This window comes from Tachyglossus aculeatus, chromosome 14 (genome assembly GCF_015852505.1).
Source record: "Tachyglossus aculeatus isolate mTacAcu1 chromosome 14, mTacAcu1.pri, whole genome shotgun sequence".
NCBI lineage: Eukaryota > Metazoa > Chordata > Mammalia > Monotremata > Tachyglossidae > Tachyglossus > Tachyglossus aculeatus.
Genome location: NC_052079.1, coordinates 59279003 through 59339950, shown reverse-complemented (window position 1 = coordinate 59339950; position 60948 = coordinate 59279003). Strand labels below are relative to the sequence as shown.

At 55.2% G+C, this 60948-nt stretch overlaps 5 protein-coding genes across 9 annotated transcripts; 2 read left to right on the top strand and 3 right to left on the bottom strand.

Moving 5' to 3' along the window:
• Positions 1 to 329: 329 nt before the first annotated feature.
• Positions 330 to 1267, top strand: LOC119937158 (protein SCO2 homolog, mitochondrial). The gene has a single exon (XM_038756802.1). It carries the CDS (start codon positions 330 to 332, stop codon positions 1161 to 1163), a length of 834 nt encoding a protein of 277 aa, XP_038612730.1. The 3' UTR covers positions 1164 to 1267.
• A 327-nt stretch (positions 1268 to 1594) lies between these two features.
• Positions 1595 to 14131, bottom strand: NCAPH2 (non-SMC condensin II complex subunit H2). Of its 2 annotated transcripts, none has more exons than XM_038756800.1 (20): positions 13996 to 14131; positions 11279 to 11380; positions 7284 to 7339; positions 7012 to 7102; positions 6822 to 6890; positions 6659 to 6738; positions 6303 to 6448; positions 5954 to 6052; positions 5333 to 5469; positions 4864 to 4935; positions 4260 to 4326; positions 3822 to 3929; positions 3487 to 3537; positions 3205 to 3296; positions 2868 to 2961; positions 2615 to 2680; positions 2380 to 2435; positions 2186 to 2287; positions 1956 to 2105; positions 1595 to 1842 (listed from the first exon to the last, which is right to left on the bottom strand). In XM_038756800.1, exons 1-20 carry the CDS (start codon positions 14101 to 14103, stop codon positions 1702 to 1704), a joined length of 1887 nt encoding a protein of 628 aa, XP_038612728.1. In that variant the 5' UTR covers positions 14104 to 14131; the 3' UTR covers positions 1595 to 1701. The 2 variants fall into 2 exon arrangements, with proteins under 2 accessions (XP_038612728.1, XP_038612729.1); XM_038756801.1 differs by having other exon boundaries at positions 2868 to 2958.
• Positions 14132 to 14297: 166 nt separating this feature from the next.
• On the top strand, positions 14298 to 24650 carry LMF2 (lipase maturation factor 2). The gene is made up of 14 exons (XM_038756291.1): positions 14298 to 14524; positions 18708 to 18961; positions 19700 to 19728; positions 20132 to 20358; positions 20594 to 20772; positions 20922 to 21063; positions 21273 to 21407; positions 21514 to 21619; positions 22433 to 22529; positions 22629 to 22811; positions 23085 to 23253; positions 23447 to 23558; positions 23669 to 23765; positions 23967 to 24650. The coding sequence occupies exons 1-14, from the start codon at positions 14428 to 14430 to the stop codon at positions 24273 to 24275; spliced, it is 2136 nt and encodes a 711-aa protein (XP_038612219.1). The 5' UTR covers positions 14298 to 14427; the 3' UTR covers positions 24276 to 24650.
• A 5688-nt stretch (positions 24651 to 30338) lies between these two features.
• LOC119936645 lies at positions 30339 to 36218 on the bottom strand. The gene is made up of 3 exons (XM_038756100.1): positions 35960 to 36218; positions 30923 to 31202; positions 30339 to 30706 (listed from the first exon to the last, which is right to left on the bottom strand). The coding sequence occupies exons 1-3, from the start codon at positions 36216 to 36218 to the stop codon at positions 30481 to 30483; spliced, it is 765 nt and encodes a 254-aa protein (XP_038612028.1). The 3' UTR covers positions 30339 to 30480.
• Positions 36219 to 48907: 12689 nt separating this feature from the next.
• Positions 48908 to 52339, bottom strand: LOC119936516. 4 transcript variants are annotated; one of them, XM_038756005.1, is made up of 4 exons: positions 52141 to 52339; positions 50543 to 50613; positions 50207 to 50406; positions 48908 to 49933 (listed from the first exon to the last, which is right to left on the bottom strand). In XM_038756005.1, exons 1-4 carry the CDS (start codon positions 52226 to 52228, stop codon positions 49405 to 49407), a joined length of 888 nt encoding a protein of 295 aa, XP_038611933.1. In that variant the 5' UTR covers positions 52229 to 52339; the 3' UTR covers positions 48908 to 49404. The 4 variants fall into 4 exon arrangements, with proteins under 4 accessions (XP_038611933.1, XP_038611934.1, XP_038611935.1 ...); XM_038756006.1 differs by having other exon boundaries at positions 50207 to 50319; XM_038756007.1 differs by having other exon boundaries at positions 50207 to 50613.
• Between the last annotated feature and the right edge of the window lie 8609 nt (positions 52340 to 60948).

Here is a 60948-nt window from a genome sequence, read left to right as displayed (position 1 = left end):
CCGTCACCCCAAGCGGCCAAAGGCTAACCGTCGCAGCCGGTGCCCCAAACCCAAAGCCGTGGGGCCGGAAGGGCCCGCTCGCCCGCCCGCCGGGCCCCCCGCCCCCCCCAAGGTCACACGGACGGAGTCCCTCGAGCGGCCGGAGGGGGCGTGCGCCCGCGCCTGCGCCGCCGGCCCCCTCCCGCCCCCGCCCGGCGCCGAGCCCCCGCGCATGCGCCCTTCGCCGTGCCGCTTCCGCAGCTTCCACGGTCACCGGCGGGGACTCCGGGGTCGGAGGGAGCGAGGGGGAGCGGGGAGCCGGTCCCCGGTCCCCGGTCCCCGCCGGCGCCATGCTGGCCGTCGGTCCGGGCCGGGGCTCCGGCGCCCGGCTGGCCGCGGCCCTGAGGCGGCTGAGCGGGCCGGGCCCCCGCGGAGGGGGAGCGCGGCCCCCGTCCGGTCCCGCCGCGCCCCCTCCTCCGCCTCCTCCCCCTCCGCCTCCTCCGCCTCCTCCCCCTCCGCCCCCTCCGCGGCGGGGCCGTCCGCCCTTGGGGCTGCGGACGCGGCTGGCGGCCGTGGCGCTGCTGGGCGCCGGCCTGGGGTCGGGCTGGCTGTGGGCGCGGGCCGAGAAGCGGCGGCGGCGGGAGCGGGAGCGGCGGCGGGCGCTGCGCCAGGTGGCCGTGGGCCAGGGCGACTTCCTGCTGCTGGACCAGGCCGGCCGGCCGCGCCGCAAGCGGGACCTGCGGGGCAGCTGGGTGCTGCTCTACTTCGGCTTCACGCACTGCCCGGACGTGTGCCCCGAGGAGCTGGCCAAGCTGGCGGCCGCCGTGCGCCTGCTGGAGGCCGAGCCGCGGCTGCCCCCCGTGCAGCCCGTCTTCGTCACGGTGGACCCCGAGCGCGACCACCCCGCCGCCCTGGCCCGCTACCTCCGGGACTTCCACCCGCGCCTGCTCGGCCTCACCGGCACCCCGGACCAGGTGCGCCAGGCCGCCCGGAGCTACCGCGTCTACTACAGCGCCGGGCCCAAGGACGAGGACCAGGACTACATCGTGGACCACACGGTGGTCATCTACCTGCTCGACCCCGACGGGCTCTTCGTCGACTATTACGGCCGCGGCAAAACGGACCAGCAGATCGCCGAGAGCGTCCGGCGGCACATGGCCCGGTTCCGCAGCGTCCTCACCTGACCCCTCCGGGGCCCCGGGGCCGGACCCGGGTGCGGGTCGCCGGGCCCCCGGGACGACTCCTTTTCACAATTAAACGGGCGACGCGGCCCCGGGCCGGGTCGCGCCGCCGGACCCACGCTAACGCCGTCCCAGTCTGGTCGCTGGCCTGCTGAGCGGGGAGGCCGAACGCAGGGCCGGGTCTGGCTCCCCGCGTCCTGCCCCGTGGTTGGCATCTGAGGCCGCCCGGCAGGCGTTGCGGGAGTCCCGGGGGGTCCCGGGTTGGGGGTGGAACACCAGCCCGGCATCAGACGCAATAGCCGGGTCCTGCGGGGTGGGGCAGCTGCCACAAGGAGGGACCGGCCCTGACTAAAGGCTCTGCCGAGGAAGGGGCGGTGACCTTCACCTTGGCTCCCGCCGGCGCTCCTCGCCCCGACGGGGGCCCTGAGCCACAGTGTTCAGGCTTGCCGGCTACAGTTAACGCTCGTGGGGAGAGGGAGACTTGGTTTATTGTCACCCCGCTCGGGGACACCTGTACACGGGGGTGGAGGTGGGGCAGGGGTCAGTGCAGTGCCATGGAGGGGGCCACGTAGGTCTGGAAACGCTCGTGGGCGCGCTGTCGGCTCAGCAGGCGCAGGGCCATCGTGTCCACGCCTTCCTGGAGCCCGGCCTGCTGTGTGATCTCCACCGTATGGTCGTTCGCCTGGGGACGCGGACAGCCGGTCGGTCGGATCCCCTGGCCCCCCGCCCTGCCCTACCCTGCCCTGGTCCAGGGAGCCCTTCCCCGCCCTAGCCCCGGGGGCCCGCCCCCTTCACCAGTTGCAGCGAGGCCAGCAAGAGGCGGCAGACTTCGAAGGGCGGTTTCCCTGCGGCCAGGCGGGCGAAGGGACACCACGTGTTCAGCTGGCTGAAGCCAGACACCACCTGGTCCCCATAGTCGTGGATATCGAACGGGCCGCGCTGCTCCTGAGAGAGACTGGGTTAGCGTGGGCCCGAGCCCCCTGCCCCAGCCCCTCCCCTCCCCCAGCCCTTCTCCAGCTTCACACCTGCTCCTGTAACAGGGGCCGGATCTTATCGTCCCAGGCCTGGATGCGTTGGGACAGCTCTGTCTCCTGCACATACTTATGAGAGTTGGCGATGAACAGATCCTGACAGGGGAAGGGGCACAAGGGGCTGAGTGAGTCGGGCACCCAAAGCCCCTCCTCTCCTGTCCTCTCCTCCCCACAGCCCCGGCACCCACCACGTTCCTGCGAACTAAGTCCTCGTAGCTCAGTGACTCCACAACCTCTCTGGGTTCTGCAGAGGAAAGGTGGGTTGGCGGGGGGGGCGGTGAGGAGGCCCCAGATGGGGACACTTCCCCTCTCCTCCCCTCCCACAGGATACACACATGCCTGTCTGCACACATCCCAGTGCACACACTCGCTCTTTGGAGCCCAGTCGTGTCCTCCCGTTGCCGGCCTGAACCTGGCCCTTACCTAACGCTTGGTCGGCCGGCAGCTCTGGCTCTTCTGTGAGGACGTCCTCGGGTTCCAGCCCGTCATCTACGGGGCAGGAAGTGGGGAAGTGAGGGGAGCTCTGGGCATGTGTGGAACGCTTCCTCCTCCCCGCTTCTCCTGTGGCCCAAACCTGCCGGGCTGCGTCCAGTCACGGAACGCCCAGGCCACCCCCACACTCCCCCGCCCCCCGCCACATATGGTGGTGGAAGCTGTAGAGGGCAGGGGCGGCTACCTGCTTCGGGCTGCTCCGGGAAGTCTTCAGCCCGATCCTCTTCCGGGGAGCACAGTTCTGCCTGGGTCTGCTGCAGCCACTGCTCTGCCAGCTGCTGGGGGCAGAGGGGGGTCACCGCCACTCACAAGGCCAGGGCAGAAGACTTACTGGCCAAGAGCTTGGTGGGGGCAGCCTTGGCCCAGGAATCAGCACCCCACATACGCGTGCACAAGTGCATGTACGCACCCACTCCCTCCCCCACCAGCAAGGAAAAGAAAGACCAAGCCCTTCTCCAAACTGGTTGGGGAAGCCCGGCCCTCAGCCGGCCGGCCTGCTGCCTGGGTCTAGGAGAGGATACCTTCTTCCCCGGCCTCTCTCCTCCTCTCCGCTGCAGCTTGCGCAGAGCCTCCAGCCGCTCCTTCACGTGCTGCCAGTACAGGGCCTCCATGTCTGCAGCCAGAGCAAAGGGTCAGGGGCCAGGACTGGGTCATGAGGGGTTCCCTGCCCAGGGAGCAGTGGCAGCCACTGGGGGAACAGCTGTGCCCACTTCTGTCCAGCTCTCCCACTATGCCCACCTCCAGTTTGTGCTCTACCCTCGCCTCCCCGCTCACTCCCCAACAACACACACATCCTATCGCACCTGCAAACGTGGGACCTTTGCGCCTGGTCTTCCCATGGCTATGGTCAGCGTCTGAGGGAGAGGAAGGACCCCCGGGTCAAAGGGGCAGCAGCAACCGGAGCCCTGACTCAGGGAGTTGCGGCCCAGCTAAGCCCAAGGGCAGACCGGGAAGGAGACTGAGCAAGGGGGAGGAAGTGGCCACAGACCAAGATGGAGATCAGTGAGAACAGCTTCTGAGTGATTTCCCCCTCCTCCCTAGCCCTGGGACCTGGTCTGGCTGCTGCCTCCAGGGAGGGTCTGCCCTGGGAGGAGGTGTGGTGGGGTTGGGGGGATGGGGGCAGGGCCCCCTGACTCACAGGCGGTCATGTACCACTGGTGGAAGTCCTGCAGCTTGGAGGGGCCTCTCCTCTTGCGCTTGTTCCCTGGTGACTCTGCCACATGTTGTGGGACAGAGTATGGTTTCCCTGGGACAGTGGGGGAGGTCTCAGGGCCCAGAATGGCAAAAAGCCTCCGCGTCCCCAGCCAGCGGGACCCAGATGTGGGGGGCTCTGGGCAGGCCGGGCACTAGAGGCCTCGGTGACCACACCAGCCTGGGATGACTCTGGGCCACGGGCTTTGTCACCTGGGGCTGGCCGAAGGGAGGCAGCTGGGCAGGAAAAAGCATCGTCATATCCCAGTTGATCATACTGCTTGAGTGCTTACTGTGCACAGAGCACTGTATAAGTGCTTGGGAGAGTCCAGTACAACACCCAACGGACACATTCCCTGTCCACAACAAGCTTCTGGTCTGGTACCTTTCTTGAAGGGTTTGTCCTCAGGGGAGTCAAAGGGGTCCAGGCTCTGCCAGGGATCCATGGCCTCCTGGGGTGGAAAGGACAGACAGAGGGAGAGAAAGAGAAAAGAACAATATTGGGGGGGGTGGGGAGGCGGGAGGGGCATGTGCACACGCATGCAATATGTAAGTGCCCACCCTTAGGTGTGCAGGATGCCAGCACTGAGATGAGGGCGGGGGGGGGGGACGGGGGGGGACGACAATGATTAAAGGCAATCGTCAGCTTCAGCCTACAACTTCTGGACCAAGTGGGCCCCCAGAGCCTGCTCCAGAAAGTTGCCGTTGGCTCCACTCTGGGCCCAGGCCCAGCCCCAGCCAGCAGAGGCAGGGAGGTGCCTGGTAGGGGGACCCATAGCACCAGGTAGGGGCAGAAGGCCGGGAAGGCTTTCTGGACCAGATGGGCTTTGAGGAAGTCCTGAAAGGAGGGAAGGGACGTGGCAGGGCAGAGCAGGGAGAGGGCGGGCCAAGAGCCTGGTGGGGGCAGCCCGGCCAGGGCAGAGATGGACTTGGGGGCGGGAACTAGGCACACCGTCTGCACCAACCCCACAAAGCCCCCATCTCTTCACCTTCCTCTGGACTTCGGGGTCAGAGACGACGACTCGATTTCGCAGCCTGTCCTGCTGCTGTTCTGAAGCACCCTGGGGGAAAAGCACAGTGATGTCACCACCGCAGAGACCAGACAGCACCAGGGGTCACCGCTCCTCCCCCCCAGCCAGAGAGTTCGGGGCCGGGCAGGAGCAGAGGACTCGTTCCCACGGCTGGTGGCCGCTGCGCTACCCTCTTGTGTGGCCCAGGGCCCAACTCTTACCTTCCCTTAGTCATTCATTCAATCGTATTTATTGAGCACTATGTGCACAGCACTGTACTGAGCGTTTGGAAAGTACAATTCAGCAATAAAGAGACAATCCCTGCTCACAACGGGCTGTGGGCAGGGAGCGTGTCTCCCAACTTTGTTGCACTGGATTCTCCCAGGCGCTTAATACGGGGCACTGCACCTAATACACGTTCAATAAATACCATCGATGGATTGATTACCTTCTGCCAGCTCTGGTGCTCACGGGGGCTCTTCAGGGACACTGCCGGGCCGGGGTCCCCCACAGAGAGGTCTTCGTCAGGCAGGTCACCCGCCCCCCCGTCCTCATCCTCGCTGCCCCCCACAGCCTCCACAGCTCCTGCCAAAGTCAGCAGACCACACGGTTCCAGAGGGGCCCCCACCGGGCCCACACCACCCCCGAGCTCCCTGGGTGGCAGGCGGGAGCGGAGGCTGCAGCTGGGGAGCCCAACAAGAGGCGTGGCCTGCGTGGTGCCTGTGAGGCCAGTGGGACCCGCCCCGCCCCCGCCCAGACGTCCTGCCACCAGGGAGACCCTCCGAAGGCAGCTCCAGAAGTAGGGAAACCCAGGCCTCCTCTGTTCCCTCGGGCCCCTGGGCGATGGCCCGGGCAGCAGTGGCCCACCGGGCTGTGGCTACCACCAGGGTGCTAAAAAGCAACCTGGCTCTGGGCAAAGAAAGAAGTGAGGCGGGGACAACCTCAAGCCCCATCTCATCAGGCTGTGGCACCCGGGTCCCACCCACCTCCATACCCCACTGGATTCTCCCGGCCCCGACTCAGCTCAGCTGCACTGCCCGCTGGGCCCGGCTGTGGCCTCCTTACTCACCTTCCTCCCTGGAGAAGTTCAGCAAGGGAACGGGAGTCCCGCACCCGCTGATATCCGGCATCTCCTTCTCGGCCTCCTGCCCCTTCAAAGCGGGGAGATCTGGGGAGCAGAGGGGAGATCTGGGGAGCAGACCTCACCCACCCCCTTGGGCCATCAGGGGATCCCACCAAGCACCCCTCCATGGTCCAGCAGGGGAGGGAAGGGGCCAGCACGGGGACCCCAACCAGCGCGGGGACCCCAATCAAGCTCCCCACCGCCCCCACAATCCAGGGATTCCTCGGTCGCAGCTCTGCTGCTCGGAACAGGGACTGATGACCCCCAAAGGCCCCGGGCCCCCAAGTCCCCGCACCAGTGTGCCCCGCCTGGCTGGCCGGGGGCAGGTACTCCTCGGGGGCCGGCCCCGTGGCCGGCTCCAGCATGAAGGCGCCGCTGGCGTGGGGCAGGCTGGTGTTCATCCAGAAATCCTTCCGGCTGGCCAGGACCTCGCCCTGTCGGCTGAGACACAGGCACGCGCCCACCGACACGTGGACTCACACATGCAAAGACATGCAACACACTAAGAAAACTCCCCCGCTGATGCCCTGCCCAGAGGCTCCGTGGGGTAGGGGTGGGGAGGGGAGGACCCCAGAGATGGGCAGAGGTGGGTCGCAGGGGGGCCGGGGAGGGTTTGGGGGGTGGGCGCCGAGAGGGCTCCCAGGCCCGCACCTGTAGAGAGGACTGTTCTTTTTCTCCTCTTCGTTCGGGGGCACCAGGGACATCGGGACCAACGGGACAACGGGCACAACCTGCCGGAGAGGGAGTGTGTTCTGTGCGGGATCTGAGGCCCCCGTTGTCCCCACCCACCCACCCAGGTGGGGGCGTCTCTCACATTGGAGGAGTGGTCGTTCCTCATGTTCACATTGGCCCTGGAGTCCGGTAAGTCATCCAGTGACAGGAACTGCGCAAAGACAGAGGGCATGTGGCAGGGAGCCGGGCTGGGGGAGGGAAGAGCCGGACCCCTGGGTCCAACCCGGCCCCTCCGCCAACTCCTCCCGCCGCTCCCACGACCACCACCCCACCTCCTCCTCGTCCTCCAGGCGGGATTCGCTGTGGCCATCCCGGTCAGTGCCGTCCTCCTGCACGGACGGGAGCTGCTTGTTCCGGTCTCGCCTGGGGGAGACAGTCCAGACTGTGGAGAGCGGACTGAGGGGGGGAGCCCAGAGACCACCCCACCAGCCGCGAGCTCCCTCCACGGAGCCAGGCAGAGCCCCAGACAATCTGTTACCGGCACAAAGACCCCTGACGCCAGCTCACAACCCTCCCGCCCTCCCGTCTCCCTGGCCAGCCTTACTTCTTTCCGGAGATGAAGTCCAGAGCCTGGAAGACCAGGGAGTAGAGATATTCCACCTGTCCACGGGAGACCAGGGTTTGAGGGGCAGGGGACAAAGCAAGGCAGTGCCGTCACTAAGCCCCTCCATCATTCCCTCTCGCTCTCTCCCTCCCTCCATCCTTCCTTCCTTCTCTCCCTGCCTTCCTCCCAGAGGCAGGGCTGAGGGCCCAGAACAGCAGGCATTAGCCCTGGGCGGAAGGATCGGTTGTGGGCAGGGAGGAGAAGCGGCAGACCCACTGACCACCAAACCTGTGCCTCTCGTGAGGGATGAGGGATGGGGAGACTCGCGGAGGGATTAGGGATGACTCCCAAGAAAGTCAAAGCTGGGATTCCGGCTGGGAGGGTGGAGGAGCCCGGGCCCTGATGGTCCCGGCTCCCCTGAACACAGAACCAGAGGAAAAAAATGGCTTGGGGTTGCAGCAAGGACTCAGCTCCATCTCTCTCCTGGCTTCCTCTGTTCCTCTGAGGCGGCCAATGACCTCCTTGGCCAACGGGCTCAACTGGGCAGCTGTTGGCCCCGTGGATGCCGGGGCCATCCTCCGGAGACCACCAGCACCCTAGTTTGCCTGGCTCAGCCCTCCACAGGTTCTCCTGCTTCCGATTCGGAGTGGCAGGCTCTCCTCGGCTCGACTGAGCTCGGTGCCCCTCCCTAATACTTCTCTGTCTCCCCTTCCTCCCCCTCCATCTCAGGAAGCTCATCCAGCAGCAGCTCCCACCTCGCTGCAGGTGACTCTGAAACCAACTCTGCAGACCCGGCTTCCTGGCCGCTCACCTAACCCCGAACCCACATCTCCTCCTCCACATGGCGGGGGTCCCGCCGGCATCTCAAACCCAACGTGTCTGAAGTGGCTAAACCTGTCTCATTTTCCCTCCTGACTTTCCCATCTCAGTCGGGAACATCATCACCATCATCCAGCCTAGATGGATGGACTGTGAGCCCGCTGTTGGGTAGGGACCGTCTCTATATGTTGCAAACTTGTACTTCCCAAGCGCTTAGTACAGTGCTGTGCACACAGTAAGCACTCAATAAATTCGATTGAATGAATGAATGAATGAATCCAGCCTTCCTGTCCTAGAAGCCCACAGCCTGGAGGTTGTCCTCGACTCCTCACAACAGCTCCTGGATCCATCCCTTCCACTCCAACAAAACCGACGCCACCCTGGCCCAAGGTTAGACTATCCCAATGGAGAAACAGCCTGGGAACTAACCCTGACTCCGCCACTCCCAGGCCATGTGACCTCGGGCGAGTCACTTCACCTCTCTGGGCTTCAGTTCCCTCATCTGTAAAATGGGGATTTGATACCTGTTCTTCCTACCCCCAGACTGTTTCATCTCACTGTATTGAATCTAACCCAGGGCTTGGCCTGTAGAGAAGCAGCATGGCTTAATAATAATAATAATAATGATAATATTAATAATGATGGCATTTGTTAAGAACCTACTATGTGCCAAACATTGGTCCAAGCGTTGGCGTAGATCCAAAGTAATTAGGTCGTCCCACACGGGGCTCGCAGTCTTAATCCCCATTTTACAGATGAGGTAACTGAGGCCCAGAGAAGTTAAGTGACTTGCCCAAAGTCACACAGTAGTGGATAAGCCCAGGGCCTGGGCATCAGAAGGACCTGGGTTCTAATCACCGGTCTGCTACTTGTCTACTCTGTGACTTTGGGTAAGTCACTTAACTCCTCTGAGCCTCAGTTATCTCATCTATAAAACGGGGATTAAGACTGTGAGCCCCATGTGGGGCAGGGATTATGTCCAACCCGATTAACTTGTCTCTACCCCAGCACTTAGAACAGTCTTGTCACATAGTAAGCGCTTAACAAGTACAAGAATTATTATTAGTAGCAAGCAATCACCCCAGTCATCACTATATTACTATTATTATGCTACTCCATCGGCCTCCCCTTTGGTCTTTCTGCTTTCGGCCTCACTCCTGTCATCCACACAAACCCCACCTGCTGCACGGATCACCTTCTCTAAGTGTTCACGTTGCCAACTTGTACTTACCAAGTGCTTAGTACAGTGCTCTGCACACAGTAAGTGCTCAATAATTACGATTGAATGAATGAATGTCCTGGGGAGACACCTCTCTCCCAGTCTCAAAATCCTCCAGCGGCTCCCCGTCTCCCTGTACATCTACCCCAAGTTCCTCCCACTTGGCTACAAGGCCTCCATCAGCTCTCTGTCTCCTCTGGGGGCATTCCCTTCATTGGCCGCTCCCCAGTTACTCCCACCGACGCTTTAAACTGAACATGTCTAAAACTGAACACCTCAACTCCCCATCCATACCCTGTCTACCCCAAGACTTCCTCATTATCGAAGACAGTACAACCATCCTTGTACCCTCGACATCGTCATCGACTCATCTCTCTCTCTCAACGAACCAACTTGAGTGCTTACTGTGTGCAGAGAGCCCTGTTCTTAGTACTTGGGAGAGGACAATATAACAGAGTTGCTAGACACATTCCCTGCCCACCGGGAGCTTACAGCCTAGAGGAGGAGATGGACATTAGAACAAATTACAGATCTGTACACAAGTGTTGTGGAGCTGAGGGTGGGGTGAATAAAGGGGACGGATCCAAGTGCAAGGGTGATGCAGGAGGGAGAGAGAATATGGGAAATGAGGGTTTAGTTGGGGAAGGCCTGCTTATTCCGTCAAATCCCATCAGTTCCGCCTTCACAAATCTCTAGTCTTCACCCTTTCCCCTCCATTCTAGCTCATGTAATTGTACTTTCCACTTGATCAATCAATCAATCAATCGTATTTATTGAGCGCTTACTATGTGCAGAGCACTGTACTAAGCTCTTGGGAAGTACAAATTGGCATCACATAGAGACAGTCCCTACCCAACAGTGGGCTCACAGTCTAAAAGGGGGAGACAGAGAACAGAACCAAACATACCAACAAAATAAAATAAGTAGGATAGATATGTACAAGTAAAATAAATAAATAAATAAATAGAGTAATAAATATGTACAACCATATATACATATATACAGGTGCTGTGGGGAAGGGAAGGAGGTAAGACGGGGGGGATGGAGAGGGGGACGAGGGGGAGAGGAAAGAAGGGGCTCAGTCTGGGAAGGCCTCCTGGAGGAGGTGAGCTCTCAGCAGGGCCTTGAAGGGAGGAAGAGAGCTAGCTTGGCAGATGGGCAGAGGGAGGGCATTCCAGGCCCGGGGGATGACGTGGGCCGGGGGTCGATGGCGGGACAGGCGAGAGCGAGGTACGGTGAGGAGATTAGTGGTGGAGGAGCGGAGGGTGCGGGCTGGGCAGTAGAAGGAGAGAAGGGAGGTGAGGTAGGAGGGGGCGAGGTGATGGAGAGCCTTGAAGCCCAGGGTGAGGAGTTTCTGCCTGATGCGCAGATTGATTGGTAGCCACTGGAGATTTCTGAGGAGGGGAGTAATATGCCCAGAGCAATATGCCCACTTGACCCTCTCTTCTCAGTCCCCTCTCACTCACGGTGCTTCCCTGGCCGGGAACTCCCTCTCCTGGCCAAATCTGCCAGAGCCCTCTCTAAATCCCACTTCCTTTAGGAAGACTTTCCCAAGTGATTCCCAATCTCGACACCTTCACCACAACAACTCAACAGCCTCCTTCTGCACTTTGGTCACTCCTAACAGCCTCTGGCAAATTCTGATTTGGATCTTCATTTGTAGGTTCACTGAACAATGTCCTCTCTTCTCACACCTCCTACTGGCACTCAGGGGGCCTCCCTCCTGTCTGTTGCATTAGACGGCGAAAACTCTCCGAAGGCGAGGGTGGGGGGCAGGGGGCGGGTGCCACACCTCGGGGACCTCGCTTCCGTTGCCCTCCCCCAAGCCCACCCCGCCAGCTCCTTCAGCTGAACTTGGATTTGGGCCATGGAGTCCTTCCCTCCCTCCCTCCCTCCCGCCCTCCTTCCTCCCCCTCTGCCCGGCAGCAGGGCGGGTGGGCCCAGCACGCAGCCCCACCTTCTTGCTGTAGACGCAGGCGGAGCCCTGGATGAGCAGTGCGGCCTCGATGAAGTTCATCGTGGTTTTGCCATTATCGAAGGAGATGCAGATCTGGTCCAGCTGCGGGCATGGAGTTGAGGACAGAGGAAACAGGGTCAGCCTCTGTCTGTCTGGGCATCTCCCCCCAGCACTGTGGACAAGCCCCACCACGGACTCCTGGGATTTCTTCCTGCTGGGGCAGCGGACGGGGGGCTGCGTAGTCTCCCCTTAAAGGACAGAGATGCTGCCAGACAGAGCACGGCCCCTGTGCCAGGCATGGCCCTGAGACCCTCCAGTCGCCCCCCGCCCACTCTCCTGAACCAGGACCAGAAGCACGGGCACCAAGTGGGTCACCCAGGTCATGTCCCTCTGGCCTCAGGACAGCAGCCCCTCCATCTCCATCCCCTTGGGTTTCCAGCCCCGGCTCAGGCCTTGGCCCCCAAGGGACCAACAGTAGCAGGTGGCAGAAGAGGTCAGCAACTCAGAAGTTCCGCAGAAATCGGTAGGCCAGAACGAGCCAGAGCTCACGTCTAGGCTTCTCGCTTCCAGGAGGATTCCCCCTGTAAACTTGGCTAGGCTGAGGCTGGTTCAGCTCCTCAATCACAATGTCGGGTGCCAGACCGAGGGCACCCGAGGGCACCGGGCCGGGGACATCTGCCAGGGGAGCGGGGCAGCCCCCAAGGCAAACCAGGGCAGGGCAGGAGAGGAGGGGTCCCGGTTGTCCCCAGGCCTACAGATCCAGCAGGAGCTGGAGAGCGGGGAGGTGTTCTCACGCAGGGTCAGTCAAGAGGTCAAAATGATTAACTCAATAATAGGGGTATTACTGGGTTGGGATTTGAGGAGACTTGGGTGCAAGGGTTCAGATATTGGGGGGCAAAAACTGCTGCTGCTAACTCTGTGGAGACCCGGATCAGAACCTTCTCAGCCCCATTTCACAACAATAAACTCAAATTTGGGGTGTGGTCCACTCTGACCCCAGGCCTTTCTCTGCTGGACACAATAATAATAATAACAGATAACTGTGGTATTTGTTAAGCACTTACTCTGTGCCAGGTACTGTACTAAAACCTGGGATGGATGCCAGCAAATCGGGTTGAACAGAATCGCTATCCCACATGGAGCTCCCAGTCTTAATCCCCACTTTACATTCATTCATTCAATTGTATTTATTGAGCGCTTACTGTGTGCAGAGCGCTGTACTAAGCGCTTGGGAAGTACAAGTTGGCAACATATGGAGACAGTCCCTACCCAACAACGGGCTCACAGTCTAGAAGGGGGAGACAGATGAGGTAACTGAAGCAAAGAGAAGTTAAGTGACTTGCCCCAGGTCACGCAGCAGACAAGTGGTAAAGTCGGAACTAGAACTCAGGTCATTCTGGATCTGGGTCCATTCTGTGGGGTTCAGTTCTCATCCCTAAGAGCACGTCCTCCCAGACATCCCTACTGAGCCTGCTGGTGCTGGAACAGGGCCGCTGACCCCAAGTGCCCAGCTCTCTTCTCCGAGGCCCCAGCCCAGCCAGCGGCGGATCAGATTCATTCACCATTCAATCGTATTTATTGAGCGCTTACCGCGTGCAGAGCACTGTACTAAGCACTTGGGAAGTACAAGTTGGGAACATACAGAGACGGTCCCTACCCAACAGCGGGCTCACAGTCTAGAAGAGGGAGACACACAACAAAACAAAACATGTTAACAAAATAAAATAAATATGTACAAATAAAATAAGGACAGACAACAAAACAAAACATATTAACAAAATAAAATAAATAGAATAAACGTGTACAAATAAAATAGAGTAATAAATACACACACGCATACATATGTATATACAGGTGCTGTGGGGAGGGGAAGGCGGTAAGGCGGGGGGGATGGGGAGCGGGAGAGAAAGGAGGGGGCTCAGTGTGGGAAGGCCTCCTGGAGGAGGTGAGCTCTCAGTAGGGCTTTGAAGGGAGGAAGAGAGCTAGCTTGGCGGATGTGCGGAGGGAGGGCATTCCAGGACAGGGGGAGGACGTGGGCCAGGGGTCGATGGTGGGACCTGTATATATGTATATATGTTTGTACGTACTTATTACTCTATTTATTTATTTATTTATTTTATTTGAACATACCTATTCTATTTATTTTATTTTGCTAGTACGTTCGGTTTTGTTCTCCGTCTCCCCCTTTTAGACTGTGAACCCACTGTTGGGTAGGGACCGTCTCTATACGTTGCCAACTTGTACTTCCCAAGCGCTTAGTACAGTGCCCTGCACACAGTAAGCGCTCAATAACTACGACTGATCGATTGACTGACAGGCCAGAACGAGGCCCGGTGAGGAGATTGGCGGCGGAGGAGCGGAGGGTGCGGGCCGGGCTGCGGAAGGAGAGAAGGGAGGGGGCGAGGGGATGTGAGGAGTTTTTGCCTCATACACAGTAAGCGCTTAACAAACTACCATAACTGCGGTCATTATTATGATCGTCTTAGTATTCGGTCTAGTCGTTGGCCGTTCAGTCAGTCAATCAATCAATCGTATTTATTGAGCGCTTACCGTGTGCAGAGCACCGCACTAGGCGCTTGGGAAGTCCAAGCCGGCAACACAGAGAGACGGTCCCTACCCAACAGCGGGCTCACGGTCAACAAACCCACACATACTAACAAAATAAAATATCAGTCACTGTCGTCAAAAGGCCCCCCCCCGCCGCCGCCGGCTTCTACCTCTTCCAGATACTCCCCGAGCTGCGCGGCCACGTCCACCTCCCAGTTCTTGGTGAGGTCGCGGATGGGCTGCAGGAGGTGGGCGAAACGCGACTCCGCGTCTTCCATGGCCACGGCAGGCGAGGAGGCCGCCGAGGCCGCCTGGGCCGCCCGCCCGCCAAGGCCGCCTGAGCCGCCCGCCTGGGCCGCCCCTCTCTTCGCTCGCGCGCGCGCGGGCCGATGACGCGCCCCCGGCCCCCTCCCCTCGGGGCCCCCCTCCCTCCCCCCCGGGGCGCTCCCCCGGCCCCGCTCCGGCGCTCCTGGGCGGAATGGGCGGGGCCCCGGCCGGCGCGCGGACGTGTCCCCTCGGCCTCCTCCTCGGCCTCAGCCTCAGCCTCGGCCTCGCGGCCTCCTCCTCGGCCTCAGCCTCAGCCTCGGCCTCCCTCGCCGGCCATGGGGGACGCCACGCGCCTGTCCCGGCAGCTGTTCCTGCAGGGGGTGTCCCTGGCCTTCCTGTTCGCCTTCGCCTCCCTCTACACGCAGATCCCAGGTGCGTGCGGCGCCTCACCGGGGGGGCGGGACCGGGACCCGGACCGGACCGGACCGGACCGACGCAATCAATATCATATTTATTGAGCGCTTACTGTGTGCAGAGCACTGGACTAAGCGCTTGGGAAGTACAAGTTGGCAACGTCTAGAGACAGTCCCTACCCAACAGTGGGCTCACAGTCTAAAAGGGGGAGACAGAGAACAAAACCAAACATACCAACAAAATAAAATAAATAGAATAGATAGGTACAAGTAAAATAAATAAATAGAGTAATAAATATGTACAAACATACATACAGGTTCCGTGGGGAAGGGAAGGAGGTAAGATGGGGGGGATGGAGAGGGGGACGAGGGGGAGACTCGGCCGCGCGCGCGCTTCCCCTTCGGGCCGCCCACCCCCCTCCAATCTGGCTTCCGCCCTCTTCGCTCCACGGAAACCATCGTCATCATCATCATAATAATGGCATTTGTTAAGCGCTTACTATGTGCAAAGCACTGTTCTAAGCGCGGGGGAAGTTACAAGGTGATCAGGTTGTTCCACGTGGGGCTCACAATCTTAATCCCCATTTTACAGATGAGGTGACTGAGGCCCAGAAAAGTCAAGTGACTTAATAATAACAATAATGATGGCATTTATTAAGCGCTTGCTATGTGCAAAGCACTGTTCTAAGCGCTGGGGAGGTTACAAGGTGATCAGGTTGTCCCATGTGAGGCTCACGGTCTTAATCCCCATTTTCCAGATGAGGTAACTGAGGCCCAGAGAAGTCAAGTAACTGGCCCAGAGTCACACAGCTGACAATTGGTGGAGCCGGGGTTCGGGGAGGTTACAAGGTGATCAGGTTGTCCCATGTGGGGCTCACAGTCTTAATCCCCATTTTACAGATGAGGTAACTGGGGCCCAGAGAAGTTAAGTGACTTGCCCAGGGTCACACAGCTGACAATTGGTGGAGCCGGGGTCTGAACCCATCAATCGTATTTACTGAGCGCTTACTGTGTGCAGAGCACTGGACTAAGCGCTTGGGAAGTACAAGTTGGCAGTAATAATGATAATGTTGGCATTTGTTAAGTGCTTACTATGTGCAAAGCACTGTTCTAAGCACCGGGGAGGATGCAGAGCGATCAGGTTGTCCCATGTGGGGCTCACAGTCTTAATTCCCATTTTACAGATGAGGGAACTGAGGCTCAGAGAAGTGAAGTGACTCGCCCAAGGTCACACAGCAGATACGTGGCGGAGCCGGGATTCGAACCCATGACCTCTGACTCCAAAGCCCGTGCTCTTTCCACTGAGCCATGCTGCTTCTCTAACACATAGAGACAGTCCCTACCCAACAGTGGGCTCACAGTCTAAAAGGATAAATAGAGTAATAAGTACGTACGAACACATACATATCTACAGGTTCCGTGGGGAAGGGAAGGAGGTAAGATGGGGGGGATGGAGTGGGGGACAGGAAGGAAGCGCTGGGGAGGTTACAAGTTGATCAGGCTTAGTACAGTGCTCTGCACACAGTAAGCACTCAATAAATACGATTGATGATGATCATCAGGCTGTCCCACGTGAGGCTCACAGTCTTAATGCCCATTTTACAGATGAGGTAACTGAGGCCCAGAGAAGTGAAGTGACTTGCCCAAAGCCACTCAGCTGACATTTGGCGGAGCCGGGATTCGAACCCTTGACCTCTGACTCCAAAGCCCAGGCTCTTTCCACTGAGCCACACTGAAACCACCCTCTCCAATAATAATAATGGCATGTGTTAAGCGCTTGCTATGTGCAGAGCACTGTTGTGAGTGCTGGGGGCGGGGGGGGATGCAAGGTGATCAAGTCGTCCCACGTGGGGCTCGCAGTCGTAATCCCCATTTTACAGATGAGGGAACCGAGGCTCAGAGAAGTTAAGTGACTTGCCCAAGGTCACACAGCAGACGCGTGGTGGAGCCGGGATTCGAACCCATGACCTCCGACTTCAAAGCCTGGGCTCTTTCCACTGACCCACGCTGCTTCTCCAAATGATGATGGAATTAGTTAAGAGCTTACCGGGGGTCGGGCACCGTCCCAAGCGCCGGGGTGGATCCAGGCCGATCGGGCCGGACGCGGCCCCCCGTCCCACGTGGGGCTCGCTGCCTTCGTCCCCATTTGGCAGATGAGGGAACTGAGGCCCGGAGATGTGACGTGACTTGCCCGAGCTCACACAGCAGACAGGTGGCGGAGCTGGGATTAGAACCCAGGTCCTTCTGGCGCCCGGCCCTAGTCACTAGGCCACGCCACTTCCTCCTGCTTCCACGCTGCTTCACCATTGACCTCCTTCTTGCCAAATCCAACGGCCTCTACTCCATCCTAATCCTCCTCGACCTCTCAGCTGCCTTGGACACCGCAGACCACCCCCTTCTCCTGGAAACATTGCCCAGCCTCAGCTTCGCTCACACTGTCCTCTCCCGGTTCTTCTATCTCTTGGCTGCTCATTCTCGGTCTCTTTGATGCGCTCCTCCTCTGCTTCCCACCCCCACCCCCCCAACTCTGGCAGTCCCTCTAAGCTCAGTTCTGGGTCCCCTTCCAGCCTAGTCTGTACCCACTCTCTCAGGGAACTCATTAGCTCACTCCCACAGCTAACTCCACCCACAGCTCTGACCTGGCTCCTCCTCCTCCTGCCTTCAGGGCATCTCTACAGATGTTCCAGATGCGTTCCCCCATCTCAAACTTAAGATGCCCCACCGACACCTCAAACTTAACATTTCCAAAACAAGACTCTTCATCTCTCCACTCAAACCCTGCCCTCCACCTGACTTTCCTGTCGTCGTTCTCCCTGTCTCACAAGGCAGTAGCCTTGGCGTTATCAATCAGCAGTTCTTACCGACCACTTACAGGGTGCAGGGCACTGTAGTAAGTTCTTACAGTAGTATTTATTGAAGGCTTACTGTGTGCAGTGCACTGTACAAAGCGCTTGGGAGAGTACAACAACAGACCCGTTCCCTCCCCGACAACGAGCTCGCAGTCTAGAGTGCTTGGGAGAGTACCATATAATAGATTTGGAAGATACAGATCTTGCCCACAAGGAGCTTACAGGCTGGCTGGGGGTGGCAGAAGGGACCCAGTAATGTAAATAAATAAATTACAGTTATATCTTCTCTCTCATTCATCCCACGAATTTAGGTACCAAGCCCTGTGGGTTCTTCCTTCACAACACCTCTGTCAGTCAGTCATATCCAAGAGGCCTTCCCCCACTAAGCCCTCATTTTCCCTATGCCTTCCTCCTACTGTCACCCTTGTACTTGGATTTGTACCAGTTATTCACCGCCCTCCCCAGCCCAACAATACTTACATACATATTTGCAATTTATTTTAATGTCTCTTGTCTCTAGACTGTAAACTCCTTGTAGTCAGGGAACACGTCTATCAACTCTGCTCCATTGTTACTCTTCCTGGCACTTAGCACAGTGTTTTGCCCACAGTAAGCACCATCCATGATATTGTACTCTCCCAAGTGATTCAAACAGTGCTCTGCACATACTAGGCGCTCAATAAATACCATTGATTGATGGGTTGAGGGAGGGAGCTGCGTGCTCACCTAACTCACCACCTCACTTGGGCCCTGAAGGGATGGGGACTGTTCCTTTCCTGCTTGGATTGCTGGGGGCCAGACAGAAGGGTGGGTAATAATAGTAATGATGGTATTTGTTAAGTGCTTACTATGTGCCAAGCACTGTTCTAAGCACTAGGGTAGATACAAGGTAATTAAGTTGTCCCACGTGGGGAACACAGTCTGAATCCCCGTTTTACAGATGAGGTAACTGAGGTACAGAGAAGTTAAGTGACTTGCCCAAAGTCACACAGCTGGTTAATGGCAGAGTCGGGATTAGAACCCACGACCTCTGACTCCCAGGCCCGGGCTATCTCCACTAAGCTCCTCTGCTTCCTGAGTAGCAGCGTGGGTAGAGAGATGGGAGGGGGATGGAGGGGCGGGTAGGGAGGTGGGGGCCGGACGGAGCTACGGGTAGAGAGGTTGGTGTCGGATGGAGCGGTGGGTAGAGAAATGGGGGGCTGGATGGAGGGCTGGGTAGAGAGATCGGGGTCAGACCGAGGGTGGGTGAAGGGATAGGGGCTGGGCAGAGAGATGAGGGATGGGTGACGAGATGGAGGCTGGGCGGAGGGTACTGTGCGTTCCCGGACTTCCACCAGCCTGCTGTGCCCCCAGGCCTGTACGGGAGAGAGGGGATCCTACCCGCACGCCGGATGCTGCGGCCCCTGGGGAAGGGGCCCTGGGAGCTGCTGTGGGAGTCGCCGACACTGCTGTGGCTGGGCCCACGGCTGGGACTGGACACGGAGCAGGCCATGGAGCTGCTGTGCCTCCTGGGGACCCTGGGCAGCCTGGCAGCTCTACTGCTGAAGCCACTGCGTCACGGTCTCCTCTACCTCCTCCTCTGGGGTCTCTACCTCTCGCTGTACCAGGTGCGCCGGGCCCCGGGGACTCCAGGCTGGCCCAGGGCCCTCCCCATCCCTATCCCACACCGTCCCCATCCCCAAGGACAGTCCCCCTCGGGCCCGGCCTGGCCGCTGTGGAGGTGGAGGCACATGTCAGCCTCCTTTTTCCCCCCTTCCCCAGCTGGCCAGGAAGCACAGGAGACCCAGATGTTTCCCTCACCCACCCCCCCGACCCCACCACAAACACCCCCACCCCTTGGGATGACGGCTGCTGACCCATTGATTTCTACACCTCTCCGCCCCATGCAGCTTTGGGGTAGGACTAGGAGTGGCAGGTTTTGAACCGGGATAGCTCCCTGCTTATTTAAGCAGTGTTGTTATTATTATTGTCATTACTAAACACTTAGTACAGTGCTCTGCACATAGTAAGCGCTCAATAAATACGATTGATTGATTAATATGTGCATGGCCCTGTACTAAGCACTGGGGTCAATACAAGCTAATCAGGTTGGACACAGTCAGTGTCCTGTATGGGCTTCACAGTCTTAATCCTTGTTTTACACGAGGCAACTGAGGCCCCAGAGAAGTTAAGTGACCTGCCTAAGGTCATAGAGCAGACAAATGACTGAGCTGGGATTAGAGCCCAGGTCCTTCTGGCTCCCAGGCCCGGGTTCTATCCATTAGACCACGCTGCTTCCTGCTCCACCAGTCATCACCCGGTCTCTTAACTCTCATAGTCCTGACTCTCCTCTCCTTATCTTGCAGGTGGGCCAGGTGTTCCTGTATTTCCAGTGGTGAGTGATCAGAAGACCCCAAGGCCGAGCCCTCTCCATGACAAGGAGCAGGAAGGCTGGAAGGGCCTTTCTTGGGGTGGGGGTGTAGGGGTGGCTGTGTGTGTGCATGCGTGCGTGCGCAAACAGTAGGTTTGTGCTGGGCTAGAGAAGCGGGGCCAGGGGTTAGGATGGGAGGAGTCTGCTGGGCTGGAGGGGGCCTGTTTTGTCCAACTGGATCAGGACCAGAGGGAACCAGTGGTAAGCAAGACTGGAAGAGGGCTGAGGGCCGGGCCAGAATCCCAGAGCGAGGAGGCCGGGGCGGGCTGGTGGCCGGGCCGGGTCCCCTGCCGCCCCTTCAGCCGGTGCCGGCACCCTGGGCCACCTCCACAGATGAGGACTGGCTCCTAATGCTTCTGCCCCACAGGGACTCCCTGCTCCTGGAGACGGGCTTCCTGGCTGTGCTGGTGGCTCCCCTGGGGCTGAGCGGGCCGGGGGGCCGGGCTGGGGGCCGGGCCGGAGGCAAGGCGCCCGGGGGCTGGCCCCATGAGCCGCTGCCCTTCTGGTTGGTGCGCTGGCTGCTCTTCCGCCTCATGTTTGCCTCTGGCGTGGTCAAGCTGAGCAGCCGCTGCCCCACGTGGTGGGGGCTCACAGGTAGGAGGAGGAGCCCTGACCTCACCTGCCCCGCACCCATCCACCGCACTGCCACACTCAGCCGGCTCCCAGCCCTCCCCTCCCCATCCTAATCTCTTGCCCCCTGTCTCCCCAGCCTGGCATTGACATCCCAACCTCACCGTTCCTAACCCTTGACCCCCACCTCCCTACTGCAGTGTCGACGCGCCCCCTCCATCCCCCATCCTAACCCCTGCCCCCCGCCTCCCCGTCACAGCGCTGACCTACCACTATGAGACGCAGTGCCTGCCCACGCCAGCGGCCTGGCTGGCCCACCAGCTCCCAGTCTGGCTGCACAAGCTCAGCGTGGTGGCCACCTTCGTCATCGAGATCGCACTGCCTCCCCTCTTCTTCTCCCCCACCCGCCGCCTGCGTCTGGCTGCCTTCTACGCTCAGGTGAGGGCTTGCGGTGGTAGTCAGGGGTTCAGGGGTCGGGGGTGGAGGGTGGAGGGTGGAGGTGGGGCGGCAACCGAGGGGACCCCCCCCAGCTTCCCCATCCCCCAGCGCCCGGGTCTCCCTCATCTCCCTGCCTGCTTGGTCACCAGGTGCTCCTCCAAGTGCTGATTATCATCACGGGCAACTACAGCTTCTTCAACCTGCTGACCCTCGTGCTGACCACCTCCCTGCTGGACGAGCAGCACCTGGCCCCGTGGCTCGGCCGGACCCGCCGGAAAGCCCCTCCCCGCTGTGAGTCGGGGGCCACCCCTGAGCTGGGAGCTTCTGGGGATCCTTCCCCCACCCGCCACCCCCCGAGAGCCTCCTTCTTCCTGCGGGAGCCACCCACTCCCCTGCCCAAGGCCCCTCTCCTCCCCGCTCCCTCCCCCAAGCTCGGCTCAGGGCGACACTGATTCCCTCTTGCTGCTCCTCCTCCCCCTCCTCCTCGTCCTCCCGTGCAGCCTGGCTCCGCTCCCTGCTGGCCCTGCTGACCCTGCTGGTAGAAGTGGCCGTCTTTGGGCTCCTGGGCTATGGCACCGTGTCCTGCTTTGGGCTGGAGTTGGATTGGGAGCGGCATCTCGTCCATTCCAAGACGGGTAAGTGTGGCCCGGGGCCAAGCTGGCGCCTGTGGGTTGGGCTGGGCTGAGGTGGGGTGGACAGTGCCCCTGACCTTTCTGCCCTCCCTCCCAAACCCCTCCCCAGCTTTCACCTTCCACGAGTTCTCGCAGTGGCTGCGGGCTGTGATACTGCCGACCGTGGGCCTGGGAGTGGTGGCTCTGGCCTGGGAACTGCTGACAGCCCTGTACAGGTAGGGGGGAGCCTGGGGGAGCCTCCGCAACAGGGGGAGGTGCCCCTCGGCGGGTAGGAGACAAGAGGGCTCTGCTTGGGCCCGGGGTTCCCATGCTGGTTGCTCCCGCCCTCATCCGTTCATTAGTATTTATGATTGACGCTGAGGGCCGGGCACCCACTGGGACCAGAGTCCTGGGGCCGGGCACCCTGCCGAAAGCAGGGTGCTGGGCTGTTGGACTCAGGAAAAAATAAGAGAAATAGAAGGCCTGGCCCCTGCCCGTCTGTCGGAAGAGACAAATGGACCTAGTTTCCAGGCAGACAATAGGTACAAAAGTAAATAGAGGACAGCTGGGAAAAACAAAAGCAAGTGACCCAGGATGTTGTTTTTTCCATCTTTGGGACTAGTGTGGGCTGAGCCATCTTGTGGGGGCCGGGCTGGGCTGGATGCCTGGGAATCATCCCTGCCCGCAGTGGCATATGCTGCTGCCTGGCCATGGGCACTTACGGGTTGGCAGGTGGAGGACCCTGCCCGGAACCAGACCTCATTGCCAGTTGCCCGAACTGGCCTTCCCGTGTTCCCACCTTTCCAGCAGTTTGCGGCGGTTCTACCCCTGTGGGTGTGTGGCGCGGAGGCAGTCATGGGAAGCAGGGGTCTGCGGGGCCCCAGTCCCCGCCTATGACGGGTCCTAGGAGAAGGGGCGGGGAGGGGGTCGTGGCCGGGGAGATGGGGATTAGGCCTCCTGGAGGAGGCTTTAGGGTGGACCCCAAAGAGAATCGGGTGGAGGTGGGTTGGATCATGGAGAGAGTTCTGCGTCCCCTTCCCTTCCCCCAGGTGTGGCCAGGTCCGGGGCTGCCTGGGGAAGCTGTGGGCCATGGCCCAGTTGTCCATCTTCGGCGCAGCCACCGTGGCCATGTTCATCATCAGTCTGGTGAGTATCTGTGGTGGGGCAGGTGGGCGGTGCGAGAGAGAAGGGGGCCAGCGGGGAAGGAGAAGGGTCCCATCCCTGCCGCAACTCTGTCCCACACAGGTACCGTACACCTACTTGGAGCCCGGGGCTAATGGGCGGCTGTGGCCAGGGGCCCACCAGATGTTCCGGGCTGTGGAGCACCTGCAGCTGGCCAACTCCTATGGCCTCTTCCGCCGCATGACTGGCCTCGGGGGACGGCCGGAGGTGGTGCTGGAAGGCAGCTATGACCGGGAGAACTGGACGGTAAGGGGAAGCCGGGGTCCCGTCCATCAAGGGTAAGGCTGTAGCCCGGGATTCCAGGTCGGTCTAGCCTCGGCGCATGTGCCGTCGGTCTCGCTGGCCGCCCTTCCCTCCGGGAGCTGGCCCTCCGGAGAGGTCTCCGGGGTCATTTGAGGCTTGCCGAGAGAGACTGGGGCCGGCGGCAGAGAGGTGGTCGGTCTCTCGTCGTGTGGTGGTGCGGAGGTGTCCAGGGCCACCATCCTGGCCGGAGGCTCACCGCCGTCGTCTGGCCCTCAGGAGATCGAGTTCATGTTCAAGCCTGGGAACGTGAGCGCGGCACCCCCCGTGGTGGCCCCCCACCAGCCCCGCCTGGATTGGCAGATGTGGTTTGCTGCGCTTGGGCCTCACGGGCACAGCCCTTGGTTCTCCAGCTTCGTCTACCGTCTGCTGCAGGGCCAGAGGGATGGTGAGTCCGGGGGAAGGAACAACGTGGGGAGCGGGTGGGCCCGCAGGGAGAAATGGGGGTGGGGAGGAGAGAGAGGCAGAGGGAGAGCTGTCGGGAGGGAGGGAGGGAGGGAGAGCACAGGCTGGAGCGGAGGGTTGGTGGAGGGGTCTCTCCGGGACCCTCTCGGGGATCCTCAGGCTCCTGTCCCGGGCAGTGATCCGCCTGATCCAGAGCGATGAGTCCAGATACCCATTCCGGGAACAACCGCCCACCTACATCCGGGCTCAGCGTTACAAGTACTGGTTCTCCCAGCCTGGAGAGCAGGGGTGAGCGGCTCTGGGCACTGGAGGGAGGGAAGTGGGTGGTTGGGGGACAGGAGACCGCAAAGAGGGACAGCGGCGGGAGCCCCACCTCATGACCCGCTCCCCTGCTCCAGGCGCTGGTGGCGGCGACAGTGGGTGGAGGAGTTTTACCCCACAGTGAGTCTTGGCGACCCCGTGTTGGACTCGCTGCTCAACCAGTTTGGACTGAAGGTGGGAGCGTGGGTGACCACGGTGGGACCAGAAGGCCGGGAGGGGGCGGGAGGGAACTGGGAAGTGGGGGTGGGGCCGGGCTGCTGGGCAGAAGAGGGGAGGCTTCCCCCCTTCCCTTGCATTCCCCTTTTCTGTCCCCCCCATCTCACCACCACCATCCCCGCACCATTGTCTGACTTTGCCTCTTCCATCCCTCCCCAGGACAAGACCCCCCCTCGGCTACGCACCTCAGCCGCCCCCCTGCCCCAGGCCCTGCGGCTGGTGCGGGAGCAGCTGTTGGCGCTGGGGCCCCTGGCCGTGCTCTGGACGCTGGTCTGCACGGTCGTGGCCGTCCGGCTGCTGCACGTCCTGCTCTCCCGCAACCCCCGCCCCTCCCGGCCCCCGCGGCGGCCAGAGGGGTCCACTGGAGAGAAGAACGGGGCAGCCCCCAGGAGAGATGGGGTCGAACGGCCCCGGGCCCAGCCTCCTCAGGCCCCCACAGGCCCCCGCCACGCCCGCCGGAAACAGTAGCCTCTCTTGCTGGGGGAGCGTGGCCTCCCCCTGTCCCCCTTGGCTCCCCCACCCCCGACCCTAGGCCTCCCGGGGCAGGAAGGGGCCTGGCGCCTTCACTGGAGGGAGGGGGACAACTCCAGTTGTTCCTGAGGGAAGTGGGCTGGGGGGTGGGGGGCGGAATTGCTCTGGCCAGGACAACCCCCAGCCATGGGGTTAGCGGCAGGAGGGGGTCGTGACCTTCCCCCTCACCCGCCCCCCCCGAATGCCTTAATGTCTGTGTGCCCTCTTCCTTCTGCCCCGTGACTGCACACAGGCCCGAGGACAGCAGCACCACACTAGGCCTTGGCACAATAACGCACACCCCCCCTTCACGTTTTCTAAATAAACTTTCCGCGGAGCAGCTGTGTCTGGAGCACGGGGCGGGGGGCACGGGGAGCAGGCGATATGGGGCAGCGGGCGGCACTCGGAGCTGGACATAGGACAACATAGCCAGGACACCTGAAAGCCCCTGGTCCCAAGGCCATGTCCAGAACTGGGCATCTAGGGGGGACCCGCATCCACAGGAGGGGGGCAGCGCCGGCACAGAGTAGAAAACCCCACAATTCCCAGCTGTCTTCTCTTCTGAGGCCCTGCTGTACACACAGGCACATACAGGCGATCCACGGGAGCTCTGGGGAACACATAGATATGGGTGCATACACACAACTGAACGTACATACCTGGGGGCAGAGGGTCCTTGGTGGAGTTGGTGAATTTCCAGTCCCTGACCCAGCTCGACCCCGAGATCCCTGAGTGAATGAAGCAAATCAGGGCCGGCCCAAGGGAGTGTCAGATTTCTCTGCAGTGTCTGGCTGCTGTGCCTCAGTTTCCCCCTAAAAAGAGCAGGAAGAGTCCTCCTTACGGCCACTTGACAGGAATTCCTTCATGTCCAACCACACTTTCTCCTGCTGCCACAAGCCCATTTCTCCTCACTGGGTCCTCAGTGGCCAGAGGCACCCACAGCAAACCCCAAAAGTGAATAGGTGGATTGGTGATGAGGAAACTCTTCTGCAGCTCCCTTTTGTGCACCTCAGTGGTATATCAACTAATGCTGTTTATTGAACACTATTGGGTGCTAGGCACTACTAAGTGCCTGGGAGATACAACAGAAGTACAGGACATATTCCCTGATCTAACATGGGAGGCATCAGATGTATAACATACAGGCAATGGACATAAATTTTAGACTGTGAGCCCACTGTTGGGTAGGGACTGTCTCTATATGTTGCCAACTTGTACTTCCCAAGTGCTTAGTACAGTGCTCTGCATACAGTAAGCGCTCAATAAATACGATTGATGATGATGATGATAAATGAATGAACACATTAGTTCAGAGGTGGCAGAAGGGTTGGTAAGATTTGGGGGTCTTGATAATTAGCTGGAGGTTTGTTGGAACAGGTAAAATTTTAGGTGAGGGCTGAACTACGTAATAATGAAGGCATTTAAGCACTTACTATGTGTCAAGCACCACTCTAAGCGCTGAGTTAGGTACAAGCTAATCAGGTTGGACACAGTCCCTGTCCCATGTGGGGATCATAGCCTTAATCCCCATTTTACAGATGAGGTACCAGAAGGACAGAGAAGTGAAGTGACTTACCCAAGTTCACACTGCAGACACGTGCCAAGCCAGAATTAGAGCCCAGGTCCTTCTGACTCCCAGGCCTGTGCCTATCCACAAGGCCAGTCTGCTTCCCTAGGTACTTAGTATAGTGCTCTGCATGTGATAAGTAATAATTATAATTGCAGTATTAAGTGTTTAGTATGTGCCAAGTACTGTCCTAAGCACTGGGGCAGATGACACTTGTTTACATGTTTTGTTGTCTGTCTCCCCCTTCTATCAATCGTATTTATTGAGCGCTTACTGTGTGCAGAGCACTGTACTAAGCGCTTGGGAAGTACAAGTTGGCAACATATAGAGACAGTCCCTACCCAACAATGGGCTCACAGTCTAGAAGGGGGAGACAGAGAACAAAACCAAACATATTAACAAAATAAAATAAATACAATAGATATGTACAAGTAAAATAGAGTAATAAATGTGTACAAACATATATACATATATACAGGTGATGTGGGGGAAGGGAAGGAGGTAAGATGGAGATGGAGAGGGGGATGAGGGGGAGAGGAAGGAGGGGGCTCAGTCTGGGAAGGCCTCCTGGAGGAGGTGAGCTCTCAGTAGGGCCTTGAAGGGAGGAAGAGAGCTAGCTTGGCGGATGGTCAGAGGGAGGGCATTCCAGGCCAGGGAGATGACGTGGGCCAGGGGTCGACGGCAGGACAGGCAAGAACGAGGCACGGTGAGGAGCTTGGCGGCAGAGGAGCGGAGGGTGCGGGCTGGGCTGCAGAAGGAGAGAAGGGAGGTGAGGTAGGAGGGGGTGAGGTGATGGAGAGCCTTGAAGCCGAGGATGAGGAGTTTCTGCCTGATGCCTTCTAGACTGTGAGCCCGTTGTTGGGTAGGGGCTGTCTCTATATGTTGCCAACTTGTACTTCCTAAGCACTTAGTACAGTGCTCTGCACACAGTAAGCACTCCATAAATACGATTGAATGAATGAATGCAAGATAATCAGACGGCATATGGGTTTTACAGTCTAAGTAGGAGGGAGAAGAGGTATTTAATCCCCATTTTGCAGATGAGGAAACTGAGGCACAGAATGACTTGTCCAAGGTCACGCAGCAGATAAGTAGCTGAACTGGGATTAGAACCCAAATCCTCTATTCCTAGGCCAGGGCCCTTTCCACTAGGCCACGCTGCTTTCACGGAGGATTAGGTGGGGAATGGAATTCCAAAGTTAGGCAAAGCCCTGCTTCCAGGAGTAGGCAGAGAATGTGAGGGCTTTGGAAGCAAAACTAAGAGAAATGTTGACTCGGTCATCTTTTTTGAGCATCTACGGTGTGCAGAGGACTGTATTAAGAATTTGGGAGAAAATCACAGAATTAGTAAACACCAGCCCAGCCCTTGTAGAGTTCACAGTTTAGCAGATAAAGAGGTTGGAGCTGGTGGCACAACCTCCCCCGCCCCAGGGGCAATGGTGAACAGGATAGAGATTAGAAGAACCTATCAATCAAAAAATAAGAAAGCTTCTTGTAAAAGGGACAAGATGATACCTCCAGGAATGGACACAGGTGGAGGGGAAGAAGACGATAGAGGGGAATTTAGAAGGCAGGATTAGAAAAAGGGCTACAGCGCGCCTCCAGATCCAAAATTGAAGAAGTGGCGTGTGGGTTTGACCACAGAAAAAACTCCAAGCTGTGGGCCTTCCACCGAGGAGAAAACACAAGGGGATACTGACCTGTTTATGCTAAGTTAGAGCAAATTAAGGACCGGTACCAGGCTATGTTTTCTCTGTGGCTAAACTAGAATTTTGTTTTAAAATCTACTGCTTAATGATTGTTGCTTCGATCAATCAACGGTATTTATTGAGCACTCACTAGGTGCAGAGAACTGTACAATATAACAGAGTGAGTTGAGTTCCCTGCCCACAAAGAAGTTACAGTCTAGAGGGGGAGATGGGTATTAAAAGAAATTGCAGAAATGTACCTAAATGCTGTGGGGCTGAGGGTGGGCTGAATGAAGGGTGCAAATCCAAGTGCAAGGGCGAGACAGAAGGGAGAGGGGGTAGGGGAAATGAGGGCTTGGTCGGGGAAGGCCTCTTGGAGGAGGTGTGATTTTAATAAGGCTTTTAGGGTGGGGGCGAGTGAACGACTGCCAGATATGAAGGGGGTGGGAGTTCCAGACTAGAGGGAGGGCGTGGGCAAGGGGGCAGCAGCAGGATAGATGAGATTGAGGAACAATGAGTAGGTTGGTGTTAGTGAAACAGGGACTGAAATAGGGATATGACTCTTTCTGCGCTTGGCACATAGTAACTACCTAATAAATCCCCTAATTAGTCAACTGGCTGATTGCTAGGAAACAGAAAGATTTGGCATGGCCAGCACAGACCACCTAGGAGTCAGGGTCACCATGAAGGTGGAGGCACTGGACAAACAGTGAGGAGGCAGGAACCACTGTTCACGGTAATACACCGGGAAAGGCACCTGGAAGCCCAAGGCCCAGGGCTCACCAATAAAATGGACATTCTTAATAATAATAATAATTATTATTATTACTGTGGCATTTTTGAAGCACTTACTATGTGCCAAGCACTGTTCTAAGCACTAGGGTAGATACAAGGTAATCAGGTCAGACACAGTCCCTGTCCCAGGTGGGGCTCCCAGTCTTAATTCACATTTTACAGATGAGGCCTAGAGAAATGATGCGACTTGCCCAATGCCACACAGCAGACATGTGGTGGAGCCAGGAAGAGAACCCAGGTCCTTCTGACTCCCAGGCCTGTGTTCTATCCTCAGGGTCCCGCTGCTTCCCAAGCCCCCTCTCTTCATTAGGCCCCAGCCCTCCTCCCCCGCGTACCAAACAAGGGGGTGCCCTCTGCTTCCCGCCCCCAGCTCCAGGGCCTTCCCCATTCCTCCCCTTCCCCGGACCTCACCCAGCAGAAAAGTTCTGAATGGGCCAGGAGTGCTGCCGGCCTTGAAGAGGAGTTGGGAGAGGGTCTCAGCCAGTGGTACCCTGCAGGCCCCCCAGTGTCCTCTGGCTCTCCACCGGCCCCAGCTGGGCTAGCACAGGGGTGAGGGAGGGAGAGGGGGGCGGTGAAGGTCCTGTGACCTGTCCCCCTCCCTAAACTAGAGAGGAAGAGGAAGAGAGAGCGATGGAGTCACAGAGATGGAGAGATGGAGGGAGACAGAGGGAGGGGGAGAGAGAAAGAGGAGGAGAGAGAGAAAGTGGGGGTATTGAGGGTCAGATAGAGGGAAGGAGAGATGGAAGAAAGGGAACAGCAGGCTGGGGGCCCCTCAAATCCCTGTTCCCGCCCCGCAGGATGCAGGTGCGGCCCGCAGCTGTCCGGCCCGCCAGGCTAGGTGCGTCTCCCGCGGGGCAGGCTGAGGGCAAGCTGGGCGGCGGGAGGAGGAGCGGCTGGAGGAGAGGAAGGGACGCAGTGGCTTTCTAAGAACCCGTAAAGGCACTTTGCGCTTCTGAACCGTTTTTAACGAAAGCCTTGGGTAATAGCGGATAAAACAAAACCTCTGTTGCCTCCCCCGGCTCCGGGACCGGGTCCGGGACCGGGACCAGGGCCGGACTCCCCGTGCAGAGCCGAGGTCGCAGGGCCGAGGCGATGCTGGTAACGCTGAGCCCCCGTGGGGTCTGCGAGCCCGGCCTGGACGGCCCCCGCCCCCAGCCCGGCGCATCTGGGCCCCCAGGGCGGAGCCCGCTGCCCGGCAGCTGGGGCTCCCGGGCTTCCCGGGCTTCCCGGGACCCCCGGCCGAGAACGAATGCCCGTGCCCGGGGGTCTCCGGGGAATCCCGCGGGCCTGGGGCAGCCGAGCCGAGCCGAGCCGAGCCGAGCCGAGCGTGGGGGAGGCCCACGCCCCCGAAGCGATGGAGCCGGCTCCGTCCCTGCCCTCCCTGCTCCGGCCACACCGCGGCGCCACGCTCAGCGCGGGAACGGGGCCCGCCGCTGCCGCTGCCTCTGCCGCCTCCTCCTCCCGGCTTCCCTCCCGGCTTCCTCCCCTCCTCTCCCCTCCCCTCGCCCCAACCCGCTCCCCCCGGCCCCCAATACATCGATGCGCGAATGGTCGCCCAGGGCCCGGGCCCTGAATCCCGGGACCCACCCTCTGAGGCCACCGCCCGCCCTGAGGCTGGGGCCCCGCGGGAGGGTCGCGGAAGGGGATCCCGGCCCACCCGGGGCAGCGCGGCTCAGTGAGAAGCAGCGCGGCTCAGTGGAAAGAGCCCGGGCTTTGGAGTCAGAGGTCATGGGTTCAAATCCCGGCTCCGCCACTTGTCAGCTGTGTGACTTTGAGCAAGTCACTTAACTTCTCTGGGCCTCAGTTACCTCATCTGTAAAATAGGGATGAAGACTGTGAGCCCCCCGTGGGACAACCTGATCACCTTGTAACCTCCCCAGCGCTTAGAACAGAGCTTTGCACATAGTGAGCGCTTCATCAATGCCATCATCATCGTTATCATTCGGGGACGACGGCACCCACACACAGCCGGAGATTTCACGGGATTTATTGTCTCTCTCTCTCTCTCTCTCTCACACACACACACACACCCGCTACCACCGCGGGAACTGTGAGCGGTGAGGGAAGGGTCCGTCCTCCTCCAGTCAGGGCTTCTCGGCCAGGGCCCGGCAGCTCAGCCGTAGCTCCTGGGGTCGTTAGTGTCCTCGGGTGGGGAGCCCTCGCGGTCGGGTTCATGAAAGAGATTGGTCAGCATTTGGGCGACGTTGCTGCCCCACTTTATCGGGGTAATGCTGATGACCCCCTGGTCCCGGTTTCCGGGGTTCGGGCACAGGCGGGAACGGTCCTCCGAGGCCGGGCCAGCAGGGCCAGCGGGGGCAGCCGGCTGGGGAGCGCCGAGGCTGGAGGAGACACGGTACAGTCGGCGGCAGGCACCACCCTGCCACCCACCTACCCACCTACCCACCTACTCTCCGGGCCTGTCCGGCCCTGCCTTCGCCCTACCACCGCCTCCCGTCGCATTTTCCCTGCACAGTTGCCCTTTCCTGTGTCCCCGGCCGGGTCCCCCCCCCCTCCCTTCCACTCCCCGGTGTCTGGGGAGGGGAGGCAGGGTCCACCTGAACGGGGGCAGCCCCTGGAAGCCGAGGGCCCAGAGCAGCATGGCGAGCGGCCAGCCCATGGCGGGAACCCCGGGGGGCGGGACGGCTCGGTCCGGGAAGCGGTGGCGGTGGCCGAAGGGCCGGAGGGCCGGAGGGCCGGTGGACGGGAGCCGAAGGCTGGCGGGGGGCGAGGGCTCCGCCCGGACCCGGGAAGAACCGGGGCGATGGAGCCGCCCAGCGAACCGTGCGGCCAGTCTGACTGCCAGGCCCGCCCGGCCCAAGCTGAGTCCGGCCGGGCCTCGCCCCAGGATAAAAACGGCGGGCCCGCCCCTGCTCCCCGCCCCCCCCTCCGCCCCCCGCCTCTGCCCTCGCCCTACCAGGTGACCAGGTGACCTTTCCTAGACCCGGCCAGGGCCCCGGGCCGAACAGACAACGTCCTTGTGCCGGCAAATTGCGGGAAAGGGACTGGAGAGGGGGAGAGGTGTCAAATCTTCTAGATCTTCTAGACTTGGTACAAGCCTTCTAGACTCTGAGCCCCGTGTGGGCAGGGATTGTCTCGATTGCTGAATTGCACTGTCCAAGCCGTTAATGCAGTGCTCTGCACACAGTAAACGCTCAGTAAATACGATTGAATGAATAAGATTCCATCCTAATCCTCCTCGACCTCTCCGCTACCCTTGACACTGTAGATCATCCCCTTCTCCTGGAAACGTTATCCAACCTTGGCTTCACTGACTGTCCTCTCCTGATTCTCCTCTTGTCTCTCTGGCCGTTCATTTTCAATTTTCAGTTTTCTTCGTGGACTCTTCCTCTCCCTCCCATCTCCTAACTGTGTGGGGGTTCCTCAAGGTTCAGTTCTCGGCGCCCTTCCATTCTCCATCTACACTCATTCCCTTGAAGAACTCATTCATTGGGGTGTACAACCCAAATCTACATCACCTCCACAGATCTCTCTCCCTCTCTTCAGGCTCTCATCTCCTCCCACCTTCAAGACATCTCTTCTTGGATGTCCTCCCATTACCTTAAACTTAACACGTTCAAAACAGACCTCCTTATCTTTCCTCCCAAACCCTGTCCTCTCCTGGACTTTCCCATCACTGTAGACGGCGCAACAACCCTTCCCGTCTCACAAGCCCGTAGCGTTGGCGTCATCCTTGATGCTGCTCTCTCATTCAACCCACATATCCAATCTGTCACCAATTCTTGCCGGTCTCACGTTCACGATATCGCTAAAATCTGCCCTTTCCTCTCCATCAAACTCGCCACCACGTTAGTACAATCACTCAACTTATCCCACCTAGATGACTGCATCAGTCTCCTTTCTGACCTCCCAACCTCCTGCCTCTCCCCGCTCAAGTCCATACTTCACTCCACTACCTGGATTATCTTTCTACGGAAACATTCAGGGCAGGTCACCCCTTGTCTCAGAAATCTTCAGCTGTTGCCTATCCACCTCCTTATCAAATAAAAACTCCTCACCACTGTCCTCAGAGCTCTCCATCACCTTGCCCCCTCCTACCTCACCTCCCTTCTCTCCTTCTACAACCCATCCTGCACACTTTGCTCCTCTGGTGCTAACCTTCTCTGAGCCTCCATCTCGCCTGTCTCGCTGCCAACCCCTGGCCCAAGTCCTACCTCTAGCCTGGAATGCCCTCCCTCATTAAATCCTCCAGACAATTACTCTTTTCCCTTTCAAAGCCTTACTGAAGGCACAGCTCCTCCAAGAGGCCTTTCCAGACTAACCTCCGCTTTTCCTCATCTCCCACTCCCTTCCGCATTACTCTGATCCGCTCCCTTTGCTCTCCCCGCCCTCCCCACCCTACAGCACTTTGTATATATCTGTAATTTTATTTATTTATATTGATGTCTGTTTACTTGTACTGATGTCTGTTCCCCACCCCCACACCCGCCAGACGTTGAGCTCATTGTGGGCAGGGGTTGTCTCTCTTTATTACTGTGTTGTACTTTCCCAAGTGCTTAGTACAACGCTCTGCAAACAGTAAGTGCTCAATAAATTCTATTGATTGAATGAATGAACAAGATTCGCAAGAATCGTAAACGCCTTGGGGACTGGGGCTTTGTCTTTTACTTTTACTGTTATGTTTCTAAATTCCTTAGATTGGGAGCTCCCCGAGGGCTAATTCCCAACTATGCATTCTTTCCCAGGGCTCAGTACAGTGTTCTGCACACAGGATGCTCTTAGTAAATACTATTACTACTATTCCCAGGGGAATCAGACGCCCAGTTCAGGACACGACACTGGGGTCAGGAGCTTCCCGGTGTCCTGGCTGTGTTTGGCTCTGAGCACCTCCAGTGTTTACAGAGAGGTCAGTGCTGCCCACTGCCCCAACGGTGCCCGTGCACCTGCGCCCCCTGTCCCACCCCTCCACCTTCATTCATTCATTCAATCATATTTATTGAGAGCTTACTGTGTGCAGAGCACCGTACTAAGCGATTGGGAAGTACAAGTTGGCAACATATAGAGATGGTCCCTACCCAACAGTGGGCTCACAGTCTAGAAGGGGGAGACAGAGAACAAAACAAAACGTATTAACAAAATAAAATAAGTAGAATAAATATGTACAAATAAAATAGAGTAATAAATATGTACAAACATATATATATATGCATATATATATATATGTACATATATACAGGTGCTGTGGGGAGGGGAAGGAGGTAAGGCGGGGGGGATGGGAAGGGGAGGAGGGGGAGAGGAAGGAGGGGGCTCAGTCTGGGAAGGCCTCCTGGAGGAGGTGAGCTCTCAGTAGGGCTTTGAAGGGAGGAAGAGAGCTAGCTTGGCGGGTGTGCGGAGGGAGGGCATTCCAGGCCAGGGGGAGGACGTGGGCCGGGGGTCGACGGTGGAACAGGTGAAAACGAGGCACGGAGATTAGCAGCAGAGGAATGGCGGGTGCGGGCTGGGCTGTAGAAGGAGAGAAGGGAGGTGAGGTAGGAGGGGGCCAGGTGATGGAGAGCCTTGAAGCCGAGGGTGAGGAGTTTCTGCCTGATGCGTAGGTTGATTGGTAGCTACTGGAGATTTTTGAGGAGGGGAGTAACATTCCCAGAGCGTTTCTGCACAAAGACGATCCGGGCAGCGGCGTAAAGTATGGATTGAAGTGGAGAGAGACAGGAGGATGGGAGATCGGAGAGGAGGCTGATGCAGTAATCATCTTCGTCACCACGTTCTGGACACAGCTGCTCCGTGGAGGAAAGTTTATTTAGAAACTGTGAAGGGGTGGGGGGACGTTGTGCCCGAAGTTGGCAGGGTCTTTGTTACCCCCTAGGCCCTTGCAGGTTGACGGGGTGGGGGTGGGAAAACAGAGTGGAAACACAGCCAAGAGCCCCCATCCTGCTATTAACCCAGGGTGATCTAGTGGAAAGAGGTCTGTCCTGGGAGTCAGAGGACCTGTGGTCTAATCCCAGATTTGCCACTTGCTTGCTGTATGATCTCGGGCACTTCATTTAACTTCTCTGCGTTTCAGTTTTCTCAACTGCAAAATGGGAATTAATTCCTACTCCCTCCTACTTAAACTGTGATGTCCATGTGGGATAGGGACTGATAAACTTGTATCTACCCCAGCTCTTAGAGCAATGCTTCAACCACAGTAAGTGCTTAACAAATACCATTCAAAAACCCTACGGTTCATGCGGGGTGGGGAGACAATTCCCCCGCGCCCCATCAGGAGCAGCTGGAGATGTCCTCCTAGCCATCAATCAACGGTATTTATTGAGTGCTTACTGTGCCTGGGAGAGGACAACACTGTTCTGTAGGTAGATACGATCCCTGCCCACGAGGATCTTGGAAGAGCAGATGGGGAGATGGACATTCAAACAAATTACAGATGGATATGTACAGAAGTGCTGTGGGGTGGGGGAAGAGGAAAATGTCAAATTGTATAGTCTCAAGGGAAGGCAGTGGTCTTAGGCAGGGAAGTGAGGATTTAGTTGAAGCCTTCTTGGAGGAAATATAATTGTAGTAGGGCTTTGAAGGTGGAGATATTGACCAACTAGAGAAGTAGCATGGCCTAATGGATACAGCGCGGACTTGGGAGTCAGAGGACATGGGTTCTAATCCTGGCTCCTCCACTTGTCTGTTGTGTGACCTTAGGCAAGTCACTTAACTTCTCTGTGCCTCAGTTGCTTCATCTGTAAAATGGGGATTAATAATAATAATATCAATGATGGCATTTATTAAGTGCCAAGGCACTGCAAGGCACTGTTCTAAGTGCTGGAGTGGTTACAAGGTAATCAGGTTGTCCCACGGGGGGCTCACAGTTTTAATCCCCATTTTACAGATGAGGCAACTGAGGCCCAGAGAAGTTAAGTGACTTGCCCAAAATCACACAGCTAACAATTGGCAGAGCCTGGATTTGAACCCATGACCTCTGACTCCAAAGCCCGGGTTCTTTCCACTGAGCCATACTGCTTCTCATGATTAAGACTGTGAGCCCTGTTGGGGACAGGGACTGTGTCTAGCCTGATTACCTTGTATCTACCCCAGCCCTTAAAACAGTGCCTGGCACTTGGTAAGCACTTAACAAGTACAATAATAATGATAATAATAATTCACCCCAGCCCCACACCACTTAGGACAATATTCATATACTCTAGTGTTTTCCCTATCTCTAATAATAATTAATAATAATTGTGATATTTGTTCAGCGCTTTGTTGCAGGCACTATACTAAGTGCTGGGATGGATATAAGCAAATCGGGTTGGACACAGTCCCTATCCCACATGGGGTTCACAGGCTCAGTCTCCACTTTACAGATGAGGTAATTGAGGCATAGAGAAGTGACTTGTCCAAGGTCATACAGCAGACAAGTGGCGGAGCCGGGGTTAGAACCTCTGTCCTCTGACTGCCAGGCCTACGCTCTTCCCACTAAGTTACACTGCTTAGCATGTGCAGGGGCAGGGTGAGGGCAGAGGTGGGTGGGGCAGGGGCAAGTCACAGTGACCTGACAGCCCCATTCCCGTGCCCCTGACCCCTGGACTCTAGTCCTGCGTGTGGGGCCGCCGTCTTTATTCATCCAGAGGTGAGAGGCCCAGCCGGACTCGCCTTGGGCTGGGCGGGCCTGGCAATCAGACTGGCCGCACGGTTCGCTGGGTGGCTCCATTTCCCGGGCACATCCCAGGTCCGGACGGAGCCCTCGCCCCCCACCAAATTTTGGCTCCTGTCCCCGCGGACAGGTGGGCTAGGGGGCCTACGGGCGTCTGTCCCCGCCGACCTCAGGCTCTCCAGCCCCAGTGCGGCCACCGCCACCGCCACCTCTTCCCAGAACGAGCCGACCCGACACCCTGGGCTTCCCGCCATGGGCTGGCTGCTCGCCCTGCTTCTCTGGGCCCTCAGCTTCCAGGGGCTGCCCTCTTTCAGGTGGACCCCCCCCCAAACACCAGTCCAAGCCCCTAATTAATTAATTAATAATAGTCCAAAGCCATCAACATTATCAACATAGGAGAAGCAGCGAGGCTTAGTGGAAAGAGCACAGGCTTGGAAGTGAGAGGTCTTGGGTTCTAATCCCGGCCCCACCACTTGTCAGCCGTGTGACTTTGGGCAAGTCACTTAACTTCTCTGTGCCTCAGTTACCTCATCTGTAAAATGGGGCTACAGACTGTGAATCCTGTGTGGGACAACCTCATTACCTTGCATCTACCCCAGCGCTTAGAACAGTGCTTGGCACATAGTAATCACTTACCAAATACCATCATCATAATCATCATTATCATCATCATCATCATCCCACCCAGTGCTGCAGTAGATACAAGATAATCAGGTCCCGTCCCACGTGGGGCTCGTAGTCCCAGTAGAAGGGAGAAGAGGTGTTGAACCCTCATTTTACAGAGAAGAAAATTGAGACACTAAGAATTGGAGTGACCTTCCCAAGGCCTTACAGCAGGTAGGTGTCAGAAGTGAGCTTAGAACCCCTGAATCCCAGGCCAGGGCTCTTTCTACCCTAGGCCCCGGTGCTTGTCACTCTGTCCCTGGCCTCGCTCCACCTCTGCTCGGCCAGGAACCCCAACACCACCACCCCTGCTCCCCTGGCCTCTCCTCACACCCTCGGAGGCCACAGGCCAAGGGGGACCCCCAGGGCAGCAGGTGGGAGTCGGGGGGCGGAGGTAGGCATTAGCGGGGAGGGAGGGAACCAGTGGCTCCAGCTCCGAGGGAGGAGAGAGAGAAAGAGGCCTCGGACGGGAGGGATGGAGCCGGTGGTGGGGGCGGAGCGAGTGACTTTGCTTTATCACCGATCACTCAAGTTAAAAACAGTTCAGACGAGCAAATAATCAACGTGGCATTAAGGGTTTACTAAGTGCCAAGCAGTGAACTAAGCGCTGGGGTAAATCCAAGATCATCAGGTTGGTCACAGTCTGTGTCCCTCGTGGACTCACAGACAATAGGAGGGAATAGGATAATAATAATGGTATTTGTTAAGCACTTACTATGTGCCAAGCACCGTTCTATGTGCTGGGGTAGTTTCAAGGTAATCAGGTTGTCCCACATGGGGCTCACGGTCTTAATCCCCTTGTTACAGGTGAGGAAACTGGGGTCCAGAGAATAATAATAATAATAATGGCAATTATTAAGCGCTTACTATGTGCAGAGCACTGTTCTAAGCGCTGGGGTACTTACAAGGTGATCAGGTTGTCCCACGGGGGGCTCACAGTCTTAATCCCCATTTTACAGATGAGGTAACTTAGGCCCAGAGAAGTTAAGTGACTTGCCCAAAGTCACACAGCTGACAATTGGCGGAGCTGGATTTGAACCCATGACTTCTGACTCCAAAGCCCGTGCAAGAGAAGTGAAGTGACTTGCCCAAGGTCACACAGCAGACGAAGGGCAGAGCCGGGATTAGAAGCCAGGTCCTCTGACTCCCAGGGCCGGGGGTCTTTCCATTAGGTCACTCGCCCCTCTCCCCTTCGCCCTCCGCCGCCCGCACTGCGTCTCCCGCTCCTCCGGGAAACGCTCGCCCCCAGGGCCCGTTTTAACGCCGATTTCCCGAGCAGCGGCCCCCCTTTTCCTGCGTGTCGAGAACCCCTCGAGCGGGGCCGCAAAGACCCCAAGTTGGGCGTTTCTGTTGAAAGTCCCGCCCAGCCCCACGGAGACCAGAGGACCGGCCCCGGCCACGGGGCGCGGGGGGAGGAGGGGGCCGGGCGGACGGACGGACGGACGGACGGACGGAGGGGTGGACGGACGGAGGGAGGGCCCCAGCCCGGTGCCCCGGCCCCGGCCACCGCAGGCACCTTTAAACTCAGAGCGAGCAGGTCGGACCCTGCGGCCGCTGGACAGACGGATCAGAGGCCCGGGGGTGGCGGCCCGGGGGTGGCGGCCTGGACCTCGGCTCCGCGGGATCCGACCCCCTCGCTCAGCGCCCCGCCCCCAGGCCCCCGCCCCCCCTACCCCCCCCTGCCCTGCCGGCCGGCCGCCAGCCATGGCTCCGCTGCTGCCCGGGCCCCAGGGCGGGGGGCGTCTCCTGTTCCTGATGCTGGTCGGGGGGACCCTGCCCCAGCCTAGGTCAGACCCTGCGCCCCCCTCCCCCGCCCACCGGGGGACAATCCCTCAGGGGAAAGTGGTTCGCTTTCGGGGGGCTCCGGGGGACGGGGCACGGGGGACAGCCTTCGATGGGGAGGGGCGGCCCAGTGTGGGAAGACCCCTGGGGGGGGGGGGGGGGCAGAAGGAGGACGCAGGGAGTGGTTCTGGGGGCTGGGCCAGGGGCATGAGGGCTGCCCGAGTCCTATGGCACCGAGCCTGGGAGAGGCCCACCTCCCCCTCCCCCGCCCCACCAGCTCTTCCTCCTCCTCCTCCTCCTCCCCCTCCTCTCTGTGCAGTGAGCCCCTAGGGGACGAACAGGACTCCGCCGAGGGCAGTTCCATGTACTTCGCTGCTCAGGAGGTCAGTCCCGAGCCCTGGGGGCGATGGACCCCCGAGGAGCGCCCATCCCCAGGCATCGGGGCGGAAGAGCGTTGCCAGAACCGGCTGTGTTTGGTCATCCCAATTACCAAGCCGCTCCAGGGCTCCTCCCCGGTCGTCTGGGTCAAGCAGGGACTTCGCCGGTACCCGCCCGGGGCCGCCCGCCGCCGCCGCCGCCGCCGTCCCGTTGTCCCCCCGGCCTGGCCGCCCACCGACAGTGGGTCACTCTCGCAAGCCCTGAGGGCTTGAGGGCGCAGGCTCACCTCCCGGGAAGCCCTCCCCCCGCCCCCCCCCCCTCCATCTGGCAGGACTCGGGTGCTTAGTGCAGTGCTCTACTAAGTAAGCACTTAGTAAATATCATTGATTGATCTCTTCAACCCCGCGCCCCCACCCCATCCCACCTCCACAACCAATGAACGAAAAGTCCCAGGAAAATTTACTGTGAGATCCCTCTGCAAACCCGTGACCACACACTGGCACCCCTGGCACACACGAGCACAAATCCTAGCAGTACCCGTAAGTCTGTTCACCTGGGGACAGGGATGCTCAAGCAAAGCACCCCATCCCCATCCCCGGTACAGGGGTCTTACTCCCTCCTTGACTTAGTCCACCAGCCAGGATCTGGTGTCTTCCTTCCCGTCTAGTCTCCAAAAGACTTAATGCGGGGCCCATCCCTCAGCAGGCAATCAATAAATATCATTGATGATGGTGATACATCCCCTCTGACTCCTCATTTTAACTCCTTCTCCCCTCCCAAAGCTTTCTGGAAGTTGGTTGGGTTCTAGCCAATGGTATCATTGGGTGAACTGCTCCCTCCCATAAAAATAAATTTCTCCTATTGGGAATGCTGGGCCTCAAGAAGACAAGTTGAAATTTCTCAATTGAGTGTTTGGTGAGTGCAGAGCACAGTTTTAAGTGTTGGGGAAGAATACAATTAAGGATAAATCCAATGGACTCTACTCCAGCCTAATATGCCCCCTTACCAGGAGCTCCCTCCCCATCTATATGCACCAGACCACCACTTTTCCCCACCCTCGAAGCATTATTAAGGTCACATCTCTGAGAAGTCTTCTCTAATTAAGCTCTCTTTTTCCCAGCTCGATCTCCCTTCTGCATCATCTATGTACTTGAATCTGTGACCTTTGAGCATTTTGATATTCGCCACACCCCCAACCTCACAGCACTTACGTACATATCTTCAAATTATGTTTTAAATTCTTATTTAATTATACTAATGCCTGTCTCCCCCTTGAGACTGTAAGCTCATTATGGGCAGGGAACATGTCTGCTAATTCGGTTGTATTGTACTCTCTCAAATCCATTCATTCAGTCATATTTATTGAGCGCTTACTGTGTGCAGAGCAAATACAGCAAAGAGAGAGAATCCCTGCCCACAATGGGCTCACAGTCTGTGCTCTGAGCATAGTATGTACTCAAGAAGTACAATTGATTGATTGACTGATAGTCTTTCTCTACCCCTCGGCTGCCTCTGACACTGTGGACCACCCGTTTCTCCTGAAAACACTATGTGATCTTGGTTTCTCTGACAGTGCTCTCCTGGTTCTCCTCCTTTCTGTCTGCACAATTTTTCTCAGTCTCTTTTCGCCCACTCTTTCTCTGCCTCCCACTAACTGTGGGGATCCCTCAGTGCTCAGTTCTGGGCCCCGATCAATTCTCAATCTTCATTCAACTTGTACTTCCCAAGCACTTAGTACAGTGCTCTGCACAGAGTAAGCGCTCAATAAATACGATTGAATGAATGGATGAATTCACTCTTTTGGGGAGCTCATCTGCTCTCATGGCTTCAATTACTACCTCTACCCAGGTGATTCAATCGATCACTGAGTCCATCATTGTTATTTACTGAGCACTTACTGGGCTGTGCTTTAGTACTTGGGAGAGTACAATGCAACCGAGTTGGTAGAAATGTTCCCTGCCCACAAGGAGTTTACAATCCAGAGGGAGTTTCCCAAATAATAATAATAATGATGATGATGGTATTTGTCAAGCTCTTACTATGTGCAAAGCACTGTTTGAAGTGCTGGGGGGATACAAGGTGATCAGGTTGTCCCACGTGGGGCTCACAGTCTTAATCCCCATTTTACAGATGAAAGAACTGAGGCCCAGAGAAGTGAAGTGACTTGCCCAAAGTCACACAGCTGACAATTGGCGGAGCCAGGATTTGAACCCCTGACCTCTGACTCCCAAGCCCACGCTCTTTCCACTGAGCCACGCTGCTCCCCCATTTTACAGATGAGGTCACTGAGGCACAGAGAAGTGAAGTGACTTGCCCAAAGTCACCCAGCTGACAAGTGGCAGAGGTGGGATTCGAACTCATGACCTCTGACTCCCAAGCCCGGGCTCTTTCCACTGAACCACACTGCGCTCTGTGTGTGTGTGTGTGTGTGTGTGTGTGTGTGTGTGTGTGTGTACACGCATGATCTGCCCACCTCTCTACAATGCCCCAGACAGGGCTAGCCCAGGGACCAGAAGGGAGGCCTCAGTCCTCCTTTGCAATCTTGCATTTCCTCCTGCCTCCCTACATGTACTTTCTGCTTACACCTCATGTTAAATATTTCCAAAACTGAATTCCTCATCTTCCCTGACAAATCTCTCCCTCCACCTAACTTTCATTCATTCCTTCATTCAATTGTATTTATTGAGCCCTTACTGTGTTTAGAGGACTGTGCTAAGCCTTGGGAGAGTACAGTGCAACACTAAACAGTCACACTCCCTGTCCACAGCAAGCTTACAGTCTAGAGGGGAGGAGACAGACAAAAATACAAATAAATAAAAGAGAATTACAGATATGTACATAAGTGCACTGGGACTAGGAGAGGGGAAGAGCAAAGCGAGCAAGTCAGGGTGACACAGAAAGGAGTGAGGCTTATTCATTCATTCATTCAGTCGTATTTATTGAGCGCATACTGTGTGCAGAGCACTGTACTAAGCGATTGGGAAGTACAAGTTGGTAACATATAGAGATGGTTCCTACCCAACAGTGGGCTCACAGTCTAGAAGGGCGAGACAGAGAACAAAACAAAACATATTAACAAAATAAAATAAATAGAATAAATACGTACAAATAAAATAAATAAATAAATAGAGTAATAAATACATACAAACATATATACATATATACAGGTGCTGTGGGGAGGGGAAGGAGGTAAGGAGGGGGGGATGGGGAGGGGGAGGAGGGGGAGAGGAAAGAAGGGGCTCAATCTGGGAAGGCCTCCTGGAGGAGGTGAGCTCTCAGCAGGGCCTTGGAAGGAGGAAGAGAGCTAGCCCGGCGGATGTGCAGAGGGAGGGCATTCCAGGCCAGGGGGATGATGTGGGCCGGGGGTCAACGGCGGGACAGGCGAGAACGAGGCACGGTGAGGAGATTAGCGGCAGAGGAGCGGAGGGTGTGGGCTGGGCTGTAGAAGGAGAGAAGGGAGGTGAGGTAGGAGGGGGCGAGGTGATGGAGAGCCTTGAAGCTGAGGGTGAGGAGTTTTTGCCTGATGCGTAGGTTGATTGGTAGCCACTGGAGATTTTTGAGGAGGGGAGTAACATGCCCAGAGCGTTTCTGGACAAAGACAATCCGGGCAGTGGCGTGAAGTATGGATTGAAGTGGGGAGAGACAAGAGGATGGGAGATCGGAGAGGAGGCTGATACAGTAGTACAGACGGGATAGGATGAGAGCTTGAACGAACAGGCTAGCCGTTTGGATGGAGAGGAAAAGGCGTATCTTGGCAATGTTGCGGAGCTGAGACCGGCAGGTTTTGGTGACGGCTTGGATGTGAGGGGTGAACGAGAGAGCGGAGTCGAGGATGACACCAAGGTTGCGGGCTTGTGAGATGGGAAAGATGGTAGTGCCATCAACAGTGATGGGAAAGTCAGGGAGAGGGCAGAGTGTGGGAGGGAAGACAAGGAGTTCAGTCTTGGACATGTTGAGTTTTAGGTGGCGGGCAGACATCCAGATGGAGATGTCCTGAAGGCAGGAGGAGATGCGAGCCTGGAGGGAGGGAGAGAGAGCAGGGGCAGAGATGTAGATTTGGGTGTCATCACTGTAGAGATGATAGTTGAAGCCGTGGGAGCGAATGAGGTCACCAAGGGAGTGAGTGTAGATCGAGAACGGAAGGGGACCCAGAACTGAACCTTGAGGAACCCCTACAGTAAGGGGATTGGGAGGGGGAGGAGGAGCCAGCAAAAGGGACTGAGAATGAATGGCCGAAGAGATAAGAGGAGAACCAGGAGAGGACAGAGTCTGTGAAGCCAAGGTTGGATAGCATGTTGAGGAGAAAGGGGTGGTCCACAGCGTCGAAGGCAGCTGAGAGGTTGAGAAGGATTAGGATAGAGTATGAGCCGTTGGATTTGGCAAGCAGATCACTGGTGACCTTTGAGAGGGCAGTTTCCATGGCATGTAGGGGACGGAAGTCAGATTGGAGGGGGTCGAGGAGAGAGTTGTCATTGAGGAATTCGAGGCAGCACGTGTAGATGACTCATTGAAGGAGTTTGGAAAGGAATGATAGGAGGGAGATAGGGCGATAACTAGAAGGTGAGGTGGGGTCAAGAGAGGGGTTTTTTAGGATGGGAGAGACGTGAGCATGTTTGAAGGCAGAGGGGAAGGAACCAGTGGGGAGTGAGCGGTTGAAGATGGAAGTTAAGGAGGGGAGAAGGGACAGAGCGAGAGATTTCATAAAATGAGAGGGAATGGGGTCAGAAGTACAGGTGGCTGGAGAGCAGTCCGGGAAGGCTTAGTCTGGGAAAGCTTCTGCAAGAGATTGTGCCTTTAATAAGGCTTCGAAGGGAGGGGAGAATCATTTTCTGTAGGATTTGAGGAGGGAGGGTGTCCCAGGCCAGAGGCAGGATGTGGCTAGGGGTCGGTGATGAGACAAGCGAGATAGAGGCACAATAAGGAGGTTAGCACTAGAGGAGTGAAGTGTGCAGGCTGGGTTGTAGGAGAGAAGCAAGGTGGGGTAGGTGGGGGCCAGGTGATGGAGTGCTTTAAACTCTGACATCACTGTTGACACCACCACCGTCCTCTCCATCTCTCAAACCCTCAATGCATCATCCTTGACAGCTGTCACTCTTTCAACTCCTGCCATTAGTCTGGCACCAAATCCTGTCCATTCTCCCTTCACAACAACTCCAGAATCCATCCATTCCTCTCCAACCAAACTGCCACCAAGCTGGTCTAAGTACTTGTCCTATTCTAACTCGATTACTGTATCAGCCCCAGGGCAGACCTCCCTGCCTCCAACCTCTGTCCTCTCCAGTCCATACTTCATTCTGGTTCCTTGCTTATTTTTCTAAAATTCCATTCTGTGCACATCTCCTCACTCTTCAAAAACCTCCAATGGCTGCCTAGGCCTCTCAACATCAAACTAATATCGGTTTCCCAATACTGAGATTTGCATCTTTTGGCACTTGGAAATTTCCCCAAAATCAATTCCACCAGTCTAGTGGAGTCAAGAAACACATTGGTGCTTCTACAAACACACTGCAGTTTCATTGATTCATTCTTTACTTAAGAGGACTTGAGTTCTAAACCTGAACCTGCCAGTCATCATCATCATCATCATCAATATTAAGCAGTTACCTTATGGTACTGAATGCTTGGAAGAGTAAAATGCAACAGAGTTGGTAGACACATCCCCTGCCCACAATGGGCTTACAGTCTTGACGGGGACAGACATTAATATAAATAAATACTTTATAATATATGACTTATAGATAGGTACAGAAGTGCTGTGGGGCTGAGAGTAGAGCAAATATCAAATGCCCAAAGGTCATGGATCCAAACGTGTGACTTTGGGCAAGTCATTTAGCTTCTCTGTGCCTCAGTTTCCTCCTCTGTAAAACAGAGATTCTACTGCCTGCTCTTCCTACTATTTAGACTGGGAGCCCATGGGGTAGAGAGACCATGTCCATCCTGCTTAATTTGTATCTACCCCAGCCCTCAGAACAGTGATTGGCACATAGTAAGTGTTTAACAATAATAATAATATAATTACATAATTATATTATAATAGCAACTCACACCTACACCTATATCCACCCTCATACAGGAATGTGTTTATTGTTATAGTGTACTCTCCCAAGTGCTTAGTAGAGTGCACTGCACAAAGCAAGAGCTCAGGAATGAGCTGTCCAGGTTAAGAACCAGTGTCCATCTTCAGTTGGGCAACTTCATGTGCTTGCATGGTTCATGGACTGGGTCTGAACATCTTCATAGACCCTACTTGGTTTCTGAGCATTCTGGATGCCTAAGCCCCAGGTACTCATTTCATCTCTTCTTATCTTTCTCTGGAATTGGTGGTACAGTTTCTGCTGACCTTTGGATGTTGCCATTTCTGCAGGAAATGTACCATTCTTCAGCTCTGTTACCAAGATCACTCAGTTAATCTTGGTCATACTTAGATTGGGAGCCCCATGTGTGATGGGATTGGGGGTGGGGAGAATCCAACCTGATTATCTTGCATCTACCGCAGGGCTCAGTAAAGTTTCTGACTCATAATAAGCACTTAACAGTAATCAGCCAATAAGTCAATGGTATTTCTTTCATTCATTCATTCAATCATAATTCTTGAGTGCTTACTATGTTCAGAGCACTGAACTAAGCACTTGGGAGAGTACAAAACATCAGAATTAGCAGACAGATTCCTGTCCATAGTGAGTTTACAGTCTAGAGGGGAACATGAATTTAAATAAAGAAATAATTTATAATAAATAATTTAAAGATGTCTACATAAGTATCATAATTATTTTTCAGTTGTCAAAACTCCTTCCCTGGCTACATAAACCAGTCTTCAACTACCAGGGAGTATCCCCGGGAGGATTCCATTACCAAATATCAGGGAGTCTGACCAGGAAAAATCCATTACCAAAACGTCTCTGTGTACAAAGCCAGGAATATTTCTGTCAGTGTGTAGAGCTATATTTATCGGTGGGACACATCGATGGGTTTCTCTACAGCTTTTCCAGAGTCTTCTGGCCCTTTTAGCCAAAGTCCAGCCATATTCTTCCCCAAACACTCACATGCATATCTAGCACGGCCATATACTAGCTGTTGAATTTCTGACCAACAGCTTTAAGACACTCTAATTTTTAATAGTATTTTTTAAGCTCTTAACGGTGTGCCAGGCACCGTACTAGGAGCCGGGGTAGAATCAAGATAATCAGGATGAGCACATCGGGCTCACAGTCTTAATCCCTATTTTACAGATGAGGAAAGTGAGGCCCAGAGAAGTGAAGTGACTTTACCAAGGTTACACAGCAGACAAGCGGTGGAGCCAGAATTAGAATCCAGGTCTTCTGTCTCCAAGGCCCATGCTCTTTCCACTAGGTCATGCTGCTTCTCAATCAGCTCTCTTCCTCCCTACTTGTCTTTTTTTCCAGAACACCCCAGCTCGTGGGCTGGGTTTCTCTCAAGCCAAACAACTCACTGAGCCCAGTCTTATCTCTCACCCCGACCTCTCATTCGTGCCCTCCTTTCTGCCTGGACCTCTCCCCCTGCACATCTGGCAGCAAAGCCTCCCCCTTTAGCCCATATGTAGGTGTCTTTATAGTCTATCGCATCCCCCTACCTTAAATTTTTTTTAGCGACCGTCTCGCCCATTTGATTGCAAGCAGAGCACTGTATCAGGCACTTTCTGTAGGCAGACCACTGTGCTGAGCATCTGCAGTACAGAGTATTGTACTTGATGATGAGAACACCTACAGTGCAGAGCACTGTACTTGGTCATGAGAATTAGACCCGAGTCTTGGCCCTCAGGGGACCTGTGATCTAAGAATAACTGGAAATGGAGTGCACGTTTCCAGCTCCTACCCAGACCTCCCAGGTGAGGGTTTCTCACCAAGTGCAGTGGGTGGAACCTGCTGGAGAGGGGTAACAGTAGAACTGAGGGGAGGCCAAAAGGCCTGCCTACTAGTGGGAGACCCCGCCGAAACCTAGAGGTGGATCTGGGCAGTGTAAATGCCACCTTCAACTGCACTCTCACTCTGCTGGTCTCACTCTGTTCATCCCTGTCCTCGTGTTCTCTCCTTGCTCTGGATTCAGGCTTTCCTCAGGTGCTTGCTGCCAGCCCCTCAGCCTCCCCCTGCTGGATTGTGAGCCCCCTGAGGACCAGGGACAACCTCTCATTTATCTTTCATTGAATTATTCGCCAATACTAAGTACGGTGCTTCGTGCAGCGTAAGTGCTCAACCAAATCCTGTCAATTCTACCTTTACAATATCACAAAAATCTGCCCTTTCCTCTCCATCCAAACTGCCTCTCTGTTGATCCAAGCACTTATCCTATCCCACCTTTAGTATTGCATCAGCCTCCCCACTGACCTCCCGGCCTGCTGTCTCTCCCCACTCCAATCCACACTTCATTCTGCTGCCTGGATCATTTTTCTAAAAAAAAATAATTAAACATCAGTCATATTTATTGGATACTTACAACATGCAGAGCACTGTTCAAAGAGCTTGGGAGAGGACAACACAACAATATCACATATTCCCTGCCAACCAAGAGCTTCCAGTCTAGAGGTGGAGACGCTTACTATGTGCAAAGCACTGTTCTAAGCGCTGGGGTGAAACAAGGTGATCAGGTTGTTCCATGTGGGGCTCACAGTCTTAATCCCCATTTTACAGATGAGGTAACTGAGGCTTAGAGAAGTTAAGTGACTTGCCCAAGGTCACAGAGCAGACATGTGGCAGAGCCAGGATTAGAACCCATGACCTCTGACTCCTGAGCCCGTGCTCTTTCCACTGAGCCACACTGCTTCTCATAACATAAGATATTAACATAAATAAATTACAGATATGTACGTAAGTGCTGCGGGGCTGATTCACGTCTCTCCACTCCTCAAGAACCTCCAGGTGTTGTCCATCCACCTTCACATCAAACAAAAGCTTCATTTACCATTGGCTTTAAAACACTTGATCAGCTCCTCACCTCCTACCACAACTGCTACCACACCTCCCTCACCTCCCACTATGAACCAGCCCACTCACTTGGCTCCTCTTATCACCAACTCACTGTATCTTGATCCTGTCTATGTTGCTGCCAACCTCTCACCCCCTCTAGCCTGAAATTCCATCCACCTTTTTGACAGACCACCACTCTCCCCACCTTCAAAGCCTTATTAAAATCACATCTCCTCCAAAAGATATGCTCCGACTAAACCCTCATCTCCCCTACTTCCTCTCCCTTCTGCGTCTGCCTATACAGTTAGATCTTCACCCTGTAAGCACTTGCTATCCACCTGTCCTTCAGCATTTAAGTACATAGCCATAATTTATTTTCTGTCTGCCTCTTCCTCTAGACTGTAAGCTCTTTGTGTGCAGGGAATGTGTCTGTCAACTCTGCTGTACTGTACTCTCCCAAGTCCTAAGTATAGTGCTTTGTATACAATAAGTGCTGAGTAATTGCAATTGTTTGCTTGATTGATTAGTACAGTACTAATTAGATTGATTAGTACAGTAATGGATTAGTACAGTAATTGATTAGTACAGTACAGTACTGTTGATTGTTTGATTGGACCTGGAGTTCTGCTGCTCCTTTCATATTCATTATTTTTTATGACTTTTTCATTTTTCTTTGCCTTTCCTTATATATCTGTCACAAACACCTCATGCCCTCATTCTTAGGTCGCGAGCCCTTTGGGACCAGAGACCGAGTCTATATGTTGACTCTGCATTTATTACAGTACTGTACACGTGGTAAGCGCTAAATGAATATATTATTGCTACTACCCCAGATCTCTGTGGGGTACCCTTAGCAGGATGGGAGGTTGAGGGAGCCATTCCTTGACTGATCTTGGGAACACTTACTGGTAAACAGGAACTGGGGAGAGGGTAGTTGAGGGCTCGGAGGCACAGTAACCTACTAGTTTGGGCTGGAGAGAGGAGGGCAGGTGGTAGGATACAGTGCCAAGAGTCTTTGCGTGAGTACCCAAGTGTGTTCATGGGTGCCTGTGTCCTTGCCAGTGCCTATGTGTGATCATCTATTTGCCCATGGGTGCCTGCATCTTTAAGAGTGACTGCATGGGATCATGTGCTCCTAGCTGAGACTGTGTGTGCCCATGACCCTGTGCGTGTCCAGGTGGAACTGTGTGTGCTTGTGATTTTGCATGTCTCTGTATGGGATGCCCTTGATCCGGTGTGTTCCCTGGGGAGACTGTGGGTATCTGTGACCCTGCATGTTTCTGTGTATGACTGTATATGCCCATGTTCCTGTGTATGTTCCCGGGTGGGACTGTGTGTGCCTGTGATCCTATGTTTCTGTGTTCTGTGTTTCTGTGTGTGACTGTGTGAGCCTGTGGCAATGTGTGTGACCAGGTATGACTGTGTCGGGGGGGGGGGGTCCATGACCCCGTGCGTGTTTGGGTAGGACTGTATATGCCGGTGACTCTTTGTGTGCTCAGGTGGGACTGTGTGTGCCCAGGTGGGGTACGTGCCTATGCCCTGGAATGTGCCAAGGTGGGACCATGTGTTCCCAAGACCCTGCATGTGCCCGGGTGGGATCACAAGCCAAGAATCAGATGTCAGCGTCACTTTTCACTGGTCTATTCATTCATGGTGAGGGCTGAGACCTCTGAGCCCAAGGTCTGGGATGCACAGATCATTGCGGGGTTCTCCGGGCCCGGAGCTGGGAGACCGGGAGTTCCTGCACCAGGATCAGCTTCCGGAGAGTGTGTAGTGGCTGGCGGACCCCAATCACAAGGCATAAAGGATACCAACAGGTTCGGAACTCCCTGAAGCGTTGGGACTGGGAGGGGCCCTGGGGGTACTCTTGACTCGTATCCTTGTCCCAGGGCTTGGGTTCAGAGGGAGGCTTAGGGTCAAGATCTGTGTCAGAGAGACCGTCATCATCTTCATAGGGGGGCTCAGAGTCAAGATCTGGGTCAGAGAGACCATCACCATCTTCATAGGGGGGCTCGGGCTCGAGATCCAGGTCAGAGAGACCATCACCATCTTCATAAGGGGGCTCAGGCTCAAGATCCGGGTCAGAGAGACCGTCGCCATCTTCATAGGGGGGGTCGGGCTCGAGATTCGGGTCAGAGGGATCATCGCCATCTTCTTCAAGGTCGAGATCCAGGTTAGAGTAGCTGTAATCGCCCTTGATGTCCTGCTCATCTTCAAGGGCCTTGCTGCAGAGAGAGGAAAAGAAGCTTGGTAGAGGTGGGCCTCTCACAGGCTTGGTGCCATAGAGTCCAGGCACCCTTCATTTCCTGGTCCAGCCCCCAGAACCACTTCCTGTGCCCTCTTTCTGGCCCCCCAGGTATCTCCCCACACTCAGCCGCCCCTCCTCATTGAAGACTATTCACCCAGAGAGGCCAGGGGTTCAGAGCCCCCCAAAGCAAACCGCTTCCCCACTGAGGGACTGTCCCCTGGTGGGTGAGGGAGGGGGTGAAGGGTCTGACCTGGGCTGGGGCAGCATCCCCTTGACCAGCAGCAGAAGCAGGAGACACACCCTGCCCTGGGGCCTGGGCAGCAGCTGAGCCATGACTGGTGGCCGGCCAGGCAGGAGGCTTGGCTTGGGGAGAAAGCCAGATGGGGTAGAGGTTGAGTCACTTCGATCAGACGCAGTCTCAGCTCTAGGTGGCAGATCTATCCAAAGGGGCTGTTGAATGCAGGAGGATGGGGCAGATGTACTGAGCAGAGCTGGGCAAAAACCGAAGAGTATTGGGTGGTGGGCCAGAGAGGGCAGGTAGAGGGGTGGGGGAGCCTCTGTTCTGGAGCAGGAAGAGGAATCTCACCTGCCCCAATCCCCCACTGCAGGCAGGGGCAGCAGCTGAGCCAGGGCTGGCAGATGGGCAGGGGGTGCGGCCTGGGGAGAGAGCAATCAATCAATAAATCAATCGTATTTATTGAGCACTTACTGTGTGCAGAGCACTGTACTAAGCGCTTGGGAAGTACAAGTTGGCAACATATAGAGGCAGTCCTCACCCAACAGTGGGCTCATAGTCTAAAAGGGGGAGACAGAGAACAAAACCAAACATACAAACGAAATAAAATAAATAGAATAGATATGTACAAGTAAAATAAATAAATGAATAGAGTAATAAATATGTACAAACATATATACATATATACAGGTGCTGTGGGGAAGGAGAGGGGGATGAGGGAGAGAGGAAGGAAGGGGCTCAGTCTGGGAAGGCCTCCTGGAGGAGGTGAACTCTCAGTAGGGCCTTGAAGGGAGGAAGAGAGCTAGCTTGGCGGATGGGCAGAGAGAGGGCATTCCAGGCCAGGGGGATGACGTGGGCCAGGGGCCGATGGCGGGACAGGCGAGAATGAGGCACGGTGAGGAGATTAGCGGCAGAGGAGTGGAGGGTGCAGGGTGGGCTGTAGAAGGAGACAAGGGAGGTGAGGTAGGAGGGGGCAAGGTGATGGAGAGCCTTGAAGCCAAGGCTAAGGAGTTTCTGCCTGATGCGCACATTGATTGGTAGTCACTGGAGATTTTTGAGGAGGAGAGTAACATGCCCGGAGCGTTTCTGGACAAAGACAATCCGGGCAGCAGCATGAAGTATGGATTGAAGTGGGGAGAGACACGAGGATGGGAGATCAGAGAGCAGGCTGATGCAGTAGTCCTGACGGGATAGGATGAGAGCTTGAACGAGCAGGGTAGTGGTATGGATGGAGAGGAAAGGGCAGATCTTGGCAATGTTGCGGAGCTGAGACCGGCAGGTTTTGGTGATGGCTTGGATGTGAGGGGTGAATGAGAGAGCGGAGTCGAAGATGACACCAAGGTTGCGGGCTTGTGAGACGGGAAGGATGGTAGTGCCGTCAACAGAGATGGGAAAGTCAGAGAGAGGGCAGGGTTTGGGAGGGAAGACAAGGAGTTCAGTCTTGGACATGTTGAGTTTTAGGTGGCGGGCAGACATCCAGATGGAGATGTCCTGAAGACGGGAGGAGATGTGAGCCTGGAGAGAGGGGGAGAGAGCAGGGGCAGAGATGCAGATCTGGGTGTCATCAGTGTAGAGATGATAGTTGAAGCTGTGGGAGCGAATGAGGTCACCAAGGGAGTGAGTGTAGATCGAGAACAGAAGGGGACCAAGCACTGAACCTTGAGGAAGCCCCACAGTAAGGGGATGGGAGGGGGAGGAGGAGCCTGCAAAAGAGCCATACTGGGGCAGGAGCTGGGGGCTGCGCGGGAGGCGATCTGAACTCAAGCCGAACCCAGGACTATGCACAGAGGCTGTGGCAGGCAGGGCTGGGGGCACTGAGCCAGGCTGGGTTGGAGGACGAGGTTAGAGGACTGAATAGTTGGGGCCGGGCTGGAGACTGGGCAGGGGTCCATCCAGGCCGGGACCCGATGGGATGAGGGTGGAGCAGGGGCTGGGAAGAGTTTTAGTACCTCGGTTCCGGGAAAAGGTGCTAGACAAAGGGCCTGTCTTGTGTCCTAGGAGCTCCCCCTTTGTCTGTCTTGCAGGTGCGGTGTCCATCCATCGGGTTCAGGGAAGGTTTAAACCTCCCTGTTGGGAGGTGGAGCTGTGACACCAGGCTGGATCCTATCCGCCTCCCCGCTCCCCAGTACCAGGCTCTCCCCTCCCCAGCTCCAGCATTGTCATGAGGCCTAGGTAGGGAAGGGACTACTCATGGTGGGAGTGGAACTGAGGGGAAAGAGAAGGACCCACCTGGGGCCAGAGTGTGTGAGAACAGCAAACACATGCATGCATGCCCACACACATATACACATGCTAACACAGCTGTGTTTGGGGGGACAGCTGGAGGAACCGCCAAGCACGGGGAGACCCAGCTGAAGCCCAGGGGCAGATCGGGGCAGGGTACACCACACAGAGCATGGAACAGCTCCTTCAGCTGCACTCTCACTTTGCTGCTCTCGCTCTTGTTCATCCCCGGACTCGTGTTCTCTGCTTGCTCTGGATTCAGGCTTTCTTCATGAGCTTGCTGCCAGCCCCTCAGCTTCCTCCTGCTGGATTGTGAGCCCTCTCAGGGCCAGCCAACACATCTTATCTATCAATTAATAGTATTTACTGAGCACCTGCTGTGTGCGGAGCACTGTATCAAGCAGGTAGGGTAGTGCAATATAAGAGATCCCTGCCCTCAAGGAGCTTACTGTCAAGTGGGGGAGACAGTCACTAAAATAAATTACAGGAGGAGGATTCAATAGAGTATTAAAGATATCTATATGGGTTAAGGGGGTGAGGGTGAGAACTCAAGTGCATAGGTGATGCAGAACTGCTGAAGTGACAGTTAGGATGGAAATAAGGTAAAGAGATGAAATGAATCAGGGAAGGTCTCCTAGAGGAGATGTGATTTCAGAAGGGCCTTGAAGATGGTGAGAGCAATGGTGTGAAAATTCTTGTTTTCCCCGTAAGTGATCCCAAAGTCATTCAAGGAGTGGCTCCCCCAACCCCCCTTTTTATTTGATGTCTGTCTCCCCCTCTAGACTATAAGCTCATTGTGGGCAGGGAATTTGTCTGTTATACTGTTGCATCGTACTCTCCTAAATGCTTAGTACAGTACTCTGCACACAGTAAGTGCCCAGAAAGAGAGAGGGGGGAGGGGGGCAGGAAGAAAGAGAGATGGTGAGGGGGGGCAGGAACAAAGAGGAAGGCAGAATGGGGGCAGGAAGAACCAGGGAGGGTGAAGGAGGGAAGGAAGAAATGGGGGGCATGATTGATTCATTAATTTTTTTAGAAAAATAATTTGGGCAACAGAATGAAGTGTGGACTGGAGGGGGGAGAGGCAGGAGGCAGGGAGGTCGTCGCATAAGTGTTCCCAGCACCGAGTACAGTGCTCTGCATATAGGTTCTCAGACAGTGCCTATAGCTACAGTAAGTGCCTAATACAGAGCTCTGTACCCGGTAGACGACCAGCACAGTGCTCTGCACCTGGCAGGCACTCAATAAATCCCAGTGAATGAATGAATCACTTTTGTACATATCTGTAATTTATTCATTTCTATTAACATCTGTCTCCTCTAGACTGTAACCTCACTGTGGGCAGGGAATGTGTCTACTTATTGTTATATTGTTCTTTCCCAAGTGCTTAGTTCAGTGCTCTGCACACAGTATGTGCTCAATAAATACGGTTGAATGAATGACTATGGTGTCTTGTTGGCCAGGGTGGCCATCTCAATGTGACTGGACTGTCTCGTCTTGGAGGCACAAAGCAGGGGAACCTTGGTTTCCCAGGAGCCCCGTGGTCTCTGGGATAGGCCCAAAGAAGGCATCCAGAAGAGGAATGCTGACCCCACTTACTGCCCTCCTGTTGCCTGAATCCTGTTGGCTTGTTGTTGAGTGAGACCCTCACTAGCCAGAGATCCAGTATGGGGAATTCAAAAGGGTTCAGCAATGGAAGTTACAGTTGCAGTCAGTGAGATAGAGGGAAAGAAAAAATTAGAATACCTATGTTAGGTGGGAGGCTTGGAGAAGGGGAACCACCCTCTCCCCCAAAAACAGTGTGGTCTGGTGAATAGAGCATGGGCCTGAGAGTCAGAAGGACCTGGGTTCTAATCCCGGATCCGCCACTTGTCTGCTGGGTGACCTTGAGCAAGTCACTTTACTTCTCTAGGCCTCTGTTACCTCTTCTCTAAAATAGGGATTAAGACTGTGAACCATATGTGGGACAGAGACTGTGACCAACCTGATTAACGTATATCTACCCCAGAGCTTAGTACAGTACCTGGAACACAGTAAGTGCTTAACAAATACCATTAAAAAAAAATTCCCTGTCAGGGCTATGCCAGTGGAGGTCAAAGAAAATGAGGGAGAGAGAGAGAGAGAGAGAGAGAGAGAGAGAGAGAGAGAGAGAGAGAGGGAGAGAGAGAGAGAGAAATATGGGGGGCTACTTTGACAGAGCCGCTGTGTCTTGAGAGTGGGGATGAGGGCAGGGAGGGGCAGGGGCAGGGGGAGCAGGTGATGGGGCATCACTGGGGCAGTGGGCAGCGCTGATGTCTCTGCAAACACTGGCCTTGCTTGGAGCCAGACACAGCCAGGACACAGAGGAAGCTCCTGACCCCAGGGCCGTGTCCAGAACTGGGTGTCCAGACCCACCGGGGGACCCACGTCCACAGGACACAATGTCCAGGGAGGGGGAAATGCCAGCACAATGGCAGTGTCTGTCCAAGCTTTGGCCCGGTCCAGTAAGAGTCATCTAGTGTGTGCGGGGAGGGTCCAAAAATGGAGATGAGAGGAGACAGAGATGGGCCCTGCGGCCAGGGCAGGGGAAGGAGTGGGTTTAACTGGGGCAGAAGTGGGCGGGGCTGAGGCAGGGATGGGGGTGGCAGGGTCAGGGGTGAGGTGAGTAAAGTCACATCTCCTAGAGGCCTTCCCTGACTAAGCCCTCCTTTCTTCTTCTCCCCTTCCCTTCTGCATCACCCTGACTTTTTCCCTTCATTCTTCCTCCCTCCCAGCCCCACAGCACTTATGTCCATATCTGCCATTGATTTCTTTATTGATACAAAAGTCTGCCTCCTCTTCTAGACTGTAAGCTGGTTGTGGGCAGGGAATGTGTCTGCTTATTGTTGCATTGTACTCTCCAAGTGCTTCGTACAAAACTGCACACAGTAAGCACTCAATAAATACAAGTGAATGAATGAATGAATGAATGAATGAATGAATAAATACCCAAGTGCTTAGATGACATGAAAGTGTTGAAGTGGCAGTTGTCGGGGGGCTATAAAGTGGGGAGATGAGAGCTTAAGCAAGAAAGGCTTCCAGAGGGATGTGTGATTTCAGAAGGGATTTCCTACAGGATAGGAAATGGGAGAGGGGTTCTGGCTGAAGGAAGGATAGGAACAAGAGGTCATAAGCAGAAGAACAAGGCAGAGTGAATAAATTGGCTTGAGAGGAGAAAAGCATGAGAGCTGAGGAGTAGTGGGAGAGGAGTAAGGATAAGTGGGGAAGAAAGCTTGGTGAGAGCCATAGAGCTGTGGTAAGAAGTTTTGATGCAGCAAGAAATGGAAAATCATTGAAGGGTTTGAGAAATGGAGAGACGTGCATGGATGAATGGATGATCTCAGCTCCGCCACTTAGCTGTGTGACTTTGGGCAAGTCACTTAACTTCTCTGGGCCTCAGTTCCCTCATTTGGAAAATGGGGGTTAAGACTGTAAGCCCCATGTGGTACAACCTGATTACCTTGTATCCCCCCCACCAAGCACTTGGATCAGTGCTTGACACATAGTAAGTGCTTAACAAATACGAAAATTATTATTATTATTATTATTATGAATATTTGAGGAAAATGATCTGGCGAGCTGAGTGAAGTATGGACTGGAGAGGAGAGAAACTGGAGGCAGGCAAGTCAGCTAGGAGGCTGATGCAGGAGTCAAGATGGGATAGGACAAATGCCTGGACCAGCTTTGTGGTGGTGTGAATGGAGAGGTAGGGGCAGATTCTGGGAAGGCTGTAGAGGAAGAACCTACAGGATTTGGAGACAGAGTGATTACGGGCGTTTAAGGAAAGGGAGGATTTGAGGGTGGGGCCAAGTTTAAGAATTTGAGAGATAATAAATGCCCTCAATTTTATCAACTCTTCAGCCACTTCTGCATGCATTCATCGCCACCCTCAGCCCTTCTGTATATTTGTTTACCTGAAGAGTCTGCCTCCCCAGTTGGAGGGGAAGTTCCTTGGGGGCAGGAAGTTTCATTCATTCATTCATTCATTCATTCAATCGTATTTATTGAGCGCTTACTGTGTGCTGAGCACTGTACTAAGCGCTTGGAAAGTACAAGTTGGCAACATATAGAGACGGTCCCTACCTAACAACAGGCTCACATTCTAGAAGGGGGAGACTCTAAACTTCTAGACTGTGAGCCCGCTGTTGGGTAGGGACCGTCTCTATATGTTGCCAACCTGTACTTCCCAAGCGCTTACTACAGTGCTCTGCACACAGTAAACGCTCAATAAATACGATTGAATGAATGAATGAATGAACAACAAAACAAAACATGTCGACAGGTGTCAAGTCATCAGAACAAAAAGAATTAAAGATAGACGCACATCATTAACAAAATAAATGCAATAGTAAAGATGTACAAGTAAAATAAATAGAGTAATAAATCTGTACAAACATATATACTGGTGCTGTGGGGAGGGGAAGGAGGTATGGTGGGGGGGATGGGAAGGAGGAGAGGAAAAAGGGAGCTCAGTCTGGGTTCAAGTTTATTTTGAGTTTATCTTGAGCTTCTGATGGTTGGTTCTCCCAGGTGTTTAGTTCAATGTATTGCATTTGGGAGGTGCTCATTAAGTACTCCTGCTTCTACTTCTCCTACGACTACTGCTACTACTAGTCCCAGTTCTGGTGCTCCTTCCCTACAACCTCAAGGTGGCTTTCCCAGGGCAAGCCCCCCACCCCCACCCCCCTGCACTCTCGGGGTGCTGTCTGACCCCGGACATTTCCCCAGAGGTGGGAAACACAATTGCATAAATTGTGGTGGTGGGGAGCAGTGGCTGGTCTCTTCTGCCCTTTCCTTTTAGTCCTGGGTTTAGAGGATTTAGGAGATTTTTAAAGCTACACAGTATTAGTGATTAGCATCTTTGTGTGACTCAATCGATGGGTTGGGCTGCTACAATTAATGGCTAAATAAAGGTTAAATAAACCATTAAATGAAGTGTTTTAAGCATTCTCTATTGGGTACTCTTCTTTTGCCTTGATAGATGTGGCCACATTTTCTAAATTTTCTAATCCAGAAAATGCAGCAAATTATGGCTAAGCAATCATAGCTTTAGCATTTCTCATTTAGTTGGAATTCTTAAGCATTTTTTTACAACACTTTTTCCTTCTGACATTTCTACGTATGAATGGGGAGACATGTTTCCTATAGGTCCCTAGCAAAGACAGTGGGGATGGCAGAGACGAGAGGACAGGAGAGCAAGTGAGAAGTGTTTTGAAACAGGTTATAGCCCAGAGCACATAGGAATCAAGTGATGATTCCATCATCATTACCACCACCAACATAGTCATTACTACTACTATGTGTGTGTATGTGCAGACAGTGTGTAGCTATAAGTTTGGGAAGCACTTAGTACAGTCCTCTGAATGCAGTACATGCTCAATAAATATCAATGATTGATAAGTGTATGTAGAATGATCACAAGTGCAGATACTTTGTGCATGCATATGCAAGGGCATGCACATACCTGCTTGCATATGTGTGCACCCATGTGTTCGAATGCATAACTGTTTAGTAACTATGTCCCATCTCACAAGCCCACAACCTTGGTATCATCCTCGACTCCGCTCTCTCCTTCACCCCTCACATCCAATCCGCACCAAAACCTGTCGGTCTCACCTCCGCAACATCGCCAAGATCCGCCCTTTCCTCTCCATCTAACCTGCTACCCCTGCTCGTTCAATCTCTCATCCTATCCCGACTGTATTACTGCATCAGCCTTCTCTCTGATCTCCCATCCTCCTGTCTCTCCCCACTTCAATCTATACTTCACGCTGCTGCCCGGATTGTCTTTGTCCAGAAACGCTCTGGGCATGTTTCTCCCCTCCTCAAAAATCACCAGAGGCTACCAATCAACCTATGCATCAGGCAGAAACTCCTCACTCTCGGCTTCAAGGCTTTCCATCACCTAGCCCCCTCCTACCTCACCTCCCTTCTCTCCTTCTCCAGCCCAGCCCACACCCTCCGCTCCTCTGCTGCTAATCTCCTCACCGTGCCTCGTTCTCGCCTGTTCTGCCATCGACCACCGGCCCACGCCATCTCCCTGGCCTGGAATGCCCTCCCTCCGCACATCCGCCAAGCTAGCTCTCTTCCTCCCTTCAAAGCCCTACTGAGAGCTCACCTCCTCCAGGAGGCCTTCCCAGCCTGAGCCCCCTTCTTCCTCTCCCCCTCCTCCCCCTCCCCATCACCCCCACCTTACCTCCTTCCCCTCCCCACAGCACCTGTATATAGGTATATATGTTTGTACATATTTATTACTCTATTTATTTTACTTGTACATATTTATTCTATTTATTTTATTTTGTTAATATGTTTCATTTTGTTGTCTGTCTCCCCCTTCTAGACTGTGATCCCGCTGTTGGGTAGGGACTGTCTCTATATGTTGCCAACTTGTACTTCCCAAGCGCTTAGTACAGTGCTCTGCACACAGTAAGCACTCAATAAATACGATTGAATGAATGAGTGAATGAATATATAGTATAAAGATGTATATATAGTATCTCTATACATCAGAGGAGCAGCGTGCCTTAGTGGAAAGGAGTGTATGCTCCTATGTTTACATAATAATAATAATGATGGCATTTATTAAGCACTTACTATGTGCAAAACGCTGTTCTACGTGTGTGTGTCCATGCGTATGTATCTTTGCTTGTGTTCCCCATAGTATACTTGCGTGTGCGCGTGTTTCCTTTTATGTATGTTGCCGTGATGGAGGAGAAGGGTCTCAGAATGGTTGTCCACAGCCTTTGAAAATACAGTCGTGTGTGGCAGCTGTGGTGGTGCCCAGGGGCCGGCCACATGCTGGGCACCTGGAAGGGGCAGAAAAACGCCCCAGTCCTGCCCTGGACAGACCCCGGCCCACCTGCTCCAAAGCACTATGGGACTTCCTTTTCGCTGCTTCCTAGGACAGAGCGAGGGCACCTTGGGTGGTCAGGGGATTGGGGCAACCTCTCTGGGTGGAGACGCTGAGTGGGCCTGTGATCTGCCAGCAGAACAGAGCTGCTGGCTAGGGTGGGCAGGACAGGACTTTACAGAACCAGGAAGGATGTGGGCAGGGCAAGCACAGGACTTCCGTACACTTAATCCCACACCCAATCTGATTAATTGAAGGGCAGACAGTGAAACTGGAAGGAGGCAGGTTCAGAATAAACACAAGGAAACACCCAGATGCTGGCAAACAAAAGGAATTCATTCCCAAAATAATCTACAGAAGGAGAAAAAACCCACAGGCTCTAAAAGCATTTTGACAGACCCATGCCCGAGTTGTTCAAGATGGATCACGGGGAGAGAGACAGGAGTAGAATGGGGAGAACCAGGGCAATTGAATGGGCCCATGCGGAGTCACTGGATGAGAGTTGGGGTGGAAGACGGACAGTCAGGGTTTTGGATGGTCTGTGCTGGTTTGCTTGGGGAGAGTCAGGGATGGAGAGGGTAGAATCAGAGGTGTTGGATATCCACGCTGGGTCACTGAGGGAAAGTCAGAGATGGAGAGGAAAGAGTCAGGAATGCTAGATGGTCTCTGCTGGGACACTGGGGAAGAGTCAGGAACAAAGAATGGAGTTGGGGTGTTGGATGGTCCATGCTGGGTCACTGGGGGAGAGTCAGGGATGGTGAGTCAGGGAGTCAGGGGATGTTGGATGGTCCGAGCCCTCCCTGAGTCGGAAGGAGGCTGTGTTTTCCCCAAGACAGGCCTCCTCGAGCGTAAACTCCTTGAGGGCAGAGAATGTGTCTTGCTTCTGCCCAGTGCTGCAAACTCAGTAGGCACTCAGTAAATATCACCGATGGATCGTTTGACTGAGCCACTGTTTCCCCAGCTCACGTTTCTCTCCCCTCAAGCCCATCTACTCACTGTACCTCGTTCAAGTCTCTCTTGCCTCCAACCTCTTGCTCACATCCTCCTTCCTGCCAGAACTCCATCCCCTTTTGCGTCCGGTAGAACCTTGCTCTCGCCATTTTCAAAGCCCTTCTGAAATTACACCTCTTCCATAGGGCTTCCTGGATTAATCTCTCGTATCCCCAGTCTACTTCCTTTTTTGCTGCCACTTCAGCACTTCTACATCACCTAAGCACGAGGGTACTCAATTCCACCGTAGTACATCTGTACATATCTTGTGTATATTTGTACGTATTCATTACTCTATTTTATTAATGTGTATTTAGCTATAATTCTATTTATTCTGATGGTATTGACACCTGTCTACTTTGTTTTGTTTTGTTGTCTGTCTCCCCCTTCTAGACTGTGAGACCTTTGTTGGATCAATCAATCAATCAATCAATCGTATTTATTGAGCGCTTACTATGTGCAGAGCACTGTACTAAGCGCTTGGGAAGTACAAATTGGCATCACATAGAGACAGTCCCTACCCTACAGTGGGCTCACAGTCTAAAAGGGGGAGATAGGGACCATCTCTACATACGTTGCTGATTTGTACTTCCCAAGCGCTTAGTACAGTGCTCTGCACACAGTAAGCACTCAATAAATACGATTGAATGAATGAATGAACTCTGAAGGTGTGTATCCA

Coding starts and splice junctions, on each gene's coding strand:
- LOC119937158 (XM_038756802.1), top strand. CDS start 330: ATGCTGGCCGTCGGTCCGGGCCGGGGCTCCGGCGCCCGGCTGGCCGCG.
- NCAPH2 (XM_038756800.1), bottom strand. CDS start 14,103: ATGGAAGACGCGGAGTCGCGTTTCGCCCACCTCCTGCAGCCCATCCGC. Junction 11,381..13,995: donor TCGGGGAGTATCTGGAAGAG/GTAGAAGCCGGC, acceptor CCATGCCCGCAG/CTGGACCAGATCTGCATCTC. Junction 2,436..2,614: donor GCCGGCCGACCAAGCGTTAG/GTAAGGGCCAGG, acceptor TTTCCTCTGCAG/AACCCAGAGAGGTTGTGGAG.
- LMF2 (XM_038756291.1), top strand. CDS start 14,428: ATGGGGGACGCCACGCGCCTGTCCCGGCAGCTGTTCCTGCAGGGGGTG. Junction 20,359..20,593: donor CACGTGGTGGGGGCTCACAG/GTAGGAGGAGGA, acceptor TCCCCGTCACAG/CGCTGACCTACCACTATGAG. Junction 21,408..21,513: donor TCTCGTCCATTCCAAGACGG/GTAAGTGTGGCC, acceptor ACCCCTCCCCAG/CTTTCACCTTCCACGAGTTC.
- LOC119936645 (XM_038756100.1), bottom strand. CDS start 36,218: ATGGCGGGAAGCCCAGGGTGTCGGGTCGGCTCGTTCTGGGAAGAGGTG. Junction 31,203..35,959: donor GCCCGCCCAGCCCAAGGCGA/GTCCGGCTGGGC, acceptor TCCTGGGGCGAG/GCCCGGCCGGACTCAGCTTG. Junction 30,707..30,922: donor CAGGGGCTGCCCCCGTTCAG/GTGGACCCTGCC, acceptor TGTCTCCTCCAG/CCTCGGCGCTCCCCAGCCGG.
- LOC119936516 (XM_038756005.1), bottom strand. CDS start 52,228: ATGGACACCGCACCTGCAAGACAGACAAAGGGGGAGCTCCTAGGACAC. Junction 50,407..50,542: donor GCAGTGGGGGATTGGGGCAG/GTGAGATTCCTC, acceptor TGCATTCAACAG/CCCCTTTGGATAGATCTGCC. Junction 49,934..50,206: donor GGGATGCTGCCCCAGCCCAG/GTCAGACCCTTC, acceptor CTCTCTCTGCAG/CAAGGCCCTTGAAGATGAGC.